At 45.6% G+C, this 72089-nt stretch overlaps 2 protein-coding genes across 7 annotated transcripts; one reads left to right on the plus strand and one right to left on the minus strand.

Moving 5' to 3' along the window:
* Positions 1-1316: 1316 nt before the first annotated feature.
* On the minus strand, positions 1317-6926 carry LOC146175766 (chymotrypsin inhibitor Ani s 6-like). Its single transcript, XM_084582132.1, has 2 exons — positions 6769-6926; positions 1317-1604 (listed from the first exon to the last, which is right to left on the minus strand). The coding sequence occupies exons 1-2, from the start codon at positions 6827-6829 to the stop codon at positions 1396-1398; spliced, it is 270 nt and encodes an 89-aa protein (XP_084438258.1). The 5' UTR covers positions 6830-6926; the 3' UTR covers positions 1317-1395.
* Positions 6927-13032: 6106 nt separating this feature from the next.
* LOC146175767 (uncharacterized) lies at positions 13033-60418 on the plus strand. 6 transcript variants are annotated; one of them, XR_014701463.1, is made up of 8 exons: positions 13034-13386; positions 13575-13601; positions 20117-20282; positions 20723-20749; positions 24492-24518; positions 45030-45179; positions 45665-45730; positions 58717-60418. XR_014701463.1 is itself a non-coding variant. In XM_084582133.1 (6 exons), the coding sequence occupies exons 1-5, from the start codon at positions 13322-13324 to the stop codon at positions 24516-24518; spliced, it is 312 nt and encodes a 103-aa protein (XP_084438259.1). In that variant the 5' UTR covers positions 13034-13321; the 3' UTR covers positions 24633-24899. The 6 variants fall into 6 exon arrangements, 3 of the variants coding, with proteins under 3 accessions (XP_084438260.1, XP_084438259.1, XP_084438261.1); XR_014701464.1 differs by lacking the exon at positions 58717-60418 and adding an exon at positions 50358-50500; XR_014701462.1 differs by lacking the exon at positions 45665-45730.
* Positions 60419-72089: the final 11671 nt, after the last annotated feature.

Raw genomic sequence — 72089 nt, forward strand, 5'->3', positions numbered from 1 at the left:
CTATCCTCGAGCTGTGAAGTCTGCGTGTGGTGTGAAGGTGTGTACGGGCAGATGGTATGTTCATCTACTGACGGTGACGGAGACTGCTAGTAGCAGAGGGTCTAAGCAAGGCCATGGTTCTGGCTGACTACCCGACGAATACTTTCGGCCACATTTAGTAAAAGAATGTATATTTCCTCATTGCATCAATCGGGTGTGTTATGAATTAGGGTGAAATAATGAAATTAATTGAAATGAAATTATAGCCGGTTTAATTCAGTTAATTACGGAATATTGTGCAGCAGCAGGGCGTTTTGACAGGATTGAGTTTGTTGTGTCTCAATTATTAAAGGTTAATTTGCTGTGTTAATGAGGTGGTCATGCGTCCGGGCTACTTACTGCCTGTGCTTCACAGATACGATATTCTTAAAGTAATGCTTTTATTAGCAATGGAGTCGGATACGGATCGCATTTTTGTACGAAAGCCTGAGCATTGCTGCTGCACACGGTACATCGCGTGCCCCTTGTCGAACACAACCAGCGTTCCGTTGAGCGCATCAAAGACCACTGGCGTCCTATAATTGGTTTACAGGAAAGGAAAGGCGCAGTATCTGTCACACTTGTTTCTGTAGACACCTAGAGTCCCTTGTAAAGGTCAAAGGTCAAATAAGCTTCAGACATCGGGTTTTTGCGAGAATGCGGGTAGTAGTGTTGCAGCACTAAAAGGTTTGCTGATTTCATCATGTCTAGGGACGAGCGACGATGTGGTCCCCGCCTACATGCAATGTGTGAAGCTTAACTTCTCGGTGAAATACCGGCTACCGTGAGGTGCTGGATTCACGTAGGCTTTAGTGCTCGACAGTCCTACATTAAGCAGTCAATTTAGGCTTAAATATTCCTGTACTTACACATCGGGCGCCCAGATCGAGGAACGAGATCTCGATACTGGGGCCATATCCGAGCCACCGCAGTATAAGGGCAACCCTGACCCGAAAGACGGCGCGGAAGATTATCGCACAGAATATGTCAACAATAAAATGAAACAAAAATTCAACGGACGGAAAATACGGACCGCTTGACTTGCTCTGTCATGTTACTGTATTGCCTATGCGCCATCCGCATTGTGTCGCGGGTAAAAATGGAGTACTCCGAGATTTTGCACCATGAAGAGCGAAGTTGCTCTGACGACCAAATGGCATTTTCGGATCTCTCGGCGATAGTTGAATTATTCAAATCCCAGATTTGCGTGGCGAGAACAATCGTCCCATGTCGCTGGTGATTTCCTGGGCATATAAATAATAAAGCACTTCGCCAAAGAAATTTAAGTAATCATAATGTTTGTATATGCCTAATTCAACATTTATTTCTTCCTCAAAACTACAGAAGCAGGAATCCTCGCTCTTACAGACCCTTTATTCAATTACGCTTGCAGTCGTCTCTTTTGACGCACTTGTCGTCGCTCTTTCTCCTCCAGAAACCCTTCTTGCACCAACATTTGTACGTCAGGTCGTAAGAGCAGCCGCCACGTGCTCCGGTGTCTAGATATTCGCATTTGTTTTCGCCACAGGTTCCCGAGTCACCCTTGAACTCCTCGTTTTCATTGCAATTGTCCACACTGGTGAGTCCTGAAACAAAAAAGGTGCACCATGTGGTTTCCAACTGTTTGTTTAAACAAAGGTATAAGCCCTACCTAATCATGCATTCGTCGAGGTCCTTTAAACAAAAACACTAAATAAGCATCAGCAGGCTACTATAAACCACAATCTACTATACATCAATTCCTTCCCAGGAGATAATGGTACTTAGTCTGAGTTTCAACTTGTCAATGACTCGCGTGGGAAGACAGGCACGCAGTAATATATGAGTCGGACACTTCTGCCCCCTGGCGTTTTTTATAGTGCACTAACATCGCCAAGCAAAACTAAACTTCTGACTTTCGAGCAAAACGCTTCGGATGTTTAGTTACTATAAGCTTAGGAAAGGATATATTAACTGCAAACACCTCCTCTGCTTTCATTTATTGGGGCAACTATGATAATATTAGGTGTCTGCTCAAATACTTTGCTGGAAATAAAAAAGAATTGCGAATTTGTTTCTTCATCAATCTGTCAGTTGACACTAAAAGAACCTAATTATTTTAATAATAGTGCTTCGACCAAGTACTTTCATCACTGACCACAAAAGATACCGATTCTTCCATGTTCGGTGTTTGCAGTATACAAATTTACCCATCATTTACTAGCATGGTCTTTATTATTAAACTAACACTCAACGGAGTAACTAATGCCAGACAAAACGTTTAATGCTCTTTTATGTTCAATTAATAAAAGTTAAACGAATTTTTTTTACTTTGCTCAAACATTCGCTCGCGCATCATGCTTCAGTGCGTTATGCATTCAGCCTTTTACATTCTCCCGGGAATTCAACAGAAGAACAGAGAAGGGAAAATTCGATTTTTGTTACCATTGTGTTGAACTCTACAATGGTGTCCAGTTTCCGCGACGCGAAATACATATGTACTTACGTGAAATAGAAGTATCGAAAAAAGAAGTTTGGGAACATACATATTAAAAATCTCACATGCTTCAAATGCAGCATAAAAATTATATCTGGGAGTTTCTTGCTCCGCTGCCTATTTGTCACGTGCAACCTAGGCCATTATATTTTTGTGGCTCTTGTTTTCAACAAATGCAAGAAACGTTAGAGGCGGACTAGTTTTTATTTATTATTGGAGCGCGAACTCATGCATTATAGCTGGTTATTAGGGCAAAATGCCTAATGCTTTCAGCGTTTGAGGAATTGACAAGTAGCAAGCCGTCATTTTTTCGCGACTTTCTTTCTGATTATAATAAAAATTAATGTTCATTCCGGCCAAAGGTGTCCGTCATTACTTAAAGGGGTCATGCCAAGGTCATCCAATATATTGCAGTTTTGTAGTCTGGTAGAAAATGCTGGACCTTACTATTTTATTCGCTACTGAATTTTATGCCGCGAAGCTCCTGCCACCGACAGCGATCGCCATTTTTGAAATGCTTGGTGACGTCACAGGCCGACACCGCGGCGTCTGCTGCTGTGCCGGCTCCAATAAGCTGGCGACACACTCTGCTGTGTTGGCGTTTCCTCCTAATTGTCATTGTGAGCACGCTTCTGAAAACAGAACACTGACTGCAGTGAAGCGCGTTTAGTTCTTGCCCAAAGATCCACTTTCGGCGCGACCGCCGCCAACTGCGCGATGGCAGCGCTGCCACTGCGTAAACACCGCCCCGATGGCCGCACTGGCCGTGCCTCATTGCGATACGGACACTTCTCTCTCTCTCGCTCGCTCTCTCTCTCTCTCTCTCTCTCTCTCTCTCTCTCTCTCTCTCTCTCTCTCTCTCTCTCTCTCTCTCTCTCTCATTTCCCTCCCACATTTCTCCCTTTCCTTAAGGGGCCGATCAGGTGTACACAGAACAATTGAGACAGATACAGTGTCTTGTCTTTCCTGTGAATTATTATTATTATTATTATTATTATTATTATTATTATTATTATTATTATTATTATTATTATTATTATTATTATTATTATTATTATTATTATTATTATTATAAATTTCAGTTGTTTATTGTTATTTTGTTCCCCATATCTACCGTTTTTTTTTTCTTTCGTGATGTGCTCAACAATTCTCTGACTGTGTATATAAGTGACGCTACTCATTGATTTCGTTCCGTGATACTCTTCGTCTCAATTAATTTCATTTCATGTGTTATTTATTTCTTCTTTGTATTCTCTTTGTGTGTGTAAACATGTTAGTGCATTTTCATTTTTGTTTCTCTTTTTTCTCTTTGAGCTGCAGCACGAAGACCACATGGTTGTTCCTGCGCACATTAAATAAATATTGATTGATTGATTGATTGATTGGTTGATTGATTGACTGATTGATTGATTAATTGATTGATCATTAGTATTATTAGTATTATTATTATTATTATTATTCGCGGCGGCGATGTAAGAAAAGCATGCTAAATTTTTTTGTTTTTTCGTAATAGTGGTAGGCTCTGGGAAATAGATTTAAAAAATTAATGCTTCTTGAGCGATGCTCACCCGTACGGTGGGAGTTTCTCCTCACAGCCGCATAGCACCTTCTGTCGGTGCAGTGCCGCGTGTTCTTTGATATCGCTAGCTCCGGTGCTAAGGCGTCGCCGAAAACTATTTCTTTTACTACGAAACAGTGTGGTTGAGAGTAAAAAAGTTTCATGATCGAGTTGCTATAATGCGTCGCTGATCAATTACGAAGTGCCGTCCACTGTGGCTTCGATGCAAAGCAATCAATATAGGCCTAGCGACGATTAGGGAGAAAAGACGTCCAGAGCGCCGCCGTCCGCTGCGCTGGCGGGTAGCACCGTAGCTATAAGATTGCGGTACACGGTGCCGTAATCCGTACGATCTTATCTTCTGCTTTCAGTTTGCAGTTGGGGGCCAGACATCGGCCCGACAAGGATCGAGCAGCGCCAACGATGCTGCTGAGATGGGATAGGATATTGGGTGCCTCGACGTAGCGAGCCGCACCTCTACGCTTCTGCGTCGTCGCTACCCGATTACCCTTCATGGAATCGTAATACCATACGTCTCCAGGCACAGATTCTTGGGAGTAATTATTGACCACCGACTATCTTGGTCGAAACATATTGCTATGGTGAAGAAGAGGCTAATTAATTTTTGCCATGTACTTCGTTACATAGCTGGCATCAAATGGGGTCCAACTGAGCGCTCCTTAATACGGCTTTACGAGGCTCTGTTTGTTGGCTACATCCGGTACAGTCTCCCAGTACTCTCTAGTGTGAGCATTTCCTGCTTGCGGACTTTAGAGAGCATGCAAGCGCAGGCACTGAAAATATGCCTTGGACTGCCCAGATGCACCTCTAACAAAGGCACAATTGAAGAGGCACACGCTCACCCAATGTCCATATACTTGTCACACGAACCACTTCGTGTATATTTACGAGCACTTACAAGACACCGTTTTCACCCACTCAGCAAGATTCTGGATGAGAGGCCGGACTGCTGTTTTACAAGTGCACTCCACTGCCATCAGTCGCAAGTACCGACAGGATATGCCCTCCCATATCGTCCCACCCAACCACCATGGACGATGGATAAACCTTTGGTGCACCTTCGTGTTCCCGGAATACTAAAGAAATCAATGGTACCAATTAGTGGACTCAAACAACTTACTCTGGCACACATCTGGTCAGAACATCCCAGTTATATTCACGTATACACCGATGGATCTGTGTCAGCACAGGCATCCGCAGCAGCTGTGGTCATACCAGCTCAGAAAACGACTCTGCATTTCCTTTTGGGACATACCTCTACATCAACCGCTGCCGAACTTGTAGCCATTCGGGAATCTATTCGCTATATATGTGGGGAACCACCTCAAAAATGGTGTATATTCACGGACTCGAAGACTGCATTACAAATTTCGGAAAACTTCTTACGCCACACTGCCTATGAGTCCCTGCCACCAAACATTATGGAGCTCATCACATCTGCCCAGCTGCAAGGCCACATGATAATGTTTCAATGGATTCCTGCCCACTGCTGCCTCCATGGGAATGAGCAGGCCGATGTTGAAGCGAAAAGCGCGCTCATCAATGGCTTCCAAACAGCTGTGCCTTTTTCAAGAGGGGATACGACGTGTCTTCTAAAGAGTTATATGAATATTGCTACAGCAGCTTACTGGGCTCAACCAGACGCCCGACACATCCGTCTAAGAAGGCTCGATCGAACATTTAAATTTAATATTCCGCGTGATATTCCGCGTCATCAGACATGCTTGATACATCGACTTCGTTTAAACGTGGCTTTCACGCGCAAGTACTTACATTTAATTGGACAGATGGACTCACCGGAATGTTCAACTTGTGGCATCCCAGAGACTGTGCACCATGTATTATTGGTGTGCCCAGAGTATGCGAACGAAAGAAATGTGCTAGCTGCTTCCTTGAAGCGTTTAGACAAGAGGCCTCTGTCGGAGGAACTGCTGCTGGGCGCTTGGCAGGACAAGGAGAAGGGCGTCCAGGCTGTGCGCGCTCTTTGCCGTTATTTGAGCGCCAGCGGACTTGATTCACGTTTGTAAAGCAAGCTTCCTTCTCCCACATCGTCACCCATCATGACCTTCTTTCTTCTCTCCTGCCCCAGCGCAGAGTAGCAGGCCAGATTTGAATTATTCGGGCCAACCTCTCTGCCTTTTCCTTTCAATAAATCCATCTATCTATCTGCAAAAGCGCCGTCAGACGGCACTTATGTGCTGCTTTCCATCGAATTCAAGACGTGTTTCGGCGTATGTTCTGTACGTCATTGGAGAGGGCCAGCTCGTGCGCCCTTCATACTCGGGCGCCACCGTGTATTTGAATCCCGCGCATAGACACCGCTATTCACCAGAGAGATAGAAAAGCTCAGTTGGCGCTAAACGTGGTTAGCGGCACGACCACTGTTTGGTGCTCCACATCGGCGTAGCGCGGCTTCGCGTAACGAATGCGTCGCGGTTGACGTTGCTCATGCACGGAACATGAAGCTGACAACGCGGCGTCGGTCTATGTCGTCACCGGCTGCTCCGGTTGCCAGATCAGCAAGCTGTCCACGAAGAAAAAAACACATAGTTAAAAGTATCTGCATCTCTGACGGAGTTAGAACTTTGAAGTTTAGTTGCTTGGCACATCAGGAATAAGGTGCAGTAAACAGTTTATACTACAAATTGGTACCATGACCCCTTTAACAATGCATATTTCACAGATAATTACTCACGCCGTGCAAAGCATAGTTCGACAGAGACGAGAACGACGAGGAGGAGCACGAAAGTCTTCATGAATGGTGCTGGAATACCCGAGTCAATGTCGAGGAAAATAAGCGTAAATGTGAAGGGACACACTGCTCCTTTTATAACAGAGGAGATCAATGCATGCGTCAGAACTGAGACATCTGACGTGGCAGAAAACCGTGGCATTAGAAACGTGACGAGACGAGCACGGTTCTAATTAGCAATAATATAATTCATTTCTCTCCTGATTCTTATACTGCCAGTCGCTCAATGCGTAATAGCCGCTAAAAATATGGGTTCTGAAACGGATTTCAAAAACATTAAAAATTGTTCAGCACAACTTAGAAGCAGTCGGGAAAAGTAATTATCATCGTTGATTTCTGTGAAAATAGTGCAATATTTTTTGCAGTTGGAAGACAATATAACTAGAGCCCTGATTCAGCGTTTCAATCAAAAGTGACAAGTGTCAAAAAGATAACAGCAGGTTTTTACTCCTAATGGCAGGATATTACTACAGAAATGCTCCGCTAATTGGTGAAGCTGCTATCCGATAGATATCAAATTTTGTATCAAATTTTGTATCAAACTTTTAAACGTTAGAGGCTCTTGGGTGCCTACTGCGAACAAAACCCTGTGTTTTTGTGATGACGCATTATGGCTGTCTTCGAGTTTGCCATTTGGAAGCTTCTTCCGTATCACACAATGTAAAAACAGTCTTCTCGAATGCAGTTCCGAAATACCTGCGAGTTAGAAGTCATTCTCTTTCCAAATGTCTGGTACTTACTGATTGCTTTCCCGAGGGCTATATCCCGAAAAACAAGAATATGAATACAGGCTTACTGTACATCTACTGAACGTCGAGAATACTTTCCTAAAGTATTAGCTTGTTTTTAAAACATCTCTTTTTCGTGTTTCATAATTCTTGCATACAATTGTGCGCTTTACGTCATTTATTTTCCTCAGTACATCCAGCAGCTACCATACCACTGCAGAAACACCGCCTAATATATAAGTACAATATTTTTGTAATAAATCATAGCTGTTGAGTTTGGAGATTTGTGGAAAAAGTGATGTATAGCAACTATTGGGGTTACTAGATGCTTGCAGATGCGGCGACTGCATTCACATGAGCATCAATAAAGAATATTATACGACCAGCCCAGAACAATTGTTACCATTATTTTTACAGCAAAAGGAGCATCTTGTTGATTAGTGCAGTACTTGTTCTTGCGGTTGCCTACTGGAAGTACTGTACAAACAAGTATGGAAGCCTTTTCTTTCCTTTTTGTTTTTAGAGACGTTCTTGCAGGGGAGCTATTTTAAGAGCCGTGAATACATTTGCAAATTCATGCAGGGCAGTTTATTGAGAAAATGGAGTTGCATTCCCAGCCCCTAATGAGCCTATCTATGAGCAAGCCTATGTGATGCTTTTAAATGTAAATTGCACGAGTTAACCAAAACTACGCATATAATTTCTTCTTCTCCTCTCATATTGTAGCCGAAGAAGAGGAAGTCCAAGCCTTCCGTGAAGAAAGAAGACGCTGACGCGGGCGATCCTTTCAGTATTCTGGGTATCCCCGCCGTCGCGCTGGTTCCTGCTGCCGCCCTACTGACCTGTGGTCGCTGTCATCTTCCCGTCCTCTGGCTAGGACGTGACATTTGGTGGAGTCGCCGGGTACGAATCCCATGCAGCGCACCTCTACACGTAATTCGAGCCCGGTCTTAAGTCCAGGCTGCCAAAGTTTTTTAGAGTCTGCTACAGCAGCTAAAAGCCATGCCAGTCGACGTCAACAAGGCCAAGCTCCAAGGCCAAGGCCAAAAGTGGCCGGCGGTTCACGAGTAGGAGAAGGTAGCAGTGGAAGTGTAGAGGTGGGGGTTTTGGCCTGCTGGAGGGCATGCAGCTGGGCCTGGAGGCAGAGGTTGGTGGTTTGGAGGGTGGTGAACATGCGCGGACACTTCACATAAGGAATTGACGGAGTCATGGGAAACTACACCTCCGATCTCACCTCACTGGTGCGGCAGTCGGTGCCTGGGAAGACGTTCTAGGGGGGACAGGAAGTGATAGTTGCCTTGTTCTGGTACAGGAACAGGACTGGGCCTTGAGCTTGTTAGGTTTACAGGGCTGTTTTGGAGCATTACGTTGCGGCAGAGGGAAGGACTTTGGAGTGAGCCGCGGAGCCTGGGGCTGGCGGGTAGAAGAGCGGCTGCGGTGTATGGGTAGAGTGTGACTCGTGGCAGCCTGACTGAAGCTTGCCCCGGCGGCTCGCTTGGTATCCCAGTATCTTTTTGATGAGGTATGGGGTGAGAATGCATGCCTTTCAGGCGAGCAGTGAATCTGAAGCCCTCCTAGAGGAGTGTTTAAGGGTTACATTTATGCAATTGCATTAAAAAGGCCATGACATGCGTGCATTAAAATATAATATAATTCATCAAATATCATAAAAATCCCTTGTTTGTCCACGGGGCGTTTGGCACCGTGAGACCGGCTGACGTGCAGGGTGCCATTTGGTGGAAGGTGTGTGTGATATCACGAGGCAATGTGATAAGGCCGAGTTAACAGGTGCGCTGGCCACGTTGCATGGTCGAACGTGGTAGAGCAATCGGCGTCAATTCGCAGCTACATTGGTTTGTGTGTGCACGTGTCTGAACAGCTTAGCTTAAGAGGAGAGAATAGGACCAGAAATAACACCTCTTGCGTACCGCCAGTCGGAAAAACTACAGAAAATGTTCTGTTGGTACGACAGAATTTCTGTGCGGTGTTTGAAGGGAAAACCTGATGTGACAACAGAACGTTCCATAGTAACATCAGCAATTTCTGTAGTTACAACAGAAAAGTGCTACCGAACTATAGACAACAAAGATATACTACAGGAAAACTACATAACTGCACAAAAGTACTGCAGAACTACAGAAAAATCTGACGTTTACAAAAGAGCTACGAAATATTTTGTCGTACTTTTGACCCGGCCCTATACTTTTTTTCGACTGGGTGCGTAGTAGAATAGCATCGCAGTTAGAGAGTGTGACTGCGGAAGTATGTTGCCGAAAATAAAAAAAGCGGGTGACACATTCTTGATATCGAATTGTCAACATAAAATGCAAATAAGCATCACTAGCATTTTTAACCTATCTATTACGCACAGAGCACTCTACCTTTAACGTGACAATTAATTTAAAGCATGCTAGCATTACCACTAGCCAGCTCCGGCGAAGGAGCCGGCATAGTAATGTCCAAGAATATGATTGGGATTATTAGCTTTTATACCAAAAGGGCAACTGAACAAAGTTTTTCATGGCACAAGGTGTCTTGCTTTACAAGTATGAGGCAAAGGTTTGTTTCCCAAGCAATTCATTCCAAGTTTTCTGGCCACCACGCCAGGAAAACGATTTTACTCTTTCAATCAATCAGTGAAAATGGGGATCGAACCTCAGAGCTGCCGCAACCGAGGCAGCTGCTCCACCTTCCAGTCCACTGCTACGTTCCGCCAAAGAAGCTAATAATTGTATTAAGGAACACCATATGAATTACGCCAGATAAAAATTTAGGAGGGATGGGAACGGAACTGTTAAGATGTAATTTCTATTACTCTGTACCATCGGTCATTATCTATCACAGCAAAACTTCATATTCGGTAGGGACATAACTTAGGAATATATTAAGGACATGAGTCACGAGGCGCTGTATTTCGCAAAAATGAAAAATATTTCGAGATAGTCAGTCAGGGAGCATTTAATTGCAGGTTATTATGGCCGGCACATTACCACGCAATTGTCACGAAAGCTCGCGAAACCGTTATCCGAGCAAATCGGTTTTTGCAAATTTCATAACTGCAGCTCAGTTGATGTTCAAACTGAAGCATCGGGGATTTTTGCAAGCAGACATTTTTATATTTCAATACATTAAAGAAACAGCTAGGCATTAAATTAGAAGAGTTTCTCTAACATTGCCGCCCATTGGGTAATCGAGCGAATTGAGAAGATCTATATAAAATCAGAATATAAACTTACAAATGGGAAGTTCAGTGCCCTTTAAAGATTTAAGAGAAACCGTCAGCCTCACTGAACCACGTAGTATCATCTCTACACTGCTTCCCCTCACTGCCGATGGCGAACATGCACACTGCCGTCATTGCCTTTGTTTGCCTGTGCATGGTAGCCCTGACATATGCCCAAGGTAAGCCCCTCCCACCGAAGGATTTAGTACGCATTACTTCTCTTAGACGATGAGAACCTGCCCTGATTAGCTCGGACCCGGGCGTTCAAGTCTAGGCCACCGAGTAGGCTGTCAGGGTCGCCGCCAGCCATGGGCTGTAGGCCATTTAGAGCAGATTGTCCATATCTGTATTTGAGGAAACAGAAGTTTCGCAGTACAAAATCGGTGTTTATGTAAATGATTAGTAATAGATTCCGCGTGATTGAAGTTTTATTTCTTAGTTGGGCAGAAGTTTTCTGCAACGCTGGGATAAAAGAGTTATTTCATGTATCGCTCGTGTTCTGGTGAGGGCAAAAGTAAACGGGGCATGGAATTTGCTTGTAACATTTTTTTCACGCAAGCATCTTTGAAACTAAGAGATGGTATATATGCACGCTGCTATAGATGCTATTGAGCTTTTCCACAAGAAACAAGGTTTCGCTGTATTCGTCAAGGAATTCGTGGTAGCAAATAGAAGGCATTAGAATGCTGTATTTGCATATGGTCATATCTACACTTTATTTTGCGATCTTAGGAGACTAAAAAAAGCAATCTGCAAGGAGGTGTTTTCATGTAAAAGGTGACAGCCGGGCCTAATAGAACAGAAAACTGCTTGCGGCCTGCAGTAGAAGTGTGTCCCGTATGCTCTTAGAGGGGATGCTTACAAAATCAAGGTATGAGCATGGCGTGGCACGTGGGTTTAATTTTATTATCAGTTATTATTGCCGAGACATCTAGTGCATTTGGAAATTTCAAATCTCTTGCTTTTCATATAGTATTTCACGAATATTTTTCTTACAGTGTAGAAAAACATTATGTGCCGATACTCGCAAGAACGGTATTATGCAATTTCAGTTACAACGGCTTATATTGACCCTTGCTGACGCGTTGAACGGCTCCTAATACTATTGAATTTTTGAATGGCAGCTTAATTTCAGCAGGCATCAAGTTTCTTTACGCGGTTCTTTTCTTGCCATAAAAAGAGAAATGCTTTCCCCTCTCGGAAAGATTTACCGCTAGTTCACCATATGTATAGCAATGACAGCATTGCAGGGCTCATAAAAGCTTGATGCAATACTTTATTTGCAGCACAGTTCACCCTTACCTACCACACTTTTTGATTTTGGTAAGCGTATGCTAACTGTGATAGCCCATTACGTCGGACATTTGCATGCGCGAAAGTTTAAGTGGGCATATGACGTAAGAAAATACTACCTATCAGTGTGTCGGCGAGAGAGCGTATCGTTTCAAAAGCAGCAACCATCCGCGATGGGACTGCTATTATGTTATGTGAATGATATGCCGTGCTGAAGAAATATCAGACAACGCTGAAGAAATATCATATTAATGTTACCAGTGAGACGGAGGGTCGTTAGTTACTACCTAATGATTTAATTAGTACCGATTCAAAGGTCACTAATTCGTTCCCCGCCGCGACATATTTTGAAACTTTCCAGGGTGTTGTGCGATACTAAGCCATACTAAAGAACCCCAAGCGGTAAAATAATTAGGAGCCCTTCACTACTTCAGTTTTCATAGCTTAATTTCTTTCGAAAAGTCAAAGCTCAAAACGCACAATAGAATGGGTGGATGCTGGAGAGTGCCAGTACTGAATCTAATGGCTTGAGCAGCATCCAATGTTCGCGGAAGATTATGCAAGGCGCGGCATTACACAGAGCTCCTGGATTTGAAATGTGTCTTTTCTCTCAAAGTCTAGCACATGTCTATTTTACAGCGTCAATTATTAATTGTATCTTATTAGAATGAATAACAAATTCAATGAGCTCCCATTGCAGTGTACGGATCCGCAGCGCTCCCGTCTCCCATAACCTACATATTTTCTATTAATATTTGTATTCTGCATTACAACTGTTTTCAAATTTTTAAGCTTGTCTAAAACTGCATTTTCTGATGAGCACGTGCACAGAAAAAAAAAAAGCACATTAGTTTTCTTTTTTCTTATTTATTAAGAGTGCGCTCTGATCGTGAGGCATTGTTTCCTAAGGGTATTGTTCCTCGGTATTCGAAGTCATTTTAAATCTGTGGTAATATGCTTTTTTGTGATCAGGTCGCGACCTGCTTCCCATTAACATTTCTCGCGAATCGTGCAAATGATACTGAATGTAGGGCGTATTGGTATGTAGAGCGCGCATTAAAGTGAGATTACTTCTGCGGCAGTTAAAGCTTCCAGGCCGGTGAAACAGATTTCCTGCAGCGCACAAGATATTAAAACAGACATATTACTGAATAATAGAAGTGATCATGTTCCTTGTGGAAAGTGCCACATTAACGTTTGCTCATGCCGGAGCCTTCTCCATGAAAAGCACCACCATGTGCAAGCGTAAATCATGCCGCAGGGTCACGCACGTGTAACCTGTTTAGGGCACGCTATGATATCGCGAAGAGCAATCAAGTAAGTGTTTTTGGTTCATATTCGATCATTTTCTAAGCTAAATTTCAGAACTAGTATCATATAGATTGCATTTTTGCTAACCGATTTGCGCGGTCGCTTTTGCATTGCCGTGTTAGAGCACTATGGCGCAGGGCTGCCTTGTGCGAAGCCATGAAGAGAAATCTCACACTTTTCACTTTATTTTATAGGAGGAGTTTTTGGGCGCCCTGGAAGAGGTATGTAGGAACTATTTTTAATCACTAATTTGACGACAGCCATTAGTGTGCGATTGTTACCAAAACATTTGTGCTACCGACGCCGCAAATATCGTATTTTAACAAGCAAAAATAAATTGTGTAATCTTATACTTGTGCCCGATATTTATTTGAAAATACTGTCAGTCCAAATTTGGTTGATTACAAGATTTGAATACAATCAGACATACAATTGGAGCTAATGAAATAGAATATTTCGCAGTAATATGCATACAAACCTTTTAAAGGCACGGTAAAAAATAAGAATACACCAAAATCAATTTTAGTTATTTGATAGCACTGCTATCTCTGCAAACTGTTCAAAATTTTCCAGTGCAGGCTCTGAAGTAACCACATTATCTAGCCTGTTTCATTCGCGTATTGCCCGATGGAAAAAAGAAAAAGTTATATACATTGTTGACACAAGTGTACTCGTGTAAAGTAAAGTCGTGTTAATGGCATGTTCTCCTGTTGCAGATGAAATTGATTTTTGTAGCAGATGTCATGTTAAAAGCTTTATAAATTAATAAATATAAAAAATTGGTCGGTGCAGGGTTGCGCGACTTGCTAACGTATTTAGGTCTGCTCTGATAAGCAGCTCTGTAGGAGAGGATGTGAGCTGGTATCTATTAGAGATATAAAGAACCGCTCTCTTCGTTGCCCTGACTCGAGAATAACTGTGCTATTTTGGTCATACGGAAACCCGACAACGTTCACGTATATTGATATTGTAACACTATTGATGTTACTGCGTAAATCAACATTACTCACATGAAACAAGCGCACCCGAGCCAAACAGCATCTGAACGCCCACACACTTCTTCTTCGTTTTCCTACACTAAACTCGTCTTCTTCATCCATCTAGTCTGTAACATTTGCCCCCCTTTCGCAAACGAAGCCCTCCGGGCGAGTCAGGGAAGGGGTATACTTTTGGGATATTTTACAAAGGACTTTAAAAAAGGAATTCCCATTAGACTCGCATGGTATTAGGTACTTGCCAGTAGAGAATGAGGATGGGGTGCCATTTGACATTATTATGCTAATGGCCCTCCACTCTATTTGACGCTCGAGAATGGCAGAGTACCATTGCGATCCTGACGCACGGCCAGCGCGGATCTATTTTCGGGAAGGCATGAATAGATATATTGAAATTCAGAAACTTGCTCCTGAAGCTCCCGAGTGGCTCGGAAGATTGGAGCCATTAGTGAACCTAACAGAATTTTAGCATGACGACGCCACAACCCACCTGGCTGATTGTTGTATTAATGAATGCTCACTGTGCCCTGTAAGTGGTTTTGTGTATTGTGCCGAAGTCAGGCAATAAAGAAAAAAAAAAGGTTGCGGGAATTCAACATTTCCTTCGCCCGCAAGACGCGGCGAACAGCCTCTCTCTCTCTCTCTCTCTCTCGGGGAGCCCTCATCTTTCCCCTTCTGGCCTCCTTCCTCCGGTGCTGTGGCGGAGAGCGCGGGGGTGAGAGAACGGCCCCTACCTTCCCCCTCCCATCTCATCTTGGCGGACAGCAGCTTCACCCAGGGAGACGACGCCGCAACGCCGTAGCGCGCGGATGCTGCTATGACACCGAGGAAGATCATCGGGCGTTCCCAATAAACAACTTGGCGCGCTGGCTATGTTTGCCTCGGTGTGTCGTTCTTCACGGCCACTGCTGTGGTCAGAGCTAGCGGTGTGGCCTCGGTTCTTAGAGCGGAGCCGCAGCCCCGTGAGAACCCCCACAAGGTGCTGTAACGACTATATGACACTTCTTCAGGCGGGCGACATGCATAGCCTCAGTGTTTGCCGAACGTCGTCCACTGGCCGTAAGGCGCAGTCTGGTAGTTCAGTTCACCGAGTCGCTCTAAAATAACATATGGGCCGGTGTAGCGTGCTAGCATTTTCTGGTGCAAGCCGCGCTTCCTCATAGGTTTCCAAAGCCAGACTAGATCACCGGGGAAATAGTTGATCTGGCGATGGTGGCCGTCATAGCGAGCTTTTGATCTGTCTTGTGACGCCAAATGCGGATGATACAACTTTAATGGCAGAAAGTGAAATGGAACTCTAGAGACTTCTGATGCGCGTACAAGAAGAGTGAGAAGTTTGGGCTTAAACTGAACATTAAAAAGACAAAGATCATGACGTCTTGCCCCATCAAGTCCTGGAGCATCAATGGACAAGAAGCGGAAGCTGTGACAGATTTTCTGTTCTTGGGCTCCAAGATTACCTCGGGAGGAGACTGCAGCCATGAAATTAGGACACGCCTGCTTCTGGGAAAGAGAGCAATGGTGAGCCTTGACCGCCTAGTAAAGAGCAGAGACATTAGTCTGCCAACCAAGATCCGTATAACTCGTGCTATGGTCTTTCCAGTTGTGATGTATGGATGCGAGAGTTGGACTGTGAAAAAGGCTGACCGCCGAAGAATTGACGCGTTTGAATTGTGGTGCTGGCGAAGACTCTTGAGAGTTCCTTGGACTGCCAGAAGATCAAATCAGTCGATATTGTCGACCATAAACCCTGACTGCTCATTGGAGGGTCAAGTTCTAAAGTTAAAGCTCAGCTACTTTGGTCATCTGATGAGAAGAGAGGAGTCGCTGGAGAAAGATTTGATGTTGGGAAAGGTTGAGGGTCGCCGGAAAACGGGTAGGCAGCGAACGCGATGGTTAGATGGCATCCTCGAGGCACTGCAGATGAAGTTATGTGATATTAGGAAGATAGTGAGAGACCGGAAAGCATGGCGGGACATGGTCCATAGGGTCACGAAGAATCGAACGCGACTGAACGACTGAACTGAACTGCGACGCCAAAGTCAGCAATCGGGCTATCCGGCGCGCTTTTTCAGCCAGGCAGAGAGTTTCCGCTAAGCATGGGTCGTCGTCAGTGGAAAATGGGAGGATAGTGCCGAGGGTGTGTCGCGAGGAGCGGGCGTACAGGAGGAGGAACGGACTGTATTCTGTGGTTTTTAGCCTGGCAGTGTTGAATGCGTATGTGATGAGCGGGAGAACCCAGTTCCATTTTTATGGTTTCAGGCGACGTACATTGCAAGCATATTGGTTAGACTTCTGTTGGTGCGTTCTATTAAACCATATGTCTCAGGTTATAAAGGGTCGGATGCCTGAAACCAGGTGCGCATAAACGGAGAAGTTGTTCTATTACATCGGCAGTAAACTGATGGCCTCTGTCACCATAATTCTCGATGGACCAAGTTTCAAGATGACTGAATGCAGCATAAAAAGCGACACTTGGTAGGCTATAGCGGCTGTAAAAGCAGCGAGTAAGATGATCCAAGAATACAACAATCTAACGATTGCCTTTTTGCGACCTTGGGAAAGGACCCAAGAGGTCACCTCCGGCCTTCTCAAAAGGAGCCTTGAGCGGTACTACAGGCTGAAGCATTTCAGGAGATACACCAGCAGGACTTTTGTGACTTTAACACTCAGTACAGCTGGCCACATGGTCAATCGTGTGGCGCATCCGGGGCCAGTACAATCGCTCCTGAGTGCGGTGCAACGTTCTCGCCGATCCCAGGTGTCCGGAAGCTGGATTTTCATGCATGGCGCTTGAAATAGACAGACGGAGGCTTTCAGGTACTACCAGCAGGAATCGACGGACAGTGTCTGAGTAAACCTTCTTGTATAGCAGGCCATTACGAACACAAAACTGGCTGTTCGAGGTTAGGTCCTGAGCAGCATTAAAAAACGGCTTCAGGTGCTGCTCGCTGTGTTGCTCTGTTCGGAAGGTGCGAATATCGGGAAAGCTCGTAGATAAAGCTGCGATGTAACGCTCGAAGTTTTCCGCGTCACATTCTGTTGTGGCAAGTGGCAACCGCGAGGAGCAGTCCGCATCTGTATGCCGTCGGCCACTCTTGTATGAAAGAGTATAGTCGTATTCTTGTAATCGAAGAGCCCAGCAGGACAGGCGACCAGACGGATCACAGAGATTGAGTAACCAACATAGGGAATGGTGATCTGTTACCCCTACGAAAGGTCGTCCGTACAGGTAGCAAAACCGCTGCACGGCGAAAACAATTGCGAGACACACCTGCTCGGTGATGGTGCAGTTGCGCTACGTCCAGTCCGAGTGGCATAAGCAATGACATGTTCGCGGTCGGCATAGCGCTGAACGAGGACAGCACCGATGCCTCTACTACTTGCGTCAGTATGCACTTCCATTGGGGCAGAAGGCTTGAAGTGCCGTAAAATAGGACGCGATGTTAAGATCAACTTCAGTTGCCGGAAAGACGAGTCACACTCAGATGTACACTCGAATGGAGCGTCCTTATGTAGTAGTTACGTGAGCGGGTAGGCGACGTCTGCAAAACGAGGGATGACGCGTCGGAAATAGGAGCAAAGCCCTAAAAAACTGCGGAGCTCTTTCACATTATGAAGTTGTTGAAACGCGGCAACAGCCACGGTCTTTTAAGGATCAAGCCGGACGCCATCACCATCGACGAGGTGACCAAGCACCAACGCCTGTCGCTCACCAAAACGGCACTTCTTTGAATTCAGTACCGCCAGCTTGGCGCAAGCAGTTCAGCACGAGCACTAGGCGGTCGTGGTGCTCTTTGAATGTCCGGTCAAAGATGACTACGCCATCCAGATAGCACATACAGACCTCCCATTTCAGTCCGCGTCGATTAGAATCCATGAATCTTTCAAATGACATAGGTGCATTGCGCAAACCGAAGGGCATAACGTTAAATTCGAACAGTCGATCGGGAGTGATGAAGGCGGTCTTCTCCTTATCTACTGGGTGCATCGGAATCTGCCAGTATCCAGACCGCAGGTCTACGGACGAAAAGTATGATGCAGAGTACAACCAGTCAATGGCGTCATCAATGCGGGGAAGCGGGTAGACGTCTTTTTTGGTGACTGAATTCAGGCGGCGGTAATATACACAAAATTACAGCTCAGTGGTACAGTTTCAAGCCTCAAAGCACAAAATTTGTCGTTCTTTTAGAAAACACAGCAGAAAGAATTGTTATCAACGCCCAATGGACGTATGCGCGGCTTGGTTTATTATACGGCCAGCTAACTAAAGCAAATTGTGTTTAGTTAGGAAATATGTAGACAACAAAAAAGAGGTGTTTCCACACGGCTAAAAAAACCGTAGACCAAAAACTTTGAAATGTTTGGGACATGCGTACTCCGCTCTCTGGGGCCTAAGCCGCTCGCTTATTATTGAGACAGGTCATACCTATAGCCACTTCGCGCTTCAAACGTAGCATTCTGGGCATACACACTGGCGGCCCGCTGCTCCACTTTTTCCTTCATCAGTGAGGTAACCTATTCTTGAAATCCGTATTATTAGCGAGTTTCACTATATCACTCAAAGGGATGGGGAAATCGCGCTGCTCAAATGCGCGTGCATAAGATGCTACACTGAAAGCTAGAAGACTCACGCTAGGTTTCAACAGCGCCCTCCTATCTACTCCGAACGGATAAAGCGATGCTCAGCGGATAGTGATGGTTAGCGCCTGTTTCGGCGGTGCCCCGACGTTTCACGGTTCACCACCTATGGCCTGCAGGCCCAACTGACACTGGTTGAGCGCACCCGGGCAGTGGCCGACGCCACTGGGGTCCCGTACTAAGGGACCCCACCTCCTATTTGTTAGGGCCGGTCCTTCAAAGATCCGGTTCATGTATACCTCCACCCATTTTGAGTCATTAGGCGTTTTTCACCACCACCATCACCACCACCATGCGAGGAATGCGGTGAAGCTGTCGTGCGACCAAGCATTATCTTGGGTTCCTTATTCTTCAAGCTCTGCATTACTAAATGGTTCTCGTCTACGTTCAACACTGATTGGGGGAATGTTACGAAAATATACGCGGTAAAATATGTGTCCGGTACGTTTATATAAAATGTAGATGACTATCATCCTCTTCGTCTTCTTCTCAAAGAAAATCCTCTTCCGCTGCTGCTTTCATCACCTGCCACTCAGCTGCATAGAAAAATCGTGTGGTGACTTCTCCGAAGCAGCAATAAAAACGTTTCTTTGTACCCACTATTCTTCTCCATCCACAAAACAGTGGTTCTGAAGCATTACGTACCTATATTTAGAACATTTCAGGATTGCTACACTGCTCAAAATGAGTAAAGCAATCTTTACACGATATACAAAAGCGAGCTAGGTTGCTTTTGTCGAATGTTTTTCTTTTCTTCTGTTACCTTGGCGAGTGCTGCTTTCTTCGATATACTTCAATATCTTTCTCGGGCCCCCAGTTGACCTGGCTTAACTCTTGATTGACGAGCATCGTATTTTTTTTTGTTTTGACTTAGGACCTACCCCTTATGGCTTCTGCGCACCTGTCGTTGTGCATTTATACGCCAGGTATTAAATATTACGCGTTGTTTGTCAGAGTTCGTGCGTCTAATTATTCCTTGCCTTGCTGTCCTGCGCTGGTTTCCTTTTTACAACGTACACTAGAGAGGCCGAGGCAACTCTGAAATACTCTCATCTATAGCTGCGAGTGGTACGAATGTGATTTCTGTCTTTGTCTTGCAGCATAGGACATGAAGTAGTGCCGTCACTTGCGGCGCCACAGATTCCGTCCCCAATGACTTCGAGGGTCAACGTCAAAGGACAGAGTCTGGGTGATCAGTGGTCAGCGGTAACGCACCTGCTATGGTCATACAACGCCAGACATAGCATGCCGGCACTATCGCACTTGGTAACCTTGCATATTTTCTTAATGTCGTTTGAGGATCCAAAATTGTACCGGGAGTATTAGTGCTTAAATGTCTCCTTATTTTCTTAATGTTCTTCACTAAGACAGGAGGGGCGGGGGGGGGGGGGGGGGGGGCTGAAACGTGGCGGGCTAAACCGTTCGGTCAGGTTCTTTCTTGTCCACTTGAGTATACTGCTATGCTTTGGTGGCTGCTGTGAGTAAGGCGGTGTTTCAACATGCACAGGTTATTGTGTCTGTCACGCGGTAATCATTAGAGCGCCTGTACAATGAAGCGTTTAGAAAAGATTTCAGAATAAAACATGTAAGCATCACATTTCGTTCAAATTGTTATGTATGATTTAATTTCGGAACAGACGAATTTTAGTCGAACCCGAGACTCCTTTTTCCTTCAGCGAAAGCGAGTAATATCTAATCTCTTGCAGGCCAACAAGGAGGAAATCAACCCCAACGTGAGTACAGAGTATGGTTGATCAAGTAGACAATTCATAGCCTCACTAAGGTGCCATGAAGAGAGAGAGGGCATGCTATATTGCATTCTTGAGGAACCCAAAGCAAAACAGTCAATTGTCGGGGAAGCCTTTGGGCGGTTTCCAAATTTTCTACACAGGGAGTAGCCTTCCTCTAGGAAAAGCGTTAACTATGCAGTAGCTTTATTAGGGCTTTAGCTCTATGTAGATGCACCGGGACGAAGGAGAAGAATGTGATGGGCAAAGGGTGGGATGCATTGAAAAGAGCAACTGGATAATGCTTGCCTGAGCGGGCGGTTGCGTTAAGGGGCATACTGCGAGAGATTCGGCTGATTATCATTCAAACCTCGGAGTAAGCAAGTGAGCTGACAAGCACAAAATCCACCGAGTGCAGAGAGTGCACCGCCGGAGAACGACCACAGGCAGTATGTCCAGGTTCGTGGTGGCTGTGACGAGTGGCATATTAATTACAAGTGGAGTGCGATCTGGGAAAACTGCGACAAAACTACTGGGCCGCCTGGCAGAGACAAATATGAGAGACAAAATAAATTTCGAGTAAGAGAAGGACATGAAAGGAGAGAGACAGAAAGAAACACCGAAGAGACATGTCAGAGATTCTCAGAAAAAGCGAACCCAACAGTAGTTACATTGCGATAGCATTCAGTGTATCGCGTCATAACCAGAAAACTTTGCGCGATCAGCAACGAGAATTCTGGCAAACAACTGTCATTCCAAGCAAGCCGCACTAGTTTATGGTAGTCTGAGAGAGTTCGTGTTTTGGGAATAAAGTTCGAAGAAGTAGTAAGTCCTAATTAACACAAAAGAAATTTACTACTGCTTGGTAATTATTCAATTAATTTTCTCGGCCTGTAATTGACTACTGTAATCATTACATTTCAGGCCATGTCGTTGTAATGGTAGTCGATTACTATATTTGTAATGCGTACAATACTGTCTCGTATCACATTCGACTGGTCAGTTTTAAAAACCCTTGTTTTATGTTTCAGACGACATAAAGTGGCCCTCTTTTCGTGTAATAATTTTATGTTTGTCTTTACAGGTTCCTTACAAGTAACAAGAAAAATTGCTAGCGTTCTAAAAGCACCACTTTATGATGTTATAAAAGCAATGAGGAGAGCGATGTTTTCGAAACGCTTATTTTGGCATTATATTTTAGTTTAGTTTATGTAGTTTACTCCTAAATTTAGCCTGATTCTTGTTGGTAGAGCGACAAATGATTTTTTTCTCTGTGATGAAAAATGTTGTTTTTCGCATCAATGTTACATTGTACTTATTTTTGTGATATAAAAATATAATTTTCTTCCGCCCTAAGCACCGTTGAGCACAAATAGAAATCATTGTGAAAGCAAGATCCAAAGCTGATGATCGAACCTAGGCTTGTAATGGGAGGTGAACTGTAATGATAAATGCTCGGCAATACGTCTAACTTGTTCCTGGAATCGCCTAATTTCTCGTTAAGCGAAGTGCTCCTGGAGATATTCAAAATTTAATATAAATTGATAAAGTTCCGGACTATTTGATGATTAGCTGTGAATGGGACCAGTTAAGCAACGTGCTCTAAGGTATCTAACGCTGAGTAGAAGATTGTCCTCTAAAGTCTCATAATGTTCACATATCTAGCGAGCTTTCAATCTCAAAGTTATTAATTATTTTAACATGCAGAGGATGTTAGCACTCTCTTAATAGAATTGGGGGCTAAAAGGGAGGGCCCAAAATCTATCTGTTTCAGCCGCGAGAACAGGTCTACAGCAGCCAAAACGCTATTGCCTTAATATTGTCTGCCACCATCTTGAAATCTAAATAATTATTACGCCAGTAACACATTCGGCTGAAATGATACCGCGGGAAGCCATATTTCTATTAGAATCAGCATTTTACAGATGAACCACGCGAAAGTTGTACTCACTTCCTAGTTTTCGCACGCACTTGCGTATAATAGTGAAGGTTAAGGAAATTAGAGATGATCGTTTGTTAAAATCAACACCGGTGGTTTTTGATCATTTTGTGTTATTGATTCATTACATTCCTCGGTGTGCCCTGAATTCGACACAACAAACCGTTTTACAAAATTGCATGTAGAATTGTTTTAAGAAGAAACAGCACTAAGTAGGAATTGAAACTGGTTTCTTGGCCAGAAACGACGCTCCAGTTGATGACACGGTGACGTCACAAAAAGCATTGAAAAAACACTCGTACGCGAGTTGAATGGTGGAAATAAAGACTGGAAATAGTGACGGAGTAGGCAAAATGCCCGTTCTTGCCTAACAGAGGCCTCAAAACTTGTTTATCACGCGGAAAGCAAGCAGGAAAATGGGTATAAAGTTTGCCACGTCTCAAACGCAGTGTTGCTCGCAGAAATCGTCTGAAACTAAGGCCACGATATTTTAAATTGAGTTGTGCGCGAATGAACTATCGCACGGCGCCCAAATCTACTACAGTGAATAAGGGCGGAGAGGAAGACCTATCAAAAATATTTACCATATATGCCAATGTCGAATATCTTCCAGTTGGTTGGTTGGTTCATAGGAAGGGAAAGACGCAGTATCTGTCGCACTTGCTCTGTGGACACCTGAACCGCGCCGTAAGGGAAGGGATGAAGGTGGGGGTGAAAGTGGATAGAGAGAAAGGGGGCCGTAGTGGAGGGCTACGGAGTAATTTCGGCCACCTGGGGATCTTTAACGTGCGCTGACATCGCACGTTTAGTTGCCCTTTATGGTAAGATTATGGCTGTTAACTATTTTAAGGTAAGATCCCCACCTTGAAGCTGGTCTCAACTAATTATCTTGCACACACTGTTTTGAACCGAGCTGCAATATTCTATATCGAAATGAAAATCTCAGGTCAATGCACTTTTCGAATTCAGTAAGATGACTACGTGAAGTTGGACAGAGGGCAGGAAGATTTAAGCGCAAATAAAAGATATCTTTGAGTTTTGAAGAGCGGTAAGGAACAATGCCTTAGATTTTGTAAAAGGTGTATTTGCCTTCTTTCCAGTTACGTTTGGTTCTTGTAAACGTACCGAAGACGAAGTGTAGGCTTTCTATCATTCGGATCGATTACATTTTAGCGTGTGCTCTTTTACATTCGGCATCGCGTTAAGACGTGTCTGTGCCTTTACATTGTTCGTTCTATTATGTAGCATGCTAACCGAAGCCATAGCATTATTTGATAAAAATATCATGAAAACATTTACCATCGGTCAATTTAAAAAAGTTGAGAAAGCTTACGCTCTTTCAAAAACAATCCCTGTGAACATTTTAACCTCTTGCCTCCAAAGCCCTCGTCTTCCACTTGGCCACATTGGTCACATGGAAAGCTTCTGGCGAATTACTTGAAACAGAAATGAAACATTTCTTCATTTTAATTTTTGTTATTCTTCATTAAGACATCAATAGTGAAATGTTTTATTTTAGATCCTTTCTTCTTCATGTTTTGAGAGTAGATTGCTTTGACGACCGAAGAAGTCTTAAGAAGGTAGCGTTGCCACAAAGCATATTTATTATTCTGACTTCTGCAGGCCTCATCCGGCGAATATTAGGGTTGAATAAACTTTACGATTGAACAGACGAATCAGAAGTGTGGTTTCTAGAATCTGTGTGGGATTTTACGCAGCGGCTTTCGTGTTGTTATCTTAAGACGCAAGTGCACGATTTCCTCCAGTGAAGGCGACAATGGTAAACATTGTGTTCGCTCAATTCAACAGGATGGCCGACTGGATATCAACGCCTAGGTGAGTGCTGACAATGCTTTATCAATTATTCTGTTGCAGAACATTACGAAAGAGCGTTGCGATGAAATGGTTTGCGTGAATGGTAAAAGAAAGTGTAAATTCTTTATACTGCAGTCGTTCCTGGAAATATCAAACTCGAAGGGATTGCCAAATAGTTCAATACATCGATAATTTGAAATATATACTTCTCGAAAGATTATCTAACGACTCCACATATCTCAAGGGACTTGCCGATGTCTACTGCCAAGAGACCTAAAATGAAATAACGGCGCTATGACCACAGCACTTCACTTTTCAAGAAAAAACCTTTGACTACAGCTTGTTTCTTCTAATCAATCAAGTTCATAAATATGGCCTCAAGCTTGTTGATGATGTGCAAATATAAAACACAAGTACCTTCCTTTGTGTTGCTATAGCGGCGAATGACACTTCAAGCTAGTGCACGTTCAGCTGCGCTACAAGGGGGGTTGGGTCTGTTCTTTAGAATCTTCGCCTAAGCTCGCGTCCGCATGAGTGGAAGGGGGTGGGGGGGTCTTGGTCACGTGGCTTTGGAAATCATGACACCTCACATGGTGGACCACGTGATGGACTCCTTCTTATGGGTGGTCAGTAGCTAAAATTATTTGCAATTATCTAGCTATAATCACGTGAGTTGGCGGCCATCTTGAATCTGAAAAACACGGAGAAACGGGCGAGTAGCCGGCAAATGTAAGTGTTCGTAGCTAACACTCTTAAAAGTGCTCCTGGAGACCGCTCGCAACCAATTTAGTTGACGCATTCCTGCTCGTAAACCTTCCCAATGACGTCATCGGGCGTGGTGGAATCAGTGTCATCACGACTTAGCTTCATCTTATTTGCGTGCCGGCGTGCATTTAGTTAAAGGGGGAGAGGAGGAGCATCAGTTTCACTTACCGATATCATCGGTGCTAATGAAGCTCGCATAAAAATATTTTTGCGTTGCGGAGAGACCTGAAAGAATATCATTTGCTCCTGCGTGTTTTCTAGTTTTATTTAATAGTTTTTCTTGGGCCCTTTAGTACCGGCTTTCTTCTTGATGGTTGCATTAAAGGGGGCATGAAACGGCTAGAAAGGTCACTGACAAACGTTTTCAATATGTAGAATAAATGCTGCCGAGCATTCGTCCAAAGTAAAACTCATCGCAAAAATCCAGCGATTTATTATTATTTTTAAAAACAGCGTTTTTTGAAATTCGCGGGCTGCGCCATTTCCGCGTGGCGGTGAGATTTAGGACTATTCTGCCGTGATTACCTACGTCACAAGTCACAGAGTGACAGGCCACGACAGGCTGTCATTGGCTGCAGCCGCGACGGCCACTACGTCACTGATACACTTCCGGTAGCTGCGAAAGTCGTCTGCTCGAGTGCTGCGATGCATGCGTGAACCCGAGCTTGGCGCTTCGGTTCGCGATGTTAACCGAGAAGGTGGTGGTGTCCGACTGAAAGTGCGCGTCGGTGCAGGAGTGCGAAAAGAGCACTAGCTGGTCCGATTTAACACCGTGCCAATTAAATAGGCAGCATCAACCTTCATGTACCGACCGACGGCGCAACAGCGTACTGTAGTCCCGTCTCGTCTTTGCCGCATCGACCATTTGTGCGGCGTGTTGATAATTACATGGAATGTGCGTCAAAAAAAGGTGTACCCTCAGCTTCACCGCGAAAGTACACAAATTCGCCCCGCTTAAGTGCAGCACCCGATGCCGCCAGGCGCGGGCGCTGCGGCCGACGGCACTCCGGTCGTGCGCTGCTCCCTGCTCGTCGCTAGGCCTTGTTTCTTTTGCATCGCAGCCACGGCGGACGGCGTTTTAGAATCGTCCGCTTCGCTGCGTCTCTAGTGTAATCGCTCGCGTGCTCCTGTGCACGATTCTTGCGTGTAGCTTCGGAAAACAGTGACAACCTGCGCTGCCGAACTGCATGTGGCGAGCCGCTTTGCTCATGTTTTACGCCGTTGTTTCTGGCTCGGCCGATGCGTACACATGAGATAAAACACGCGTGCACGTTACGCATTGGCACTTCTTAAACCATGTGCGTCTGACTGAAAGTGCGCGTGGTGCAGCAGTGCGAAAAGAGCACAAGCAGGTCCGATTCAACACCATACCGATTAAAAAGGCAGCATCAACCTTCGAGTAAATAAAACGTGCGTCAAAAAAGGTCTGTCCTCAGCTTCATCGCGAAAGTACACAAATTCGCACCGCTTATGTGCAGCACTGGATGTCGCCAGGTTACCGCAGAGATGGCGTCCGCGGGCGCTGCGGCCGACGGCACTCCGATCGTGCGCTGCTCCCTGGTCGTCACTAGGCCTTATTTGCGTCGAAGCCACGGCGGACGGCGTTTTAGAATTACCCGCTTCGCTGCGTCTCTAGCGTAGCCGCTCGCATGCTCATGTGCGCGATTCTTGCGTGTCGCTGCGAAAATCAGTGACAACCTGCGCTGCCGAACTGAATGTGCCGAGCTGCTTTGCTGATGTTTTGCGCCGTCGATTCTGGCTCGGACGATGCGTACACATGAGATAAACACGCGTGCACGTTGCGCATTGGCACTTCCTAAACGATGTGCGAAAGGACGTCAAAAAAAAAAAAAAACTACACCATCCTTTTTGTTAATCTCAATTTTAAGATTCGCGGACGAATAATTCGTGCTCACCTGTCATCCGATATCCAAACTCTGTAGCGATAATCAGTCCGTTCTCTCGTCGGTGATACGTACGCGTATACATTCCATTCGTTATGCACAAGAGATGCCTCTCGCCGACCATAATGAAACCAGCTCCGGACTAAAAGCGACGACGACATATGTTTGCACGCGGGCAACTCGCACGCTCGATCATCTGCCAGCATCCATGCAGAGTCGATGCTATCGCGTCAACTCCGCGAGGGGTCACCGGCCGCCGTTGGTCAAACCGCAGAAGACGGTACCAGAGAGACTGACCCAGGCAGCGCGAGAGAAGAAAGCGGTCTTCTAGAAAGCCGTGCTCGGCAGGAGTGCACGCTAATTTGTGCTGAATGGGACAGGGATATGAAGGAAAGTGCTCCCTCCGCGGCGGCCGCTGATATGTGTAAGCAGCTTCCCACCTACAGGTATGCGCTCGCGAACGACCCGAATCGTTCGGGCTGCTGTTGCACACAATTCCGAGAGGTCAAGAAACTGAAGAAACCGGCGGTCGAGGAAGACAGCAGACAAGGTTGAAAGCTATGCAAACGCAGACGGGACGGGAAAGGCAGAGACCGTGAATGCATGGCCGACGCTCGGGGAAAACAGGCGCGACGACCGGAAGTCTGAGAACCGAGCGTCACCCGTTGACGCTTCGTGGGCGGGGCTAGCGGGGCGGAGTTCCCGAGCTGTTTTCTTCGTTTTTTTTTTTTTTTCTGGTGTCTCGGAGTGTTGAGTTGAGGGGAGCGAGGAAGAGCGCCATTTTTAATCGCCGATATCTCTGGTGTTAATGAAGCTAGCTAAAAAATTCTTGCGGTGAATTGACCTGTGAGGGAGTACCTATCTCTCGACCGATCTACTTTACCCCATTTTAGGCAATGCATGACCCCTTTAAGGGTACTGTACGGAACTCCGAAAGCCTCGGCAACCGATGACTTTCTCTCACTAGCCTCTGCCCGCCGAAGGATGTCCTAGTGTAGACAAATACAAATTCTTGAAGTTTGTTCGTGTCCTGGGACATAACAAACGACACGAGGGCTGTTAGTGCCAATAGCGAGAAGAAAAGCTCACTGCAGCACTCAAGTTCTTAGCCTTCACCTTGGCTTCGTGAACAAAAGAAACAAAGCAAAACGAAAGCAACTACCCAAGGCCTTATTCCCGTGCTCTATATCAAACGCTTTTTCTCTTATTGGTTTCTGTAAGCAGTGCAAACACAGCAGGTTATTCTTATAAGGGTTGGAACCCATTCCGTGATTGATCTGTTGCATTGTTCGGTATACCAAGTGTTGTTTTAGTCAAGTTTCAAAATTTTTCTACTGCACAATTTTCTATGGCCCTCTTCTATTTAAAAAAAAAAGTTAAAAATGATGAGTTTGAAGTAGAAAGAAAGCATCATCAGCGAACTAATTTTCAGTGACTAGTGCGCCAAATTTGAACTCCATGCCTGCTATACTTTGACCTTTGGGATAAGTTTTCTTTCTCTCCGCTCTGAAATACAATGTTCAAACTTTTGGCAGCGACAGGCATTTCTCTGCATCAAGCAGCGAGGCAAAGGAATGTGCATAGCGTCGCAGAATCTTCCAGCGCGTCTCTTTCTCTCAGTTTTGGCCTCCAAGGCCTTAACGTAGGAGTTACTTGTGCTGCAGGTCCTGAGAAAAACAGTTTTTACTCGTTGCAAAAACTTATATTGCAAAGCCACGTCCATAGCTTTAAATTCTTCACTTAGTATAACTAACCAAGCTGAAATAAAATATAAGCTAAATAGTTAATTTCACTTATTCACCTGTATAAATAGAACTGCTCTGCAGCAATTTATATTCAAGATGGCTCAAAATTTGTTCCTGCACACATTTTGTTTTTCGATTTTAGCTCCCTGTATTTTTAAGCTTTCAAAGAATACAGTATTTAAAACGCTCTCTTCCAAACAAAAAATGTCACTGAAAAAGAGAGTAGCGCCCTACTATCTGTCTGCCGTTCATCTCCTTCTCTCTCGCAACCTCCGTTATCGAGCTTACCGCAGTATTGATGGTTTGGCGCTGGTTACCAAGACCGGACGAACAGCAACCATTTTTGACCACTCGCTTCATAATGTTATTTTTGAACTTCATCGTAAACCAAGCAAAGTGTAAAATAAAAAGCATTGAATCATTTTTAAAAAGCATTAAGTAAAATGCATTTGCTGCTTCCACGTAGTTTTCCCAGCATTACGCAACAAAAAAAAATAAATTTTCTTGAAATGAAATTAAAATTATGACATCAATATCTTTTTTTCCTAAATTTGAAACTATTTTCGCGGCGCTTGAAGTGGTGCAACAGCCCACGCTATGAAGGAATGGGAGCTATATACACTATGCATTTCAGCGATGGTTAACTACATTTATTATAAATGCCTCCATCGGTACTGTAATGCCTTTGAAAGCCAACATATCCAATCACATGAATGACGTAAAGTAGCAGGATGCTTAGGCAATCGCCGAATTTTAACAATTCTTTTCATTAGCTGATTGTTATCCAAAGAATATTACTAGCGTGCCGTTATTAAATGGTACAGAAATTTTCAAATTCCGATAAGAGACCATTGTTGACTTTGTGAATCAGTATACGGCCGTGGTGCACCCATTTCTAAACGGGTGTGACGAAAATTGATGTTCACTGCTTCATACCACAGCGTGGCGAACGTGCTCCTCATCTTTCCTATACCATATTAGTGCTGCCGGTCTGGCCTTATCCCGCTTATAAAATGCTGCATTAACGTCACAAAATGGCAATTCTATTCAACCGCTTGAGATAAAAACAAGACATTGAGCTGAGTGTAATCGAAACTAGGCACTACAAAGGAAAACAATTTCTCTGCGATGATGGTTCTCGCTTTTAAACGAGGTTCCAAGCATGCACACAGAGAGAAAATGCTCACCCCTGACGAAGCGTAATTCGAGACAAACGAGAGCGGCGATGACGAGCAACAAAGACTTCATGGCCAGTGTCTGGGTTGCACGGGTCACCCTTGAAGAGGATAACGTGCAGGTCGCAGGCACCACGGTCCCTTTATATGCCGAGGTGATTGCTACACCTGAAAACAGGATTGGCGTCACAGTCATTAGAGATGACGTAGTGCCGACCATTTTATTACGCTCTTTCAACTTTCTTTTTTTTTTTAGTCGATATTTATTGCCTCGGGGCATCAGTAGGTTATGAGATGAAGGATGAATAAATGATTAAATGAATGGAAAAAGGTTGGCTGATTTTATGAAGTCCAGAAGTGAGCGATGATGAGGTCCCTGCGTCCAAGTGACGTATGAGGCAGGATTGGTTGCTGAAAGGCCAGCTATTCTCAGGTGCCGGATTCGTGTTGGCTTGAGTGCTGGGCAGTCCCACAGCAAGTGGTGGATGTCGGCCTCGACATCTTCGTTGTTACAGATCGGGCATCCTGGGCGAGGATATAAGTGTTGGAAGTATGACCACGTCCTAGTTACTGCTGGTGTAAGGGCAACACCGACCCAGATCCTCCTAAGCGCAACCTTCTCTGCACGGGTGAGACCGCGGGGAAGGGATATCGCACACGGAGGGATAAGTGCACGTGTGCGGCGCCGGAGGTGCTCCTTTCTTGACAAAAGGAGGGTAGCGTCGTCGACTTCGAGAAGCCGTGGGATTGATGCGTCTTGGTTCACGAGGCGGGTTGCAAAATCAGCTTGACTTTGGGAAGGCAGCAGATCCCGTGGGACCCACTCAATGCGTATTGACTGTGGGATGCGCGCCGCAAGCCGGTGGATGTCCTGGCAAATTTTAGGGCAGCGGCTGACACGTCGGAGCAGACGTACTGCTTGAAGTGCGTCAGTGCGGATGACAATGTGGGCTGTAGGGAGCATGGTTATAGAAGTCACGGAGCAGAGTGCCTCCTGAACTGCCACAAGCTCAGCGCAGAAAGATGTAAGTGGTTCCGAAAATGAAACGTAGTTGTCTGATTCAGGCTAGGTCTCCGTGGACAGTGAATTGCCGTTTTGGCTTCACAGCCTTGCAGGCTTCCATCTACGTACACTACTATGGACTCTTGAGGCAGGTTAGTATCTTGCTCTTCAAATCTCTGGCGTAGCAACGATGCAGAGTTGGCAGACGTCGGTCTGCGGATGTCAGTTGGCTTGTTGTCTCCTAACTGTATAAATTTCCAGGGAGGGAGAACTGGCGCAGGTGGCTGAAGAATAATGTGTGACGTTGCATATACGCCCTCAGTGCTTGCGTGGAATGTGACAAAGTGGCCTTGAGACTGCGAGCATCTCGGCGCTGCTGCACCAGTTCATCGATGGTGTTGAGCTGCGCATTCTCCTGTAACGCTACGAACGGTGTGATTCGTGGAAGGCATGTTATGGTCCTCATAGCTTCTCGATTTACGGCTTCAAGGCGATCCCATTGTGCCCTTGTAAGATGCTGGAACTGGGCCTGATAAACAATACGGGGCTGCAGAACCGCCCTCACTAACTGGCGTGCAACAGACGAGCCAGCGCCACCCGTTTTAGGTGCAATTCTTATTACACTTATAGTTTGAAGTGCTTGCTTTTTTGCCTGAGAGAGCCAAGCAGTCGCTGATCCTGATTGGTGAATTGTTAAGCCCAGAATTTTCAGGCTCGCACTTTCTTGTATTGGGGTGCCTGATAGAGAGAGACGAATTGGATTTGAGGCAAGTTTACGGCGTGCCCAGCGGTTGGCGACTGACGTGTATGAAGTTTTACACACAGAAAGTTGAAGGCCAATGGAGGATGCGTAATCAGAGGTTACGTCTAATGCTGACTGAAGGGCGGCCTCTTGAGTGAGAAGATCATGGTGAGTACTCCATACCGTGATATCATCTGCGCACTGCAAAAACTTGATTTCAGGGATATAATGTAAGCCCCACGCCAATGGGATGAAAGTAATATTGAATAACGTCGGAGACAATACTGATCCCTGGGGCACGCCACGTAGTGAAACGAATGAACCAACAGTGTCACCGCTGAGGCGTATTGCAAATTTTCGTCCATCCAAAAATGATGCGACAAAAGTGCGCACTCTCGGGGGGAGATGAAGCATGTCAATGGCATTCAGGATTGCAGCATGACTGATGTTGTCATATGCCTTTTCAACATCCATTGCTAATATGGTACGTACATTGCGGCTGCGGGTAGATGACAGAACTGCTGATGCCAAGACAGCCAACCCGTCCTCTGTACCTATGTATGGACGAAATCCAATTTGAGCAGGGTGATAAAAACCGTGCTGTTCAAGCCACCAAGAAAGTCGTGTGGCTAGCATTTTCTCTGCGAGCTTGCAAAGCGTTGATGTTAAGGAGATTGGTCGCAAGCTGGCGAGGTCCGTTGGATGCTTCCCAGGTTTAGGAATAGGGATCACGACAGCGGTTTTCCAGCTCTCGGGCACGACACCATCAAGCCACACTTTGTTTATGGTGTCTAGTAGATGAGGAAGTGCAGCAGTATTGAGGTTCTTGTAAACCTCATACTGAATTTTGTCCAGGCCGGGCGCTGTTTTCCATTTCGTCGTCAATTGCAGCCAGCAGCTCGCACATCGAAAAGGGGCTTGCAATTCCATCTGCGTCGGCAGCGGATGGTAGTTTCCATGCGTCTGCAGGGATACCTGCCAAATTAAGGTTTACAGCTGAAGGAGGCAGTATATCGTATTTTGGGAAAAAATTTCGAGCAGCTTCTTTGGCGAAATCACCCGGCGACAGATTAGCCGCAAAGCATGCTGTTGCTGCTGCGTCAGTAGAACGACGACCATGTTCCATTGCACGAAACGTTCGTCATAGTGAGGCATTCGATGATTTATCAGAAAATTGTTCACACCATGCATGCCACTGGCGTCGCGAGAGATCGCGTTCATATCTCCGAGCCTTCGCGGTAAGATAATTCAGTCGTGTACGTGCCTGCCACGAAGTAGGGTCTCGCGTAGCAGCCAGCTCAGCTTGACGGCGGGCTGCCCACAAGTTAAGCAGGCCGAGGTCTGGTGCCGGTCGACCTACATCAATCCAAGTAGTAGTCGTAGCGCTGTTTAGTGCTCTCTGTATACGGTCAACAAGGAGTGACGGCGAATCTGAAGACATACTGTCGAGACATGAGCGAAAGCTGTCCCAGTTTATCACAGAACATTTGCGGCGTAAAAGGCGGAGACGGGAGGGATGGAGACCGATGAGGATAGGGTGGTGATCACTTCCCCAGCAGTCCGCGGCTCCATGTGCCATGAGGGAGTTCCTGCGCCCAACCACCACGTCAAGTCTGGAGCATAGGCAGCACTATGTATGTGACGCACAGGCCGTGTTGCTGTCCCAGGGTGATTAAGCAGAACAAACAGGGCATCAGTGAAGGCGTCCCGCACACGCCTACCACGAGGGCTTGCAGTCGGATACCCCCGATCTGGGTGAGGGGCGTTAAAGTCGCCTCCGACTAAAATTGGACACCCGGGGTATTGCCGACGAACACTTAATAACCAGCCAAGATTAATACGGGAAGAGGCGCCTCCAGCTGGTCGAACGTAATAAGAAACAAGAACAACGGTTCCTTTCAGAAATTTCGCAGCAACTGCTACTACCTCTTGGTATGATGTGCACCAGTTTTCGAGAGAAAGGCGTACATGAGGAATACTCGTTTTAACATATATCGCCGCCTTTCCCGGGGGAGAAGCAGTCTGCACGCGACGGTCGGTCATTGAAGGAGACACGTAGCCGCTGAAGCCAGGAATAGATGGCAAGGCGTTCGTTTCCTGAAGTAACATAGCTCACACCCGAAGCTTGTTAAATCGCAGTCGGGTCTTGAGCTCGGCCACCTTCGTGGAAATGCCTCTACAGTTCCACTGTAGTACACCAGGACGACCGGATTTCGCCATTTTTGTGTGCTAGTCCAAGCGCTGTAATATCACAGATGTCAGGTTGGACAACTGGTTGACCATATAGCGGAGCAGCGATGTTGCAGAGTTATCATTGGGCGTTGTGGTACTCTGGTAAGAGGCAGCAAATGGCCCTGTTGCGCGGGATGAAGGCGGTTGTGTTGGGCAATTACTAGATTTGGCGGTTACTTCTGCAGCTCGCCGACGTCGAGCAAGCATTTCGCGGTGTTGTCGGAGCTTAGAGACCTCTGCTAAGAGACGATTGATTTGTTCATCCACTACAGCCATATCGTCGTCTGGTAGATCAGTACACTGCTGTATTGTCTGTTGTCGACGGCGTTTTTGAGCACCGTATCATTAGACTTTGTCTTAGCTGGAGGTGCATTCGAAGCGGGCTCAGGAAGCTCTGGCCACTCGTCATCATTCCACTGAAGAGCTGCAAAGCGATTGGATGTCTGCACCGGTGTCATGTCCTCTATTGGCCAACGCTTAGTGTTCCGAAGACGAGCCGTCTGCGTTGCCTTTTGCTTTGTCGGACAACTTGGAGATGTTATCTCGTGGTCGTCCGATTTGCAGAGGCCGCATCGGTACGTAACTTTTCCTTCAGACGCACCTTCATCAGCAGTAGCAAAGGGGCAAGATTTGTGCATGTGCCCTGCCCGAAAACAGTTATAACAGTAAACCACACTCGGTTTATACGGCCGTGGCCTTAATAGTACAGACAGGCTGGGAGTGTCGGAGGGCCTTGCAAGGTGATCATGCAGGAACGCCCCTTTCCTATGTGTCGGGACTGTATGACTCGGTGCGTTGGGCAGTACAGCTCACGTTGAAGGGTGGTTTGATCTTCGTTTATGTCGACGTTGTAAAAGACGCAATGCTGCAAGTCGGAGCCTTCAACTAGATACACTTGCACAGGCACTGAGATCTCACTTGTGACTGAAATATAACTAAGCGTTTGGACACGTTCCACCGCAGTAAGTGTCGGGAGCCACACAGCTATAGTGTTTGACTTCTTCCTTGCCGTGAAGCCCCGAAAACCTCTGGTTCCGAGACACGCGTCCAAGTTGGCCTGGATGATCCTGTTTGGTATATCGGTGAGGCTTTTGTTGGCTAGAGATTTAATCGCAACTTTATAAGCTGACGATGCCGGTGTAGGTGCAACCTGGTTTTCGATAGTTAAACAGGAGCGCTTTCCTTGATAGCCACCACTTGCCGAGGACGAATTCGGTTGATTATCTTCCGAAGGACGCTTGTGAGGGGCACGGGTGCTCGTTGATACGGATGGTGGAGCCGATAGGTCCATTGAAGAGCTTGTCTCTTCAGGACGCACTGTTGGATGTGCATCTCGTCGTGTTAGCTGAGTGGCCATAGCCGTGCTCCGCCCAGAGAACAGTTCACTTACGGGCTGTTGTCCATTTTGGGAAGGCTGAATGGGCGCTGGTGCTGAAGAACCGGAAGCACCAAGCTGGACCTGAGGCCGATGGTCAGGTTGAGGTGTCGACGGCAGGGCAGGAGTTGCAGCGAGCAACTCCGGCGAAGCTGCCTCTGCCAGCGTGGCAGCGGCAGCACTAGGCCTAGCCTCCGTGCCGACCTGAGCTGCAATCATGCATGAGTAGCATGCACCGGAGGTCTCGCAACCTGACGCGGAGAGGACGTCTGGAGCTTCCTCGGAAATAGAAGATCCACTTCTCTGGAGACAGGACAGGTGCTTACAAGGACGGCAAGAATTTTCAGAGGAGCGATGAAGCCACCTTAGCAGGAAGACACTTCTTCTTTCTTCCTTGTTTCCTACTCGTTACACTGGCTACCGTACATAAAGAAATGACGCTGATTGTTTTTACTCAAACCATACTTCGACAACAATAAAGCATGGTTCGAAATAACTTATCACCTATCGATATGTTAAATTCTGATCATATGGTCTGCTGCCAAACAATCAGGCGTTAATAGCAACAGAAAAAACTAGTCGAATTTGCGCATTGTGCTTATTGTTGTATTCTAAATTAGCATACAAGCAATTGGCAACATTTGCAACAGGAAGAAATATGCCACTGTGGAAACCGTAGCCATCTTTGAAGTTGCTAGCCACAGGATACTAATATGTGTTTTAGGTTAGTAAACGTTCAAACTTGTCGCTCTACTATGAAGAACCAGAGCATTTGACTTTGTGATCTCGCTATGGCATACCTACGATTTCTGTCTGTATCTTGGAAACTTCGCTGAGGCATGTGGATACAATGACAGTCTGGCAATAGAATAAATGCGATATTTGGCTCGTAGTTGAGATTATGACGATTTCAAATATCATTCCAGTAAACAGATCTCAAAAAAAAAGGAGCCATATCGATACATTCTGTCTTTAGACCCATATTGCAATGCCGTTCTTTCATGTGTATCGTTGCAACACTGTTTCACCTATCCTCAGAAAATCAAATAATTTCAAATGTCGTGTTTTTTGATATCATTTGCAATTCTTCGGAAATTCTCAAAAGGGGTTCTTCACCAGAATAATTACTTCAGAATAATGTTCTCATTTTCGGAGTTGTTTTATGACTTCCCACTAATGATTTGATTTTGATGAGAGCAGGGTAGGTTTTTCTTACATCACGTCGTTATATTCTCCACATTACTCGTGCAGGCTTTTCGAAGGAAATGGTGAGCCGATGATGATGGAAAAAAATGCGTGCTCGTTCTTATACGCTGTGAAGGAAGCGCAGAAGTAAAGCACTCGGGATTTATAAAATGCGGCCCCGGACACTCTGCTGCTTCGAGCTTGTTTTCCATGGAAAACCATAACTTTAATCCGATTGGAAGGTTTATTGAAGTGCACTTCAGGCTGCATTAGTAAAAATATCAGCAAAGAAGGACCTCAAGCTGCTCAGTCAGGGGACTTCCTGTTAAAATATATTTTAATATACACAACACAATTTCAACAGCGAAGGGACAACGCGGGAATAGAAAGTAACGCAAGTTTACATAACTAGTACAATTTTTACACAATTCCTAATGAATAGAGTCTGAGAACATAACTGTGGAGAAGGTGCCGTCGCGAATAAAAAAAGATTAGTACATGTCACGGATCCCCGGGTCACAAGAATGACAACGCGTGGCGCTGCGGGTGACGAAGAGGCTGATAACGAAAGTGCCGAGCCATTCCCATTCTTTAATATTAGGGGGTTCAGCGAACTGCATGATGCACAGTGACGAAAGGGCGGCACTTCGACGCTCGGATGGTGGCTCGCTTGATAAAGAAAAGCATCCACAGTCCACGGACCATTTGGGGCACCGTACCGTTACAATCTTGTTCAAAAGAACGCCTTTCTTCTCGCTGCAGGTTCGTTATTTGCCGTGTTCATTCTGTACTCGCTCTAGCTATCCGTACTTAGTAGCGATGTCGTACCCCTCTGGTGCGTTCAAGCGTTGACAGACATTTTGGTGTCAGTTCTTTCGCCGTAAATGCTCACTTGGTCTTCTTGCTCCTTGTTCTCTCAGGCAACATGAAGTTAAACACTGGTCCTCCTCCGCCTACGCCATTCATTGCTTCTATTGTTCAGAGTTTATCACAATTGGTAGTTGCTCAAAATTCGGTGCTGTCTGAACTAGCATTAACTTCCGCTTCCCAGCCGAATTTCAAAATCGTGGCGCAGCCTATCGTCGCGCGTTGATATTCTCGAAATAATCGTGGCAACTAATCAGTGCAGTGATGTCAGCCCAAAACCTTATGCAAACCTAGCTATTTAAAGACTTTCAACTGAAATCAGAGCGATTGAAGAGAAATGTGACGATTCCGAGAATCACCTTCGGCGAAACAGCCTGCTGTTCTTCGGACTCCTCGATACGGCAGATGAAACATGGGAACAATCCGAAATAGCCATAATTTCGTTCTGCCCAGATAAACTAATCCTACCAATAGACCCTGTGTACATTAAAATAGCGCATCGCTTAGGCTGCTTTTAGCAAAGGAAACAACGGCCCATAGTAGCGAAATTCTCGCATTTTAAAAAATACAAATACAAAATACTTTCTGCTGGCCCTAAACTCAAGAGTACGCCATTTTCAGTACGTGAAGATTTTTCAGCGCCTGTACGTGCAGCACAAAATTAACTTCGTGCGTACGGCAAAGAAAGTGGCTTAAAATACAAAGTGCGGTGTGACAAGTTAAGTATGGGCGATAAGCATTTCTACAACAAAGCGGATACCGGAACTATGGCAGAGCATGCTGCATAGCGGTCACTATCCATTTCAAGGCCTCCCTCCCTCCGTCAGCCACTTGTGCCTCAATCATGCTCACATGTATGTCATATTATGTCAGTCGTTTTAGAAATGTTCATAGCCATCTTCTGAAGAGGGAGGCAGTGGAAGCGTTTCTTGATGATAACGGCGGCACTGTTATCGCTATATTTACAGAGTCGTGGCTATCAAGTGATAACAACATGCCATTTATAATCTACAGACTTTTTAGGGTTTCACGCATGAGTGGTGCGTTTCAGCTTGTAATAAAACCATCCTTAATTCTTCTTTTCTTGTGATTCATACTTGCCACGAAATTATTTGCATCAAACTCACCCTTACCACAAATATATGCATGATCATTGCATGTTATCGTCTCCCGACAGTGACAGTTTTTCATTAACGATATTAGCTCCGTTCAGCTCGATCTTAACGCTCGTTTTCCTCGCGCGGATTACACCCTCTGCGATGACCTTAATCTCCTCGACATCTACTGAGAAAACATGTGCTCATCTTCTCGTCAATGCCGATCTTGACGTTCAACTTCAGCCAAACAGTAAAATTCCCTACACGTGGCAGTAATAGTCTTGATTTAGTCCTTGCGTCTAGTCTAGAGCTCGTCTAGTCCATATCGTGTATTTAGGATTTCAGCGATCACATTAATTACTGTAATATTCAACCTATCACTTCCGATTCCTGAACAGAAGTGTTTTGTAAAGCACATAATGAATTAAAAAAGGGATACTTGCTCTTATCAACTCACAGCTTGACAATTTTTTTTTTATATTTGGCAATCCGCTTGTAATAAGCCTGTTGGATAAAACTGGCTAGAATTCAAGAATCAAATTTTATAACCGGTGGAAACCTACGTTCTATTGTATGCATACGCGACAATTCTAACAAGCCCTGTGGCCTTATTCTCGACACGCATGGCCGCTGTTCGGCGCCATATTATTTTTCTGATTGGTTATCAGGACCGTTTTATGTTTAAAAGATTGTGCCGCGAAATATTAAGCTGTCGAAATGGCTTTTTGCGGTGACGTGGAAGTGACTTGGCTTGCAAACTGATTTTAGCAGAGATATTCATGCTGCTTGATGACAAATATCAATAATTGTTAGAGGTAAACGAAGTTATATATGGTATGGAGGAAAGCTCTAGTGCTTCTATTACGAATTGGGTGAAATGTATTGCTTGCTGTCAAGAAGCGCTTCCAGAAATTTGTTTGGCTGACGCTGTGTAGCAGGAAATACGCCATACATACACATTATGCAGGAATGTCGTTTCATGACCTAAAGAACGTTCTGACAATCTCGTAAGTGACAGACCACGTTTCGGACCGCACTGAGGCTAGCGCAAATAAACATGGCGAGCTTGAAGTAGAGTATAAGCGGCTGTTAACTCACCGCACTTTGGTAGGCGATTACTCTTGGCGGTGAAGTAAGCTGATACATCTTGTTATAACTGCAGAAAGCATTGAAACAACATTCTAAGGGTACTTTTCAGTTGCGCAACCTTTTAGAGGAAAGATATTGAACACGTAAATTTACAGCCGCATGAGGGCCCTAGCTACCCTCCCGTTGCAAACGCTTTGCCCTCATAGAGAAACCATCGATAAGCGCTGTTGCGCACAGATCGACTAAAGCGGTTGATCTGTACGAGACAAGGCATTTCATAGAGCACCGCGATGCTTTCGAATTATCTGTCTGGATGGTTCGGGAGTGTGACTACCTTAGGCATATGGTGTGGTGGCAGTGCAAGGAACTTAGCGGCAACAGGCAGCGAGGGATCACCAAGGATTGCCTTAAATATCGGCCCTTAGAACTGCCGTTTTTGTCTATCACTATGCATTCACTTCAATTTTAATAAAATGAGCATTCCCACAATTTAAAAAGGAACAAAAATTACTGACAGCTTCTTTTTTAATAAAGGAATGTGTTTGCCATGTAGTACATGGCACAAGTAGCTTTTCACATGGGATCTTTTCATGTAAAGGTTTGCTCAGATACGCATGCATGCTCACCATTTGCTTATTTTTGAGAAACAAAATAAGCACTCCAGAGCACGTTATGATGACACGCTCTAATCATATGGTGTTCCTAAATAATTTTTGTGTTGATTGCTTTTTACAGCAATGCACAACCCTTACTAAAGCAGAAAATAATCTTCCATTATTGCTTTGCATTTTATGCGTCGCCCTAGCTTCATGCCACGATTTCCTCAGTCCTATTTCGCTTTCTTTGCGTTTTCTTCCTTTTTATCTCTCTCTGCACGTGTGCGGTAGTCTACTGAGCGTCGTCTAGCTAGTTAACCTCCCTGCTACCCGTTCTTGTTTCTCTGTCTCTCCTTCTCGGACATCTTGCATGTTTCGCAGGAGCCTTTCTCGCGCCACTCGACTAAGTGTACCCAGCATGTACTTTCCACTTTATTGGTTGTGTGTGTGTGTATGGAAGACACACAGACACGCTTTCTCTCTCTCTCTCTCTCTCTCTCTCTCTCTCTCTCTCTCTCTTCCTGCACTTCTTAATGCGCTCTACACAACTCAAGCCAACACAAGATGTCATAAACTTAAGCGGACTTGCTGACCTTGCGGTAGCCAGTCATAACTCGGCTGAACGAAAAAGGTGGGCAGCAGAAATTCGTTTCACATTTGAGACATTTTGAGTTGATACCAATTGATACTAATTGAACACTAATTGATACTTTAAGATTGCGAGCATTGTCCTCATACATGGACAATGCTGACTGCACAGGCGCCGCTTCACCAGTGCTGGAGCTACTTCGTAAATCTGTAAATTCCTTCTGTTTACGACGAGGTCCTTAAACGTTTTAGTTCCTACATTCAAATGCCGCTGATAAGGGAACAGAAGAGGCCATCGGTGCTTATGGGGAGCAATGCTACTTTCCGCTCCCATTTTGCGCCAAGCCACTGCGAATATTCCGTTGCCGTTCTTGCACTTCAACTGTTACGCTCCTCGCGTCTCGTAAACTTGCTCAGCCTCTCCGTGCATAGCGGCTGCCGAATGTCCGACTACAAGTATGTCATTATGCACTGACACCAAAATGCCGAAACATGTTTCAATCTCCCTCACTGCAAACCGAAGCGTCGGATTCGCGGAATGATCCGCAGCTGCTCGGGTCCTGGAGCACCGTCGTTTTTCATACTTGGCGCCAAATTGCAATAGCAGACGAAAGCGCTTTTTTCTATCATTTTGTTTTCTTTTTTTCTTCAGAATGCGTAAGCCGATTGTGAGCTTACGTAATCTGGCACCGCTCTACTGCACACTTCACTCGTACGCCTCAATTTAAATGGCGTCCGAGGCGTCGGATTCGCGGAATGATCCGCAGCTGCTCGGGTCCTGGAGCACCGTCGTTTTTCATACTTGGCGCCAAATTGCAATAGCAGACGAAGGCGCTTTTTTCTATCATTTTGTTTTCTTTTTTTCTTCAGAATGCGTAAGCCGATTGTGAGCTTACGTAATCTGGCACCGCTCTACTGCACACTTCACTCGTACGCCTCAATTTAAAAACAAATGGCGAATTGTCTAGAATAGAGCCCCAGGTATTCGAATTCCTTAAGGAGGCTTTCTCAAAATAAAAAGCGGCGTTTTCGTTAAGATAACAGGAGTGCACTGGATTGTAAATAAAAGAAATGCTTTGCATGCTTACAGGAATAAACACCCCAGTTAAGGTGTACAAAATGAAAGTTTTTCTACAATGACCTCTATGGCATCCTTCCGTTCAATCCCAAGAAATTCTGACTGCTATCACCCAAATCGAGCAACTCGCATTGCATTACTCTTTTAAATCAGGATGGTCCACGGGTGGCTTAGGAACTTCGATCTGACGTCATAAGTCCTTATTTTATATCTGTCTTTACACCTGAACCTGCTTGGAATACACCAACCCTACAAAGTTTTGAGTTCCCTGAGATGGCTCCTATCCTCATCACTATACAGCTGGCGCCTGTGTTCTGGTAGAAAACCTGAACTAATCTACAGCCGCGGGACCAGATAACATCACTGCGACTATATTAAACGCCGCGAAAACATCTCTTAACATTTTCTTAATACAATATTTCATAAATTTCGTGCTAACGGCTCATTACCTAGTGACTGGAAAATTGATAGTGTTTCGCGTATTCAAGGCAGGCAACCGTAGCGGCCCGTCGAATTACCCTCCTATCTCACTAACCTTCAATCCATGTAACTTTCTCGAGCATATTATATATTCATTTATTGCGTCCCACCTGAATTCCATCTCCTTTTTCAAAAATCAGATTAGCTTTCGTGTTGGTCATTCATGCGAATCGATATTATTTGCGTTTACCGTTGACCTTCTTTTAAATCTCGATTCTTTGTTCCAAACCCATGTCACCTATCGGCATTTTTCCAACGCATTTGACTGTGTCCCTCATCAGCATTTTATGCTTAGACTTTCGTCTTCACCTCCACCCACTTGTTCTAGACTGTATTTACAACTTCCTCACTGTTCGCTCTCAGTTCACAGTAACAGGCGGTCTACCTTAAACCTCTACTCTACTAATAACGTAACTTCCGGAGTTCCATACTGGTCTGTGCTGTGCCCACTTCTTTTTTTAATCTTTAATAAGGACCTCCTCTCCAAAATCTCATCCACCATTCGCCTCTTCGATTAGATTTATTTATTTATTTATTTATTTATTTATTTATTTATTTATTTATTTATTTATTTATTTATTTATTTATTTATTTATTTATTTATTTATTTATTTATTTATTTATTTATTTATTTATTTATTTATTTATTTATTGTACATACCTTCAAGGCCACAACAGAAAGGAGTGGTGCAGTACATAATTTGCAGAACGAGAAAAAAAGTGAAGGAACTAACTGTAAGGCACTTTGAACAGCAAGCTTGAAATTGGTGCTGTCACAAATGGTGACTGAGGAGGCGGGGAGGTGTTTTCATTCAGTGGCGCTTCTTGGTAGGAATGAAGAATGGTATAGATTAGTGCGGCAAGATGGCACTTCAACTTTCGTTGACGATCGATGCGAGATGAGATGTAACTGGGTCTGGTGAAATGATTTTCTTTCAGGAAAGGATTGAGGTAGTATATTTTACGAAAAAGACAAAGGTGAGAGTGCTTCCGACTTAGTGAAAGGTCAGGCTGATCTAATGTTTTTATTTTCATGGATATTAAACTAGAATGACGTGAATAATTAGAGGGGATAAAGCGTGCTGCACGGTTCTGAATACTTTCAAATAATGCTTGTATTATTTACCGACGCATAATTAATAAACACGATCAAGATGCTCTCCAAAACTATCTGAATCTCATTGAAAGCTGGTGCACATTTGGATGATGAAACCTAAACTTCCCCAATGGTAATTACTTACTGGCGCCGCTTTGGGTTCGATGATTGCGCCGTTTTCCTGAAGAAAATCAAGACCGAGGATTAGGTCCTTGGAACACTCTGCCAGCACAGTGAAGCAATAAGAGAAAGTTACGTGGTGAATCTCGACTCGAGCGGCGCACTAGGAAACGAGCAGCGTCACCACATGCCCCCCGAATGTCCTTACCGGCGCTCCGTGCCAAGGAGTCAGGCCTTTACGCAAGATGGTAGCAAGGCCACGACTCATTACGGAAAAATCCCCGCCGGCATCTACAAGGCCAGCCGTGTGGTCGTTGTCAACGACGAACGGTATCTCAGCAGAAAGGCTCTCATCACTATCGACAAAGTGTGCCGTGTGGTGCTGTTCGCATTTTGATACGCCTTGCTTATCATTAGCGCGTTTTTTGCTTCTTTCTGTGCTTTGTGGTATTTTTTATATTTATTATGACCTTTTGTTCAGTACCTTGTTTTGTTTTCGGTCCCCCCTTATGTAATACCCTGACAGGGGCCCTTAAGGGCTAATAAATTATGACAACTACTGTTAAGAAAAACAAACAGGTTGTAGTGTGCTCGGTGATCTCAAAATCTAAAATTTCTGCAGTTTGTGAACAGCAGTTAGTTGAAAAGGGATCTCTAGGTGAACTAGAGCCGAGAGGGTCAAAACGCTTTGGTAGAGTCAATAAAGTTTCTAATCCATGACCTATACAGCAGTTGTGGTTATCGGAACATGAAGGATTCTCATGATCGATAATGTTAATGTTAATATCGCCTAGAATAATGATGTTTTGTTTTCGCAGTTAGGACGCGTGAGAATGTTATCTATTTTGAGACATACGTCAGAGTATAATAATGAAGGCGAGCGGTAGATTAATCCACTTATAGCGTTTTTATTGAGAAGAAATGATTTGACAAGTTCTATCAAGAAAGCGTCACGCTTGTCTGTGGAAACTGAGAGTAAACGCCACGAGTATATGACAGGGCACTTGAAATGAAGATCGCAACCCACCACGGCGACTGTGCTTATGATGAACGTATTGCGAGCGATAGTTTTGTATAAAATGCTTCGTCGGCAAATGATAACCAAGTTTCCTAGAGACATTTCAGAGGAAAATTATGACGAACAAGCATTAGGAAGCTACTTAGATCATCGTACTGAAGAGATATGCTACGGTTATTAAAGTAATGAATGAACTATGAGATCAGCCAGGTTTGCAAAGCTTTTCAAATTCAGTGGCGGTATGGAAAGCTATATATGACTTATGCATCCGAATGAAATTTTCTGCTCGCAGAGATACGCAGCCGAAAGTTGTCTGTTCCTACAAGCACTGAACAAATTATTTGCACTGATTTACTTTTCAATCAATTTATTTCCAGTTTTCTTTACAAGGAAACTGAGGGCGGCAAGAAAAAAGCAGTCATTACGACCGCTTGACAAGCCTCACCACCCCCACAAGGAGGCATTTTGTTGCGACTGAAAGGGCGAGATTGACGTACACTTGTTGTAACACACGAAAGACACAAAAGGTAATACACGCATACACTCATCATTATCTGGGTCCATCTGATACTTAAGAATTAAAAGACAGAAGAAGAGGGAAAAAATGCTTGTAATACTTACTGAGTATTTTGCTCTATGGTCTCCCTTCCTGTGGCTTTTGCACATAGCATTCTCTCACAGGACTGGTTCTGCAACTTTCGGAAGCGTCACTTCTGTCATGAAATGATTATTCATACTAATTTCTGATTGCCATTCATGTCTCACATTTTTCCGTAGCGTGCCACGTAGCCTGCCAATATTCGTTAACCATATAATACAATTTTAGCTTCCACACGTTGGCACATTCAAATGGCTCGGAAAAAAACAAACAATATTCGGGGCTGCACTGGCGCTGACTGGTAACACTAAATCAAGTGGGTACTATATAGTCAGAAACTTGCGAAGTCAATACAACGTTTTCTTAAACTTTTCTTTTTGTTTTTACTCTCTTTACATAAAAAACTGGATCTAGTTACCTTACCTATACGTTTTAAAACCCCAGCAATATCTTGGACACTTTCGGCGTTCTGCTGAGCAGGTAAATAAGATTTATTTATTTACTTAGAATACACCTCAAACGTCTCAGGTGTGGTGTATTACATGAGGGATAGCGGCATAACATCAGTTATACATCAGTTATCACAAATAAATTATTTTCTCTGTGAACTTTTTCAAAATATTGCGGATTGGAGTGGAGCACGGTTTGAAGAGGAAGGTCATTCAAGTCTTTCGCAGTCTGGATGAGAAATGAAAAAAAAAATCCTCAGTAGTGTTGGCAGACGGTGGATAAACCCTTTTATTGTGGCTTACACGTTGCGAAGTCCGGCGAGAGGGCAGAATGATGGAGTTGGGTAGCTGTGAATGATAAAATTTATGAAAAAAGCAAAGTCGAAAAATTTTGCGTCGATGAATGAGAAATGCTAGGTTAGCTTGAGACTTTAAATTAGATAAACTAGTAAAGTAGCTATAGTTAGAGCAAACAAAGCGGATGGCTCGATTTTGTACTGATTCGAGAGCGTTAGCAAGGTATGATTGGTGTGGGTCTCAAATAGCACATGCATATTCTAATTTTGGTCGAACCAGAGTTACATATGCAAAAAGTTTTACAGAGGCACAGGCAAGTTTTAAATGACGGCGAAGGAAGCCAAGACTGTGGTTAGCATCGTTTGTCATTGCAGAGTTGTGGTCACACCACGAAAGTTCGCGGGTTATGTTAATGCTGAAGTATTTACAGAGGAAAGACAGGAGATTACTGAGCTAGATTATGCAATTAGGTGGTGGCAGTAATGTTTTCGATAAAAATATATGACGGATGTTTTATTATATTGTATTGTACTGTGTTGTGTTGTATTGTATTGTATTGTATTGTAATGACAGTCATTAACCACCTGTTACACCAGGATTCAATATGATTTAGATCACATTGTAATGCGGTTATGTCGGCAGTACTATTGATGGAGCGATAGATGATAGATGATGTGTTATTTGATAGATCATTAATGTAGATCAGGAAGAGTAAGGAGCAGGGACAGTATCTTCAGGTTCTCTGGGGACGACCTGGAACATTTGGAATGAACACTTGCTGGCGCATATGAACTGCTGACAGTTAGTAACAAAAAAATGGATCCAAGTTAGAACTGAATGGTATATATTTCGGCACGAAATCTTTGAAAAACAAAATACGTTTGTGAAGAACTTTGTCAATCGCTTTATTGAAACAAATGAAAACTGCCATCTACAGAAATATGATATAAATGGAGGAGCTTATGCATTAGTAAATAGTGCTAGTTGGGTCTAGCACGATGGGTCCTTTAAGAAAGCATGTTGGGTAGGATGAAAAAATGGTGGATTTGAAAAATTTAATTGTACTAAAGTATATTACATGTTCCATTAACTTTGAGACAAGTCTAATGAGTGAGATTGGACGGTAAATTTGACATGAAGACGACAGACCTTTTTTTGGAGCCAGAAGGATCCCGCCCACTTTCCAATTAGCCGGCACCACTCCAGATGAAAGGGACGCCTAAAATATGTGAGATAAAACGACATTCGTGGCGTTTTATCTCTTGGCGTCTTGGCATCCTCCAGTTATTTTCTTCGAAGTTTCAATCGATAAAAGTTCATAATGAAATATATTTGGTTGTTGTCCGATGGCGGAACAGATCCTGTCCGAACGGCGCAACTAATTCGAATTGGACCGCGGTCTGGCCCACTGGTTCGGTCGCCCGCCTCGGATGCGGCAGGTGCGTGGTTCCATCCCTATCACCGGCTACCCAATTAGAGGAAAATGGGTACAGGCTTCCCCGACCTAGCGGCCGAGTTTATCAAGGAGAGAGTCTGGGAGGAGGCTCTTCATATGCAGCTTAGGTTTTTAGGGCCACATAATGGGCTTTTTTGCCGCGCGAGGCGGACTTACTGTTGTCTGATGGCGCAACGAATCACTGTCCCATCGGCGAAACTATTTGGGACATTTGACCCCTTTCCTAAGCAGCTCACCCCAAAGAGCCGAGCACTAGGCCGGGGGAAAGCTTGCACCCATTGAAAACCGGCGATCGAACCTGGTACTTCCCGAATGCGAGGCGGAGGCTCTACCACAAGGCCACTGCTTCGGTCAAAGGTACAAGCGCCCTTTGGTGGCTGTCAGCGCATGGGGAAGCTCGCTAACTCTGCTTCGGTCTCTTGTATTTCCGGTACACTGCGGCACTCACACAAAGCCTTGGGGGAACCCGACAGGCTATGGCCGCGTCGCAGACTGCTCCTGGTGTTTAAAACATGGCATCCGGTGAACCAAAACCAAGGCACGTACCAAAACTTGGTAGAATCGGGCTCTCGCTTTGAGAGCGGTACGATGACAGTTGCCGAATTCTGAGGCACTACGGCGTCTGCCAGGGGTGCACGTCAAGGAAGTGCACCATGAGTGTTGCGACCCCGCTTTACGACCACGTGGGTGCGACCCACAACACCACCAACTGGGATCAAGCTAAGTTGCTTGAGACATATACCTACATTTAACCACTTTAGAAGTCCTGTTGCCTAATTATTTTTCTTGCAGATAATCATGAGGTATATCAAGCACAATGTGGGTTTTCTAACGCATCGCTTCGGACGTGAACGACGTCTGAGGCACTATGGCGTCGGCCAGGGGTGCACGTCATGGAAGTGCACCATGACGGCCTCGTGGATGCGACCCACAACACCACCAACACGGTGGCTGTAGTGGACAGATCCGCCACTCGCAGTGCGAGAGCTGACAGGATGCTTTATGACAGCTCTACGATCACCCAATGTAAATGGGTAAAAGAGTAATCCCCGGCGTGGGAGTCCGTCATTTGTGGGACTTAGTTCCTGGGAAGGGGCTTGGCCTGGGCGATTCCATGTACGCCCAGGCAATACTGTTTGTCGAGCTGTAACTCTTCTAACCGAAACATTGGCCTTGTGGTAGAGCATCCTCTTCGCATTCTGGAGGTATCAGGTTCGATCCCTGGTGCCGCCAGTTACCCACTGGTTTAAACGAGTACAAGCTTTCGCCCGGCGTTGTGCTCTTCTCTTGAGAAATGCGTCAGAAAAGGGTCAAAGGTCCCAAATTGTTGCGCCGATGGGACAGGGATCAGTTCCGCCATCGACCAACAATAAGTCCGCCTCGCACGGAGAAACCAATAATGTTGCCCTTTTTATACCCTTTTCCCAAGTATTTCACCAACAGAAGAGCCGAGAATCAGGCCGAGAGAAAACTTGTGCCCATTGAAAACCGGTGGGTGTCCGGCGGCACGAGGAATCGAACCTGGCACTTCCTGAATGCGAGGCGAATGCCCTGCCAGTGGCCTGTGACGTCTAACAGACGTCACAGAACAGTAGCGTGACGAGTGTTACTAAGCGGAAAATATAAAATCGACAAAAATGAGCAGCAAAGCCTGCTTAAGCAGCTAAATTCTTTACAGGCCTCCAAAATATAATTTTTACGCATTTCATTTTGTCATTTAGTTCGTAAACAATCACCCAACAACTAAACATATTACAAAACACATTAACCATTCTTAACTAGGAATTCTGTCTAGGAATACTTTAATGCTCATGAATATTCCACCTGCATTCTGTGAGTTTAAAATAAAATTTCAAAGGTAAATCTTTCTTTCATGCCTAAAAGCTGCTGTCTGCAGGCGCTGTTACTCGTAAAAAAGGCAGTCTGCTTGATCCTGGCCTCCGAGCACACCGGGAGCGATTGTTCCCTTATATAACCAGTTGTAAGCGGGATTCCGGTACAGATGCCGACGTACACATTCACTTCGTACCGATCGCCTGCATCACATTTTCGAACAGTTGGTATCTTGGACAACCTTTGCTTTGCATTTGGAACCTGCAGCTCGAAACATTGAGGTGGGATTCGTAATTTGTTTACATGCGGCCGCCTTTCAAGAACTGGAACCGTTTAGATGACTGAAAACGAGTTTTCTTTGCTTTCTACCGAAGCACCAGGAGCATGGAGAGGGCAAACTCTATCAGCTCGAAGCAACCCTGTACTCATCATCATCATCATCATCAGCCTGACTATACCCACTGCAGGGCGAAGGCCTCTCCCATATTTTTCCAATTAACCCGGTTCTGTGCTAGCTGCATCCACTTGACCCCTGCGAACTTCTTAATCTCATCCGCCCACCTAACTTTCTACCGCCCCTGCTACGCTTTCCTTCCCTTGGAATCCAGTTTGTTACCCTAAGCGACCATCGGTTATCCTCTCTTCGCACTACATGTCCTGCCCATGTCCATTTCTTCTTCTTAATTTCCACTAGAATGTCAGTAACTTGAGTTATTTCTCTGATCCACTCTGCACGCTTTCTATCTGTTAATGTTACCCCCACCATTTTTCGTTCCATAGCCCTCTGGGTTGTCGTCAACTTAAGTAGAACTCTCTTGGTTAGCCTCCACGTTTCAGCCCCATAGGTGAATACAGGTAAGATGCAACTGTCGTATACTTTCCTCTTGAGCGATACCGGTAAGCCGCTAGTTATGATCTGCGCCTTGTATTGATTTACTCCATCTCAGAATGTAGCTGTACTGTCATGACTGTTCAGCTGACTTCTGCTATTGTATGTGTATGGCAGCGATTTTCTTCCAGCATTTAGTGTCCTGCAGTACTCTTACACCAAATTTATGCACATACTTGACAGGTTCAAGTCCAGTGAAGTAAATGTCCGGCTTCAGCAGGCTCGACCACTTCATCAAAAAATACTGCATGGATCAGCTGAATAATTATTAAGTGTGTTCAAATATTCGTCATCCTGAGATCTCAGTGACGTCATGCGATTACAGCAATGCTCTCTTCCAGAACTGGCTGTAGGTATAAAGATCATACTCTCTTCAAAACAAAAACTGTATTACCAAGAAAACCCCCCATAAAATTGCAAGTGGGACTTGTATGCGAACATTTTCATTTTCGCGCTATTACCACTGAAGACATAAAAGCTGTTGTAAGTAAGATGGCAGTAAACAAAGCAACCGGTCTTGACGGCATTCAATCAAGGGTAGTCAAAGATAACATAGATATCCTCTGCCCTTACCTTTGCCACTTGTTCAATCGTTCCCTAGAAAATAATCGCTATCCTGATACACTGAAAGTTGCTAAAATAGTTCCAATATATAAAGCAGGAGATCGTAACCAGCCAGGTAGTTACAGGCCGATATCTGTACTAAGTGTGATTAATACACTTTTCGAAAAACTAATAGCAAAACAAGTAAAAACATTTCTTGACAACAATAATATCATTACACCTCAGCAACATGGATTTGTCGAAAATAGGTCAACTTCCACAGCAGTGTTAACTTTATCACAAGCTATTAATTCTGCCCTGCATCAGAACAAAATAGCTGTTGTTGTTTTTTTAGATATTCAAAAGGCATTTGATACGGTATGTCATCCTATATTGTTGCAGAAATTGGAAAGTTACGGTTTTGTCGATAACTCGTCCAAATTTTTTCACAGCTATCTATCTAACCGTAAGCAAAGAGTACTTATTAATGATTTTATATCAGATGTCAACGATGTAACCTGTGGTGTGCCACAGGGTTCTGTTTTGGGTCCCATGTTGTTCTCACTTTATCTCAACGATCTCCCGCAAGTGCTACGCTTTTCTCAAGTACTACTGTATGCAGACGACACCGCTCTTGTGGTTACTGGGGAATCTCTTCAGGCAATTCAGACGATCATAATCAATGAGCTGACAATGCTGTCTTCCTGGTTCCTCAACAATCGCTTAACGCTGAACATTGCCAAAACTAAGTATTGTGGGCGATTCCTCTGCCCGAGGGATGCGCACGACAAACACACAGTGGGCCGTATAACAAACATATTTAATCTCACAGGGATCTTGTCGTCCGGGTGGCTGCGGGTCGTTTCCGTGGAGAGCCGGGAGGGAAGCGGGAGCGACGAGCCAGGGACCAGGAAGCGCCAGGGACCAAGAAGAGGGCGAGGCGGCGGCGCGTGCCTTCTTTTATAGCCCCCTCGCGCGGGACCGGTTATCCCCGCGCGAGCGGGGAGAGGGAAACAGGCACGCGCGCAGGGAGCATTGGGAAGTGGCGCGGCCTTCGAAAGCGCGGCGCGCCACGAGCCCTACATCTTCCCCCCCCCCCCTCAGCGTCCGACCCGGGCTCCGCCAACAGCCGGGCCATGTCCATGTCCGAGCCCGGGGCGGCGTAAAATATGAAGCCTTGTCGCCAGGCTCTGGCGGGATGCCATGCCATCTCAGCTGGTCCGTGGAAGCAGCAGGCATGGCGGGACTGTTCCGGCTGGTCCCTCTCCGGCAGCGGCCACATCCTCGGGGTCACAGCGCAGCTGGGCTCGGCCACGGATACGCCTGGCAGCGGCCCTGAGCTGCTATTCTACATCGCTGACCCCTCTCCACGTGGCGCCTTGCTGGATGTACATTGTAGCAGGCGTTTCCGCCACGGGCGCACCTGGCTTCCTGAGGCCTGTACTCCAGGCCTGGGCAGCGGGCTCCAATCCAACTCGTTGAAGACGGCCAGCATGGCCGCGCTGGTCACGATGATGGGCCACCAACCACTACAAACTAGGGGGGTACCCCCTGTTTAAGTGGCCCCTCCTTGAACCATGCGCTGGGTGCGGTTTCCCGCCCCAGCGACGGTAGTTCATCTGGCTGCTGCAAAATCTTATCAGAATGCATTCTGAAAGAAGCAAAGACGTTAGACAAAGTAGTGCACTACCTTGGCCTTAGGTTATAGCGTCGGTTGCGAACCGGGTTGCTACCTGTACGCCTTACTTTGGGGGAGATCGCTGCATCACTTTGAGCTTCCCCCGCTTCGCAGTTATCGTCCTTGCGAAGGTGGTAAGCTTTCAAGTCTGCGACGTGCACCGGACCAGCGGTTTCACCGCTCGCCAACAACCGCAGCTGGTAGGTGAGTGGCGTAGTCCGTGCCGTAACTTCGAACGGTCCAACCCACTTGTGCGCTAGCGACGCGGCGAAACCACGCGCTGCGTTACTAAGCGGGTGCGTTCTTTTCAGTACCAAGTCGCCCGTGTTGAAAACGACGTGACGACGACCTTTGTTGTACTGATCCGCTTGCTCCATGCGCGCGACATCGAGGTTTTCACGAGCCGCGCGCTGCGCTGCCTCAAGGCGCTCGCGGAGCTTTGCCGCGTACTGTGTAAGCGGAGGGGGCGCGGGCCCCGCCGCGTCAAGTAGGGCGTTCTCTAGCGGAAAAGCGATCTCTTTCCCAAAATTCAAGTAAGCAGGTGTCATACTCACCGACCTGTTCACGGTTGTTCTAGTGGCGAAAGCCAGTTCGGACAACCGTGCGTCCCAATCTCTGTGCTGCTCGGTCGTCGCAACCAGCATACTCTTAACATTCCGATTCACTCTCTCGGTTATGTTGCTCTGAGCGTGGTAGGGACTCGTTTTCCTGTGGCGGATTTGAAGCGCCCGACAGGAATCAACAAAGACTTTGCTTGTGAAATACGAAGCATTGTCTGTAATCAAGTCGGAAGGGAAACCGAAACGAGTGAATGTCTCCAACAGTTTCTCCCAAATCCGTTCTGACACCAGCTTCCTAAGGGGGAAAACCTCAACCCACTTGGAATAGTGGTCCGTTATTACCAGGATATATTGGTGTCCGCGCGCGGAGCGAGGGAGGGGTCCCATGATATCGCACGCGACCACTTGCCACGGATAGTTGCTAACTACCGGCTTCATCATGCCAGCGGGTTTCCCCGCCCGAGGCTTGGCTACCTGGCAAACAGGACATGTACGGGCGTAACCCAGCACATCCCTTCTCATACCTGGCCAGGTCGCGACACGGCATAACTTGTCGTAAGTCTTACTGCCGCTGCCATGGCCTGCCAGCGCTGAGTCATGGAAGTACTGGAGGAATCGTTTCCGCAACTTCCTCGGGACCACGACTCGGAAGGGGGATGCAATCGCCTCTTCCTCGTCAAGTTGGGGGATGTAGCGGAGCAGTAAGCCATCCTCGCCCAGCAGATACGCGTCGTACTTGCCCTCAGCGTTCCCGGTGCAAGCTGCACTACTCGCAAGCTCTGTCAGCACCCGCTGACATAGACCATCTGCTTTCTGGGCCTCAATTAGCTCTTCCCTACTGACCGCTACTCCCCAAGACAGATTTCTCTCTGCCTCACTTCTTGGCAGGCGAGTAGTCGCCGCCACCAGCTGCTGCGTCTTCTCTGTCTCGCAGCACCGCGCGGCAACTCTGTCCGCCTCCTTTCTCTTTTTACCTACGCAGGGCGCGACACTCGCGTCCGCCCTCTCCTCCTCTCCACTAGCGGCGACGCCGCTTTCATCAAAGCTGGTCTGCGCCTCTTCTGCGCTTCTGCCAGCCTTCAACGGTGCGCGCGATATCGCATCGGCCACCTTATTCATGCTGCCCCGGTGGTACTCAATGGCGTACGCGTAACGTTGCAACGTCAGCGCCCATCTCGCGAGTCTGCCTGCGGGGTTTTTCAGCCTCTTTAACCACGAGAGTGCCTGGTGATCTGTCTGCACGGTGAAAACCGCTCCGTCTAGGTACATGTCGAACTTTGACAAAGCGAACATTATCGCCAGGCATTCCTTTTCGGTCACGGAGTAATTCCGCTCCGCCGATGTGAGCGTGCGGCTGGCGAACGCGACAGGGCGCAGCTTGCCCTCGTGTTCCTGCAACAAAACAGCTCCTACACCGGCATCACTAGCATCTGTCTGCAAGACAAACGGCTTGTTCAGGTCGGGGAGGCGCAAACTAGCGGTGTTCGCTATCGCGCGAGCCAAGGCAACAAAAGCGTCGTTCTGTTCCTTGCCCCAGACCCACTTCGAGCCTTTCCGCAACAGCTGGTTCAACGGTCTAGCGAGCTCTGAACAACTAGGGATGAATTGTCTGTAGAAGGCAACCATTCCCAAAAACCTCTGCAAGCTTTTCACGTCCGTCGGGCAGGGGTAGTTCAGAATTGCCTGCAGTTTGTCATCGTTCGGTCTCAAAGTGCCATCATCAACCACAAATCCCAAGAGGTTCACTCTCTTCGATGCCAACTGCACTTTCTTTGGGTTGATCGTTATACCCGCACGTCTCATTCTTTCAAGAACGGAATTCAAGTGAATGAGATGCTCTTCGAACGACTGTGAGAATATCACGACGTCGTCGAGGTACGCTACGCGTAGTTGAACCTTGCATCGCCCAGCACGATGTCCATCAGTCGCATGAACGTGCTCGGTGCATTAGACAAACCAAACGGGAGTCGAGTAAATTCGAAGAGCCCGCGGTGACAGGTGAATGCGGTTTTCTGAATGTCACCTTCCGCCACCTCAATCTGCAGGTACCCTCTGCTTGCATCCAGGACTGTGAAGAACCTTGCGTTCCCTAACGCGTACATCACAGCCTCGATCGACTGGAAAGGGTACGCAACCGTAGGCGTCAGTGAGTTGAGCTTTCGATAATCAACACACAGCCTGACCGAACCATCTTTCTTTGGCGCTAGAACCACTGGGGACGCCCAGGGACTTTGTGAGGGTCTCACCGCGCCGGTATCAATCATCTCGTCAAGGGCGCTGTCGAGAAGCTGTCTCTTATGCGCGCTTAACGGCCGCGGGTTACATCTGAAAGGGCGCGCATCACCCGTTTCGATCTCGTGCTGAAGCAAGTCGGTCCTGCCTGGTTTCTCTGTGAAACAATCCGAAAACGGGAGTAAAGTTTCTACGAGCCTTCGGCGCTGACTACCGGTTCCCGAGAAGGACGCGATAATTGCTTCTAATGGGCTACCATTCAGTGTCGCGGGGGAGCCCTCTGCGACAAAAGCGTGAACGCTCGCTCGCTCAGCGACGCATTCCTGTTTGGGTGCGCTAACAAAGGGAATGAGGGGGGTGAAGGGGCTGTAGCGATAGCCGTTCTCCCCCATGTCAAGCACAATGCCTTCGCTCGAAAGAAAATCTCTTCCCAGAATAACTGGTATGGCTAAGCCGGGCAGATAGACGAAGCGATGCCTCCGCTTCCTGCCGTCAAAACGCAGGACCACACGCACCGCTCCTTCTGCTTTTGTTGTCCCTGCTGCTAAGCTCAAAGTGGTTTCTGCTGGCCTTACACGGATGTTACATCTACGGCAGGCTTCGAAAACATCATCACCGACCAATGACAGAGTTGAGCCCGTGTCAACGAGTGCCGAGTAGCTTTGACCAACTAACCGCACTAGCATAAAAGGGCTCGAGCGCGACAACATTCCTTGCGCTCTACAGGCGAGGGGGACAAAAGCCTCTGCGCCCCCGGGGCGGTCGCCCGGTGACGCGGCGTGGGAGTACATTTCCCATTTTCCGCCATGGTTACCACGAAATTCTCCCGCCGACGGCGACAGGCTGGTGTTACCAATTATGGCCGCCGGCGGTCCGCGTTTCCCTGCGTACGCCTTGCTTGACACTCTCCTGCCACGTGGCCCGGCTGGTTGCAATTCCAGCAAAGCCGATCGTTCACCTGCCGCGCGGTCGGGGGATGCCGCGTTCCACGAAGCGGTTGGGGACGTATTTGGGCGATTCCTCTGCCCGAGGGATGCGCACGACAAACACACAGTGGGCCGTATAACAAACATATTTAATCTCACAGGGATCTTGTCGTCCGGGTGGCTGCGGGTCGTTTCCGTGGAGAGCCGGGAGGGAAGCGGGAGCGACGAGCCAGGGACCAGGAAGCGCCAGGGACCAAGAAGAGGGCGAGGCGGCGGCGCGTGCCTTCTTTTATAGCCCCCTCGCGCGGGACCGGTTATCCCCGCGCGAGCGGGGAGAGGGAAACAGGCACGCGCGCAGGGAGCATTGGGAAGTGGCGCGGCCTTCGAAAGCGCGGCGCGCCACGAGCCCTACAGTATATAATCTTTCACTCTAGACACAAGACTATTAACAATACATTTACACTTACTCTAGGTAACTCGTTAATAGAACCAGTTTCTTCTTTTAAATATTTAGGGGTTATATTTGATTGCCATTTACACTGGAAAGAACAAATTAACAACGTATGCAAAAAATTAGCATTTGGGTGCCACATGCTCATTAAGGCGAGATACTATTTTCCTTACGATATACTACGTTCCCTCTACTTCTCGTTTTTCCATTCACATATCAGTTACTGCTGTGAATCTTGGGGTCAAACATATAAAACATATTTGTCGCCTTTACATCGTCTTCAAAAGCGGGCATTGAATGCAATAACAACTAGTAATTTTGATCAATCCAGCAGCAACATTTTTGATGCCAACAATATACTATCGTACCTAACCTTGCGTAACTACAAAGTTGCGCTTGTGATCAACAATATAATTAGCACTAACTCCCCCCTTCCATTAAGTCTATTTGTCCAGCCTTCACGTAATACTAGGCAGGCATCTAACTGTAATTTTAACCTTCCCAAATGTAGAAATGTGTATGGTGAACGACTGATTGAGTTCAATGGTGTTAAAATATGGAATGAATTGCCGATCGAGGTAAAAGCCGCCAGAAATTTTAAATTCACATGTAAACTATATTACCAGTCTAATCAAATTCTGCCTGAATTTCTTTCTTAGTGAAATTCCCATATGTAGCCTAGTTCTTGAAACATGCTTTACACTTGTATTTGTTGTTGCGTAGATGCAATAGCGTGTGCGCAATAATTTTTGTGAGTGTATGGTGTAGTTCGCTTGCACTTTATTGTACTTTGTAACCATATTCTTTCTAGTTTTTCTTTTCTTCATTGTAGTACTATTATGCTTATCGATTTTATTTGGTACTCATAATTATGTGGGTATTTTATTTTACTTGCTGTTTGCTGTATTCTTGTCTATGTACGCAACTGTAGCAGTAATGTTGCGTTTATATCATTACTGTTCCTTTCAATCATTGATCCTCTATGGCTGAACCTGATAGTAATATTTGTATTTGGACCGGCCACTAGCCTACTGAGCTATCGGTCCAAACAGTGTTTGTACATTTTATTTGGTTTTGTCAATAAAGTTCCTTGAAAAAAAAAAAAAAACCACTAAACGTCCCGCTTCCCGTCACACATTTTCGCCCACTCAGCAGTGCAAACCCCGCTACATTTAGCAGGAAAACAGTTAAGTTGACCACGATGAAATGCGTGACATGCTGTAAATCACGCAGCGCTGGACAACATCGGAAAGCCGCAGCATGGCGGTCAGTGCGCTAGCCGATCCGCAAGCGCCGCCGCTAATCCACTGGCATCGGCGCTCGAGTGAAACCTTCTCGCCGATGAGATTCTTATCATGGAGCTTCTGAACTAAAACTAAATTGTGAAACCAAAAGAAAATAACAGCAAAAAAACTAGTGTTCTGCAGCTTTCTACATTTAGAAGTAGCTCTCTATATGAATGTTAAAGATTAGAAACATATTTGGAAGTTTTTTAAGGACATCGTACTCTATCGCTTTGAACTATTTTCCATGCCTCAGATTTTTTTTCCGAGCCCTCCTAGCTCGTTAACTTGTAAGTTGGAAGCTTAGGATGGCACCGTCACAAAAAAAAAATGGAATAATGATTCCATCCGGCAAAATGAATAAAGTGTCAATTGGCACAGGTAGATTGGTCAAACGTCATAAACTTTGTTTTGAGGACAAAACTGACGCAGTCGAGATCCCTACTGGCTTCTAAATTCTGGTTTTCTACTAGTTCTAGTAGAGAGCCCCACTGCGTTTCGAAACATCGCCCGCATCTTGTAAGCTGCGAGAAATATGTGTAATCCATTTCCTTGTCAAGTGGCAATGTTTACATCGGCCAGACAAGCAGGTGTCAGAAGGCCAGGCTGCAGGATTCTGAATCTAAAAGCCATTCGCTAAGAGCCGTCGCGATAGCTCAACAAGCCAGCGCAAGCTAGTGAGAAGCAGTGATATTTTTGAAGGACCACTCTAGCATAGCCGCCATATCAGGCTGGATAGCATAGCGCGAAACCGAACGCACAGCAATACCAGTCATGCAAATAATAAGAGCGTGATTTAAAAGGTTGAATATTGAGTTCATTTATTCGAGAGAGGAAATTTTAAATTGGACCGTGCCTTCTTGTTGCAGGACAAGGATATGCCGGGAAGGAGGTGACCTTCTCACGCGCCTCTGAGATGACAGCGAAATCGAAGCCTCTGGCAAAGATCACGTCACCGTATTTTGCTCATAAAAAGACTTGTATTGTGTGAGTGTACAGTTCTAGTTGCTTTTAGAGAGCACGTTTCGCTCACTTGCGTAGTTAAAGTGATGCATAGTGATGCATGGCAGTTGTTGCTCCTGCGACGCGCACCATGATTCCGATCTCGTCTGAATCACCGCCTGTCAGCCCTGTTCAGGGACTATTTCAGAATACGGTCGTGGCGCTGATAGTAAGAAACTCGGACATCATTCACATGGGGAAGGCAGCGGTCGAATTAGTAGCAACAGACATCGATTTCACATGCGTAGTTACCACCTTCCAAACCGCCGTCAGAAAATACATGCGAGGTAGGGCACCTTCCTTTTCCTTCAAAATCAACCCCATCCATACATCATGATTCACGCAAAAAGAACATTCTGGGTTCAAGGAATATAGGCAAAAACATGCTGAAGCCGTAGCCCAGGCATTCCTCTCGTGTGATCTCTCACCATCCATCTCGCCTGAACGGCCAAACCCTCCATCATCTATTATAAGCTGCTTCAACACATCCTCAGAGAGGTTCAAGCGCTATAACGAGTAAAGGGCGCTTATCGCAAATTACTTCTCAGATGAATAGAAGTTCTTGCGGCCTCAAAACTTGGGCCTTTATCACATGTTATGGACTTTCCAAGGCAATCAAGCCATGCCATCAATACGGCCATTAATACGAATTCAACCTGGAATACCAAACCATTAATAGAAGCCCCAACGCCCCGACATTACGGCCCAAAATCCCTTTGTTGAAAGAACTGGGGCAGTGGTTGGACCCAATGGAGTCTTGGAGTGAGGGTCTGATCAATTCCGTTCTGCACCTTAGCCTATTTTCTTTTCGATAGTTATTATACTACTCATACTAAATACAAACCTGATTCTGGATTTAACTTATAAGGTGACTTGTTAGGTGGCGCAGCTCAGTTGGAAGCTGTGGGACACCGTCGAAAAAATGGAATAACGATTCCGTCCGGAAAAATGAATAAAGTGCCAGTTGGCAGAAGCAGACTGGTCAAATGCCATAAACTTTATTTCAAGGACAAAACTGACGCAGTCGGGCTCTCTACTGGTTTCTGAATTCTGATTCTCCACAGGTTCTGAGTAGAGAGCCCAACTGCGGGACGAAGCATCGCCAGCATGTTGTAAGCGCAAGAAAGATGTTGTGTACTCCATTCCCTTATCATGTGGCAATGTTTGCATCGGCCAGACAAGCAGGTGTCTGAACACGAGGCTGCAGGAACACAAGCGAAATTTGAAAGATGTAAACTTGGGGGATTTAAGCAAACACTGCAGCCAGCGTTTCTGTATACCCGACTATAAAAGAACTGCTGTTCTACTCAAGTGTCAGGACACCGCCACAAGAGAGGCTCAGGCCATATCAAGGTTCTTCGATAAATATGTAAGCATGCGTCTGTACACCTAAGCAATAACGACGTGCTGTTTCTGAGGGCCTTGGAGCAAGATAATGATTGAAGGCGATAGGTAGGAGCGACGAGGTGATGATACCACTGCTTAATCAGTTCGTTTGTTTTTTCTTTTTCTTTTCTTCTTTTCCTGCTTCTGTGGTCATACAACTGCGGTATGTATAAGCCAGAAGAAGACAATAAATTATGTTGTTAATCAGCACCTGCGTTTGTGTCCGTCTTTCTTGTTCCTGTCCGTGTTGCTACCGCTGTACTCATCTGCCAAGAATATAAATTTGTACCCGAGGCTCGTGTAGACTTCATATGGGGGAGCATGGTCTTGCGGCAGGAGTGAACTGCGAAGGGATGTAGTTCGATAAGCTCCCATAACTTTCGCGAATGCAGTGCTTAGCTTAATTACTGGAAGAGTCGCTAGAGGATGACTGGGGACCCTTTTTGGGTGTCGAGTATGTGTTCTTATTGTGCCATTACCAATGTGTGTAACAGGATGCTTCCGGGTGACAATAACCGTCACTGCTATTGCGGCGCAATTAGAGAGTCCAAGGCATATACGAAGAGCTTGATCTTACTGACTTTGAAGGGTCCTGAGGTTCGTTTTTCTAATGCTACTAAATTCGGGGAAGCTGTAGAGCATGTGGCCTAGAAACAGTGATCAATACAGTTGAAATATCAAATTGTGCACCAGGACTTTACCCCAAGGAAGGAGAGAACTTGAATAATCGCTACAATTCTGCTTCTCATTTTGCTCAGATGGAGACTATACGAGAGATTTTTATCAATGAAAACCTCGCGAAATTGTTTTACGTATGAATACCACAAAAGAACACTACATATAGGCCTTGCAGGCAAAAGTATGGCGTCAATATCGATAGCGCCAATTGAAGCCTCGCACGAACTTGGGGACGATGTCACTCTGGATGCTTAAATACGTATATCATCTGCATAAATGGAGATTTGAGCAGATTGTGGCAGCACGTCTACAATACCAACGAGAGTAAGGCTGAAGCGAGTTGTGCTCAGCACTCCACCGTGTTGATCCCGCGCGAACTTCCATGTAAATATGATGTCCCGCCTTCAATCTGGGCGAATAGGTACCTCTCTGACAGGTAGCTGCGTATACAGCTGAACATGTGGCCCCCGATCTCAGCAGCTACCCAGGTGTCCAAAATTCCTTGATGGGCTACGTTGTCGTAGATCACGAAATATTTGAGAGTAGATGAGGCTGCCTCGGAGGAGTGCTCAAACTTTTTGCCGTCCATGAAGGGTTCTTTTGTTCTGCACCACCATTGCCCAGCATACGACTGCCTTGTACATTTCTTGTGTACCGAAACGAGGCTATGGTGTACGAAATGCCATTTCGTGTCGTCATGCTCTATCCATGCCGTTCTTTTCAGTTGGTTATAAGTTCTCCTATTGAACGTGGTCCACTGTGTCGGGCTTCCTGAGCGAATTTCTGTCTTTTTACCGCAATTTTTTATATGCTTTCATGAACCAATAATAAAGAGGAAGACATAGAGAAAGAAAGGACTGATAAAGAGAAGAAAGCAACTGGTGTTGTTACTAAAACTGCGTAGGCCTGCGGTTTACGTCCGCAAAAGGTTATACCTCTTCAAGTGTGCGCCCTCTGAGGACGATGCGGATAGTCGAGGTCCTACTGAGACCCGCTGAACATCACAGCAACAAGCATTGAGGTCTGTGCGCTGCTTACATGTAGCCAAAGGCAGGCCCCAATTGCAACACTAGTGAAGACTGATAACGTCGGAGGCTAATTCCACCACGTCCGCATTCAAAGGCCGGAGAGACGGCTGCGAAAGGTGCTCCTTTCATATACCTCGTAATCTCAGCTTTTGAAGCTTTCTTCGAATCGGATGCAAGGTTGCTATGTGAGCCGGAGGTCCGCTGTGCTGCGACCGCAAAGGACACCTCTCTTGCTAGCTAGCGAAGTGGTTCGCTCCGAAATGATCTTCGCTTAGTAGTACGCTGGGATCAGCGCTTGCACAGAATACATTTCGTTCACCTCGCAACCCTTAGAGCACCTTTTATCGTAAGCCAAAAGCTCTAGACTAAAATGGACTGGTGCTCGATATTATCTGCGGTAGATATCTGGAGAGCCTATGTGCTCCCCTCAAGTCAGTCATCACCCTACTGACTACAAGACTGTTGCGTTTACCGGGGTGTACCGGTCTTTTCGAGGGAATAGGAAGGCGTTATCATTCAGCAGTTCCTGTGTTCACTGTGGAAGAAGCAGCGTATGAAATTTCAGTCTCGATGAACCTCGCAGCCGGGAATGTGGGCTAATAAGGGAGTGATTACTTATCAACATCCAGGATAGCGCAGCGATTAGAGCATGAATAAGGCCTCTCTCAGAAATCTGGAGTTCCTGCGCGGATGCTAGACTAGATGAGCACCTACACGCAGTGCTACGCTAAATGAGTCTTAGTTCATTCAAATTTTACATTCGTACTTTTTGCACTTGCTTATCCTAATGAGGCTATTTTGTTCATATTCAGCAATCCAGTTACTCACCGAGTGGGTAACTGTCGCTCTATCGTCTCGTAAGGAATATTGATATATATGCCACAGCAACTTAAGTACAGTGGTCATCCTCCATTAGGAGCAGTACCAAAAGCTTCACTGCTTCTGTGCAGAACACACAAGCTTCTATACCGCCAATATCCAGCGGATCATGGTGGAGAAACCATGCTGCGTGGTAAGAACAGAGACGCACAATAACATAATACTTTTACAAGCAACCAAGCCAGTTCGTATAAGGCGACGCGGAATAGTTCGACTGGATTCTTGATTTATCTTCAACTGTCGATGCGAAGATGGCCCCATTGAAGCGCCGGCTGTTCAATATGTGCAGGTGTATTTCATCCAACGTCTCTAAAATTGTCATTTGTCATTCGTTTGTACGAAGTAGTCTTGTGCAGGGAAGTGCGGCCGCGTAGAAAAAATTGGACATTATTCAATAACAATGCCTCTCAATAGTTCTTGTCCTAAAAATAAAAAAAAGTCAAGGTTATACTCAAGCATTATCCATACGCGTCTCACTTCGACGCAAAAATTATTAATTCGCCACAGGAGAAGCTTAGCTATCCTGCTGCTGCTACCTCGAAAAAAATGAATAGAAACTTTTTTTGCAGACATTCGTTCACACCGATAAATAAATTGAATAACCACTGATTTCTATCTCTTTTAAAGCAAACATTACGTGTAAATACTACTGCGTGGTGGTGGTGACAAAGCCTCATATGAGTTACCTTCGGCGCAAGGCTTGATGATAGTGCTATTACTGCACTGGGTTGACTAGTGGCCACATCTATGAAAATTCTTATTCAATAAATGAAACTCTTCTTAAGAGTTGCTATAACCAGTGAAAAATTGTGCTTACTCTGTGCGTTAATGCCTCTTTATCCAGTCACACGGATCTTCCTGTATTGGGTGCGCATTTCGCATGCAGCTATTCCAGGATAAATTTAGCTGTCTGAAGAGTTCATTAGCACTATGTGACCAGCTTCTATACACATCACATTTGTACCAGCTCAGGCTTGAGAAGTTATAAGTGTTTGGTTTGGTTTGGTTTGTGGGGTTTAACATCCCAAAGCGACTCAGGCTATGAGCGATGCCGCATTGGAGGACTCTGGAAATTTCGACCACCAGGGTTTCTTTAACGTGCCTTGACATCGCAAAGTGGACGGGCGCCTTGCTTTTCGCCTTCACGGCGGCGGCCGTGAAGGCGAAAAAAAAAGCTGCTACCGAGGCCGGGATTCGATCCCACATCCTTTGGCACAGTAGTCGAGCGCCGTAACCAATGTGCCACCCCAATGGGTAGTTATTAAAGTAATAAGAACTAAATAACCGCCATGGTGTAATGTGTGGCACCATAACTTCGTTATCTCTTTTACACATCGATTTTGCACAGCGTCTGTGTGTGTCTAATTTCTGTTGTGATTGGCAGAAAAGAAGAATGTGCTGCCTGCAAACTTCTGCAGGGTACAGCGCTGAATGGTCCCAAATTGGAGTTACATCAATCGGACCTCCGTTTCTTCCGCTATATGCAATTGTTAAGGTTTGTACCACCCCATAAATAGAAGCAGCGCGTTTAATAAATAGCCTTTAGTGGCACTTTGGACCACTAAAGTGCGATAAGGCGAAAGCCTTTGTTTGAAACTTCGCTGATTCGTGGTTTTACTGCATCTGCTTCTATGGCTGTGTGGTGCGGCGTTCGAGGAAGTGCCAAATGAAAGGCGCCACACGGACGCCTGAATCGGTATGACGCGATAGCGTAAGCTACCAGCCAACATTTAAAGCCAAGCTTTAACCAAGCCGTGTCTGCGTGGCCTAGGGATAACGTGAATGGAAGGACCTTGGCAGGCTGATTTTGACATCATCCTCCCATGTGAAAGGAGAGGCCCGAGTTGGCAGCGCCTGCCAAACGATAGTGCCCTGTGATTGGTCGAGACCTCTATGACGTCAACCCCACTTCAGCTAATAAGAGCGCCGCAAATGCGCGACACTTTTGCTGACGACAACGATGAGCTGTTAAAGGCATTCGCCTTAACATAAGAGAGCGCACACACACAGGCCTCCATAGCTCAACAAGGAAGCTTTATTGTGAGATTTATACAACTATTGGTGCAGTTAGCCCTTGTTAGGTGTAAGCTGGACTATTTCTTGAAGCAGTTGCGTAGTGTGACGCACTTGCCTAAACTGCTTCTCCAGTAACCTGGTTTGCAGAAACACATAAGCATCTTTTCACCCGCACACCGGTATGGCCTCCCTCCAGGTCTATTTGCCAGCCAGCATTTTCTCTCACCGCACTTCACCGATCCCCGCCTGCACTCTTCGTTCTTTCCGCACCTGTTAAGGTCTGCATTATTAAGAAAGGGTATGCACGTAAGTTACAATTATAATAATTTCTTTTTATAACTGCTACATGCACACGCAAAATAAAACAGCAGTCATCAGGTAGCTTAGGTAGCTTACAAAATGCAACTACATTTGTGCGGCCGCATCGGCTCCAACTTTGTCCTCTGCAAAAGAGACACCGCCATTCCTAAAGCTCTCCATCAAGGCAAGACGAAGCAAACAGGTTCTCTCACCTGTTTTATGCAATACACCTCCCGTCTACACGCCTAGGGCACTGCTAGCAAATGCATTTGTTCTAAAACTAGACTATAACTGGAGTATCGTGGGTCGTAAAAGTATTCAGTGAAAGTTCTGTAAAGCTTTTGTCGATCGAAAAACATTTATAATTATTCTTTTTCTGAAGCAAGCGCTAACCAGTAACATGCCACATGGAGACAAGGCAAATGGCAGTCTATACTTTCCCACACTTATGCATATGTGCAAGCACCAACACAAGGAAGTACAGTGGTACCTACCCAGGTAGCACAGGATGTGGGGCCCCAGTAGGTACGATGTAGGCAAGTAGGGCTGGGGCAACCATCATAATACCTTCATCGATCCCCAATGGGGCACAACTGTGCAAGCCTCATTTTGGGCTTGTCCCTGTTCCTGCTGCAAGGGTTTCATAGTGGTGTTGCTCGGGCAAGTTCCAGGACACATTCCTGCATCCAGACCTCAAGGGTCTTTTATCAGATATTTGAGGGCAAATCTAACCTACATATTGGATCCTTATGGGAAACCCCACATGAATCCGAAACGAGGCCGCCCACATTAAATCTTTGTGGGATCTACATCGGTCGCAGTGGCACAAAAAAGCGGGCATGCCCCCATGCTGCCCTACACGGCCCCTTGTAGGTTACTTGAGGGCAGGTGGAATATAAATGAGAGCTCAGTTTGGACAAGCCCTCGTGAAGCCCAAATGAGGCAGCCTTAGCTACACCGCTTTAGGTCCCACGTCGTCCGTAATGAGGCTGGAATTCGGGAGTGCCCACATATTAGCAAAGTCGGTTCCTTGTGGGAAATTTGAAGGCACGTGCAACAGCAGGTGCCTCTATGTTCAAACACAGCCGCAGTCCGATTGGGGCTGCCCACACAAGGCCGCGTTAGGTCCCAGATCGGCTTAATGGGGCTGGAAGGCCCATGATAACAAAATTGGACCTTTCTGGGACATTTGAAGGCACATGCAACAGCAAGTGGCCTCTAGGTCCAAAAACAACAAGCCCAATTGCGGCTGCCCACACAAAACCAATGCAGGTCCCACATATGCCTCGGCGGGGATAGAAACTCGAGCGTCCGCATGTTCCTCGGATTTGTTAGGAATGATGGCTGAAGCAACCTAAATACGGGCTCTTGTCGCGAGAAATAGCGCTAGCCCAAATGGGACTGCCGAATCTACGCTGCTGTAGGTCCTTATTGGCCGTAGCGGGGCTGAATGCACCGGAGTGTTCACATACTATTATGCACGCATTCTTTCCATCCTTTATTTGTATTAGGCGTTGCCCTAAAATACTATTATAAATTTTTTTATAACAGTTGTTGGCATTTTAGTCAGAAATATTACACAGCTTTAGTTTCGCGCTTATGCAAATTGCAATAAAAAGAGTGAAAAATACTCATTGCAAACTGTTCCTCCATATGTGGTTGCCGTGAACAGCCTGCAACTCTCAGTACAATGTTACTGTTTAGAACACACATATCTACCGCCTGAACAAGCAACATAGTCATTTAGGCTAGATTGATGATATGCATCATTGTGAAATTTATTGATGTAGCTGTTTAGAAATGGCAGACATAAATAAAACAGTTTCTTATTTATGTCCGTATATACTGAGTGAGAAAACTTGGACTTGGCTTCCCTTCAATTATCTGCGTCGGACCCCTATGAGATTAATGTGGGCAAGCCCAAGTGCAGCTTGCCGCTGTTGAACCGGCATCGGTCCTATTCATTATCTGAGGAGCTGACAGACATAAAAATAAACGTTCATCCGAGTGGCAGCCCGAATCTGTCCAAAGTAGGACCAACGGGGGAAGTTGGCGGGATGTGCACATTTGGCAATGCGGGTAAAATGTGGCCAGCCCCACACGGTCTACTTGCATCGGTCCCAAGTGGGGCTCATCAGGACGTTTGTCGGTAGCCCACTTGAGGCCTACGTCGGCCCTCGTTGCGGTACCCTCATCGATCCCACCGGGGCTGTCCTGCATTACCTACATCGAAGCTACTGGAGTCCCCGCTTCATAGCCCACTTTGTGCCGCCTTGGTATTATATACTCAGCTGGTAGTGTAGAAATCAGTGCTAGCAAAAGCGGAGGAGTACGATACGAAGAGCGGAATAGGGGATACTAGAATATTCTCCAATATCATAAGCTCTCCGAGCAAACACTGTGAAACACCATGAGTATAGGATAAAGTACCGTATTGACTTTCGCACGTAGCAGACTAAAAGGCGGCCGCCGCTTTTGGCAAGTCTCTGGAATGAATACTACACTTAAGAAGTTTAAGCACCAGCACGATCCCTCAACTACCGAACAGCCGTACACATTCCAGCAAAGTAGTGGCGTTCTGCTTGGTTGTTGTAATCCGCGAAAAGATTTCAGAGACATGCACATATGATGCCTAGTTCTGGACTATTCGGAGGATATGAGTAAGAAAGAGGGCTTTCAATTCAAATATTTTAATATCATTTACTATCCGCCATGGTAAGAGCCTCAAACCCAGCAGAGGACAGTGGGTTAACGGTTTCCGGCAGTTTCACGTGAGTTGTGCATAGCGCACAATTGTGATTATTGGCTATACTTGAAACATGTTATGCTATTATTTCCGAAATCGGCTCTCAACGGCATCTGCTATGTTTTTTCTCACTCTAAGACTGCTACAAAAGCTGATTATTCCGCAATAATGCATTGATGACCTCTTCATTATACGCTCTCCCACAACGCACGAGGGTAATTCTCTTTTCTCAGCAGTGCGGTATTCTGCAAAAATTGGCACGATATAAATATCTATTTGGGGCTAAATCTTCCTGATGCTAACTTTAAAATGTCCTAGAATATATTTAAACGTTCTCTAATATTACGTTGAAGCGATCCAATACCACGTCTAATCAGGGAGGAGCATATCAGCGCGGCAATAAATAATTTGGGATATGCGACGACGGGTAGCGAAAATTTCTGAAAAACAGTTTTTAGGCTGTATTTCTTGAAGCAGACTTCTCAGTAGAATAGATTTTTCATGTGAATGTAATGGCTACAAAGCACCCGCTATGTTCCTCACCGCTTACTGTGCCGTTGTCGTAGCCGGAGCTACGAAGCAATTCAGCAGACTAAAGGCTGCTATGTCTACTTTATTTGGACACTTTAACTGAGCTAAAAATTCAGCTCCCTTCCTCTCTGTCACATTTCGGCCCACAGGGAAATTCCTGCTGCTGTGAATTTTTTTAAATACTAGGTACACTGCACACGATTCGAAGCCTCACTCAGTGCTACTAATTTTCTTAAATTTCCCCCTTTCTCGAACATAATCCACGCATTAAAAGAAAACGCAGGATCGTTCGCCTTGTGAGCTGTAAAAACATTTGAACCGAAATAATTATTCTCTAATACAAATTTTCTTGCAATATTATTATTATGAGTGTTGTAGATTCTTTTTAGAAAGGTAATTCATTGCAAACAGATTGGTTCGCAATATCCGAACCAGCCTCTTTTTGGAAGCCAGTTAGGATTCAAACCTACAGCACATGGAGCAACAAGCAAAGAACTCATTTAATAGTCGTCAGTCTCACTCTACCCCGAACTACACTATTGATGCTGATGCTGATGCTGATGCGGCCATTCCCCTTTGTATCGGGGGATCACAAAATTCTGGATCAGGCCAGGAAAAACGGGTAGAAAAATTGAGGAGTGAGAGAAAATTCTATGCTAAATGTTCAGTCAAATAGTCCGAAGAAGTGAGAAAGAGAGAGAAAGAAGAAATTCGCGGCGCATTGATATCGATGCATCGACATATAATTATTTAGGAATTAGCCTAACACGGAATCCTTTTTGGAACACCCACATTATGAACGTAACCAACGAAGCTATCGTGCTCTTGGTTTTTGAAACGTAACTTGCGTCTAGCACCAGGTGCAGTGAAACTTTCCGAATATTTAACTTTTGTACACCCCTAAACTAGAATACTCAGCATCTATTTGAGATACCCAACAAAATAACTTTTCTAAAATACTCGAGTCCGTTCAAAACCGCGCCATACGATTTGTATGTTCTGATTACTCATATCATACGAGCGTAACGTCCTTCAAAACAAAAGCTAACCTTCCCAGCCTTGAATTCCGTCGCAAAATAGCCAGACTTTTGGTTTTTCCCAGGTTTTATCATTCCCCTCTGAGTCTTTCCATTATCACCTCTGCTCACCGCGCTTCAATTCACGCCAGTCATTTGAAAGCCGTCCACACACCTCGAGCATCCACGTCTGCACATCTCAAATCATTTTTTTACTCAGAATGCAAGAGTTTGGAACGACCTGCAAGCTGGAGCTTTTGCCCATCTTGACCATGAATTTTTCAAGTCATTCATCACTTAACTAATTAAATAATCTGTTAGCCTGCCCCTCATGTAACGCCCCTAGTCGGCCTTTAAGTTACCAATAAATAAATAATTAAAATAAGAAAACTCACATTGTGCTGCTCCCCAGAACCCACACGGCTTTGGGACTGGACCTGTGTGGTGGTCAGAAAAAGAAGTATGGAGAGCCAAAGATAACACCTTTAACTTATTATTTTACAATACTTTCAGTACAATGGACCAAACTGTCACTATCTAGACGCTTTTGTGAGCTCACAATATCTTAAAAGATAAATTAGAAATTCTTTAGAAGCATGGGGACAAGTATACCAGCGTAAATGAAAACTGGGTGACGTTTCTTTGTAGCTCTCTTAGTTTATCTGCAGATCTTCGATTACTGCTCGTATGCTTTTGTCAAAGCACCAGACGACCAAAGAAATCAGCAAGAAACAATGTCGATTTCAGAGCGGGAGCTCTATTTTCTTGGCTGCAACCCACGAGTTCACCGGGTGCCGAACAATGATTCTGGACTCTTCAAGTGAGCTCCCCACATCTTCTCCTCCTTAAGCCTTTGAGTGAGCATAACGATATTTTAGCCTCTTAGTGGGAACAAACTCTACTCTTCAGGCTTCAAACTGGGACTTAGTCGTTTCGATGCCAATTTAGCTAGCCCGCTTGCAGTGCTTACACACTAAAAACAATGGAACGTCGAAGCGCAACAGATACCGAACGGTGGAGAGCAAACCTTGGTGCTCGTTTTAGTAGCCGAGTGCCTTAACAACTATTCCACCGCAGCTGCTACCCCCTCTCGTTATAGCCAGGTTTAAGTAGGGTAAAAACCGCCGCTATGTTTGCCGCGGGAGCTGACGAGAGCTCCATCTCATTGGGTTTGGCGGGTTCTCCTGGGAAAATCAGTGAAGCGCAGGCAGTGAAGCCCTCCATTGCATTCTCCAAAGCATGATCTTCTGTTATGCGCATGCGCGACGGTGCAATGCGCTTGCCAGCAAGCAATCTTGTGTTCTGTGCACGTGCGACAATATCTGCCCGCGCCACAGCGATGGCATCGGTAACGCCATCACGTTTCACCGCTTGAAACTGCATAACCAATGGTTTAAGGAGATCTCTTGGGACAAACATGGAAGCCACGAATTGAGGCCTCACCTAACCCAACACCTTCCCCTCCAAGCCTCAGGTCCTCCTTGTTAGTAAATATTTATGAATTAATGATTGAATTCATTAATTAATTAATATCAAAACTAGAAGGCAATGTTCCAAGGTTATGATACTTCCTAATTCTAAATTTTGGTCCAGCTATTTGAGCGTTTTTTGCAACATATTGAGGCGAGCTAATTGAGAGATGCTCCCCGGCATTGGGGTTAAGCGGTTAGGGAGCTCGACTTTTGTGGCCAAGAATGCGGGATCTAATCCCGGCCGCGACGGCCGTCTGCGATGCAGGCGAAAAGCAAGGCACCTGTGTGCTGTGCGCCATCAGTGCGCGATAAAGAACATCAGGTGGTCCAAATTTCCGGAATCCTCCACTACGGCATCTCACATAGCCTGAGTCGCTTTGAGAAGTTCGCCTCCATGAATCAAACCAACCAACCAATTTGAGAGATGCATAAGCAAGTACTTGTACAGTTACTAAGCACTCTATTTTTTCTCACAAGGCAATGGGAATTTCTCAGAAGCAGGAAACGAAAAGCACAGAACAAGCTTTAGTGCCTAGAGTGTACTGAGCTTTTCTTTGACTCGTAAATCTCTTTCGTGGGGCAGTCGGTCGCACCGATGGATTTGAATCCACCTGCCGGACCCGTAATCGGCCTATTCGGTTCGGTAGCCGTACCACGGATGCGGGCGCTTACGGCTTTGTGGTGAGCGCTGCGTTGTTGCAGGGGGGAGTAGCGAGATAGAGGCTGTCAATTAGTCGCATCGTTCCCTGGCTAGATGTCGCCAACCATGAGGTAGCAGGGCCACACCTTTCTGATGATTCAGGCCTTTCAGCGGAAAATGCCAATTGGTTCAAGCTGTCAGATGTGTTAAGCCGTAAAGCTTAAGTCCACTTTCGCACAAACCAAATTGTGAACTATTTTAACAAACTATAGAACAATCACCTTTTAAGAAGTCTTGTGTATGTTTGCAGCGCTAAATGCAGGCATTAAAACATGAAAAATTTAATAAAATGCTCCAGGTTTGTTTCCCTCCAACTAAAAGGGAAACTTCATCGATTGGACACTATTTACCGGTTATCTACACCTTCGCAAATGCGTTTAAGAAAAATATTAATTTAAAAAATACAGGCTAAATAGATTACCGTGTGCTACTGGGAATGACATTCAATATTTGTACTATTGTGTGCTACACTGTGCAAAAATAAATAT

This window comes from Amblyomma maculatum, chromosome 10 (genome assembly GCF_055883805.1).
Source record: "Amblyomma maculatum isolate TAMU_Amacu chromosome 10, ASM5588380v1, whole genome shotgun sequence".
In the NCBI taxonomy this organism is placed as follows: Eukaryota; Metazoa; Arthropoda; class Arachnida; order Ixodida; family Ixodidae; genus Amblyomma; species Amblyomma maculatum.

Excerpts from the sequence above, each read along its gene's own strand:
- LOC146175766 (XM_084582132.1), bottom strand. The coding sequence starts at position 6,829 with ATGAAGACTTTCGTGCTCCTCCTCGTCGTTCTCGTCTCTGTCGAACTA. Across the intron at positions 1,605-6,768 it reads CGAACTATGCTTTGCACGGC|GACTCACCAGTGTGGACAAT; the intron begins GTGAGTAATTAT and ends TTTTTGTTTCAG.
- LOC146175767 (XM_084582133.1), top strand. The coding sequence starts at position 13,322 with ATGCCGCAGGGTCACGCACGTGTAACCTGTTTAGGGCACGCTATGATA. Across the intron at positions 20,283-20,722 it reads TGCCGGCACTATCGCACTTG|GCCAACAAGGAGGAAATCAA; the intron begins GTAACCTTGCAT and ends AATCTCTTGCAG. Across the intron at positions 20,750-24,491 it reads AGGAGGAAATCAACCCCAAC|GATGGCCGACTGGATATCAA; the intron begins GTGAGTACAGAG and ends TCAATTCAACAG.